At 36.5% G+C, this 72,089-nt stretch overlaps 6 protein-coding genes across 8 annotated transcripts in view; 2 read left to right on the top strand and 4 right to left on the bottom strand.

Annotated features, from left to right (window-relative positions):
• The window catches only part of LOC133304558 (histone acetyltransferase HAC12), a 10,042-nt gene extending 715 nt beyond the window's left edge, over positions 1-9,327 (bottom strand). The window contains exons 1-3 of the mRNA XM_061504603.1: positions 9,048-9,327; positions 8,328-8,531; positions 615-878 (exon numbers count right to left, since the gene is read on the bottom strand). Of these exons, the coding sequence (XP_061360587.1) occupies positions 615-808 (194 nt within the window). The 5' untranslated portion in view covers positions 809-878; positions 8,328-8,531; positions 9,048-9,327. The remainder of the gene's footprint in view (positions 1-614; positions 879-8,327; positions 8,532-9,047) is intronic.
• A 12,958-nt stretch (positions 9,328-22,285) lies between these two features.
• LOC133304567 (pyruvate kinase, cytosolic isozyme-like) lies at positions 22,286-25,533 on the top strand. Its single transcript, XM_061504619.1, has 3 exons — positions 22,286-22,583; positions 23,494-23,955; positions 24,402-25,533. The coding sequence occupies exons 1-3, from the start codon at positions 22,341-22,343 to the stop codon at positions 25,212-25,214; spliced, it is 1,518 nt and encodes a 505-aa protein (XP_061360603.1). The 5' UTR covers positions 22,286-22,340; the 3' UTR covers positions 25,215-25,533.
• Positions 25,534-25,911: 378 nt separating this feature from the next.
• Positions 25,912-28,269, bottom strand: LOC133304566 (E3 ubiquitin-protein ligase SIRP1-like). Of its 3 annotated transcripts, none has more exons than XM_061504617.1 (2): positions 28,121-28,269; positions 25,912-27,997 (listed from the first exon to the last, which is right to left on the bottom strand). In XM_061504617.1, the coding sequence occupies exon 2, from the start codon at positions 27,290-27,292 to the stop codon at positions 26,204-26,206; it is 1,089 nt and encodes a 362-aa protein (XP_061360601.1). In that variant the 5' UTR covers positions 27,293-27,997; positions 28,121-28,269; the 3' UTR covers positions 25,912-26,203. The 3 variants fall into 3 exon arrangements, with proteins under 3 accessions (XP_061360601.1, XP_061360600.1, XP_061360602.1); XM_061504616.1 differs by having other exon boundaries at positions 25,912-27,348; XM_061504618.1 differs by lacking the exon at positions 28,121-28,269 and having other exon boundaries at positions 25,912-27,348; positions 27,729-28,114.
• Positions 28,270-35,053: 6,784 nt separating this feature from the next.
• On the top strand, positions 35,054-39,492 carry LOC133304557 (subtilisin-like protease SBT3.18). Its single transcript, XM_061504602.1, has 10 exons — positions 35,054-35,134; positions 35,251-35,342; positions 35,438-35,535; positions 35,729-35,884; positions 36,836-37,509; positions 37,704-37,771; positions 37,858-38,103; positions 38,256-38,370; positions 38,453-38,666; positions 38,882-39,492. Exons 1-10 carry the CDS (start codon positions 35,054-35,056, stop codon positions 39,490-39,492), a joined length of 2,355 nt encoding a protein of 784 aa, XP_061360586.1.
• A 1,803-nt stretch (positions 39,493-41,295) lies between these two features.
• On the bottom strand, positions 41,296-43,101 carry LOC133304576 (L-ascorbate oxidase homolog). Its single transcript, XM_061504630.1, has 2 exons — positions 41,753-43,101; positions 41,296-41,596 (listed from the first exon to the last, which is right to left on the bottom strand). Exons 1-2 carry the CDS (start codon positions 43,099-43,101, stop codon positions 41,296-41,298), a joined length of 1,650 nt encoding a protein of 549 aa, XP_061360614.1.
• Positions 43,102-44,871: 1,770 nt separating this feature from the next.
• Positions 44,872-69,413, bottom strand: LOC133304559 (mediator of RNA polymerase II transcription subunit 13). The gene is made up of 23 exons (XM_061504604.1): positions 69,165-69,413; positions 68,114-68,187; positions 67,891-68,030; positions 67,678-67,764; positions 67,460-67,547; positions 67,300-67,380; positions 63,754-63,831; positions 63,593-63,669; positions 62,897-62,975; positions 62,468-62,797; positions 60,948-61,007; positions 60,115-60,358; positions 58,511-58,550; positions 58,290-58,438; positions 56,159-57,532; positions 55,042-55,219; positions 54,753-54,900; positions 52,426-52,513; positions 52,204-52,282; positions 51,503-51,798; positions 50,174-51,242; positions 47,831-48,202; positions 44,872-45,861 (listed from the first exon to the last, which is right to left on the bottom strand). Exons 1-23 carry the CDS (start codon positions 69,186-69,188, stop codon positions 45,254-45,256), a joined length of 5,763 nt encoding a protein of 1,920 aa, XP_061360588.1. The 5' UTR covers positions 69,189-69,413; the 3' UTR covers positions 44,872-45,253.
• Positions 69,414-72,089: the final 2,676 nt, after the last annotated feature.

The following is a 72,089-nucleotide window of genomic DNA, read 5'->3' as shown; positions in this document are numbered from 1 at the left end:
CGAAAAAAGATTATCATAAGTTAATCTTATGTGCATATTATACTATTTTTAAGTCAAAAAATATTACAGGTGGGGCAATAGGCACATAATACTATTAGATACAGAGACATTAATCTAGTTCACTTAATGGCATCTACACTGCAGGGATCCCATATCGATAGAATGACCTAGTCAAAGCAAAGTTAAGCCATAAACTATATAGTGGAGGACAAAGAACCATGACTCAGCAAATTGCAAATACTTTGCAAACAGAGCAAATTATTGCAATCTAAATAAAATTCTGAAACTGATCAAATTATTACATCTTAGCCTAAATATTCAATTAGGCAATACAAACGAGCCACAAATCATTAATTGGCACATAAGAAGGAATATATAATAATGATATTGTCCAAAAAATGATTTTCCTTTCCCTTTTTTATTTAGATAAATCCAACAACTTATTTCGTTTATGAACTTATCTATAACATATACTGGCTTTCACAATTAAGTTTACACTTGTATGTCGGTAGTCAACTTTAAGAAAAATATCCATCTCCACTAATTAACCTACTGACAAAATAGTCAAGTTACCCCTTAACGAATGTGATTATACAAATAAAAAAACATCTTACATCTTTTCTTGAATAAATGAACGTGCTCTTAGAAATTCAGGATCCATATTAATTGTTGAACGTTGTATACCACCTAAAGTTGGCATCTGAGGAGGGATGGCATTCCCAACTTGGGTCAGTCCAGGCAACTGAGACCCTGCTTGATTAGGTACCTGTCCTGATATCTGCCCCGGAATATGTGCCTGTAGCTTCATTATTCTTCATATAAGTCAAAAATGTTTCTGGGACTCCACCATCAGCTAGCACTTCGCCCGTACCAGACCCCTGTAATCAGGTTACAAACCAAATACCCTGATGACTTGTGCGTATTAAATGTCAAAAATAAATTCATTCCAACGTAAATAAAAAGTCAACAATTTGATTAGTGCCGCATGTTGCCTTGCTAACAGTTATGCAAGTGAGCGCGCAAGTATACGCGACAACAAGTAATATAGGGCGTATTTAAGACCCTAATATCATTCCCACAAGGATCTTTGGCGTTTGTAACTTGACTAAAATTTGCAATTGCTAAAACTGAATCTAATCTAGAAAGAGAGTAAAAATAAAATAAAAGCAAAACTAATCTAAAATAGTACTAACCACATTACTCTATTTTTTTATAATTTTCTAAATTAATTTCTTGAGCTAAAGGATGAAAAATAGAAGGGAAAACATATTGGGCTTTTTGATCCTTTTGCCCCTCATTAATTAATTAATAACCAATTTGCCCCTGATCAAGAACTATCCACCAACCTGCCCCCTTTTAGTCGACTACCTTGTTGTTTTAGTCGAGCAAATGGTCAATCTTCAGAAAGTGGACTACCGCAAATTTAGTCGACTAAAAAATCATCTTAATCGACTACATTTTTGGGATATTTAGTCGACTAAGTATCGATATTTAGTCGACTAAATATCGACGGATTTGTTTTTTAAAAACCCCCCATTCGGCAGAGGGGGAGTAAGATGACCTAATCGACTAAGGAGGCGGCCCAAACCCCAAATCCGCAGGAGCAGCTGAAGAACGCCCCAAACCCTTCCTTTAGGCGTGTGGATTGCCCCCAAATTTGGTCCAAATCGTGAAATCTGAAGGATAGGTAAGGTTTCTTAACTTGCATTGTGTTTTAGGTTTAGGAATTTTTTGTATTTGTTTGTTGTCCGAATTTGTGAACTCTAATCAAAGCGTTTGTTGTAGGTTTTGTAACCCTAATCTACTAAGGTTTATTTTTTTGCATTGTGTGAATTTTTTTGTTTGAAAAGTTTGTATGGGGCAAAAGTTTGCTTTTGGTTTACAGCGCTTATGTTGCAAGTTTTCATTACCATCATGACATGTTTCATATAGTTAAATGCTGACATGTTTCATTGTAGGTACCCTAAACAAATGACGAGCCGCAGAAGACCAAGCGATGAGGGCAATGAGTCACTTGAGAGACGCACCAAGCATAGGCAAGAGCGGCCTTCTTCGTCAAGGCGACAAGACGAAGAGCCTGATACTGTTGACCTCCCGTATGGGTATCTGTTTGAGGACGACCCTGCCGTCCACGCTTCATTCGTACGTGACCATTTGAACCGGCCGTTATGTGCTCCAAAATCTTTGGATACAGCCTTTTTTGATAAGGAGGGATTTGAAATTGTGGGGGTGTTGGAGGCGGCACATCTGAGGGTGTTGGCCGAGACCCTATGTCCGTATTCAGAGCTTATGGTGCGGGCCTTCTACCATAACCTCAGCTACGTACAGGGCGAGCTGAGGTCGAGGGTCTGTGGAATAGAGATCATCATGACGGCACCTGCATGGTTGGAGATACTCGGCTATGATTTTGACTCTTCTCAGACTGTGGTGTATGACGCTGATAGTGGTGTAGTACTTCCAGGATATGTACGAGAGGATGCCGTGCAGGAGCAGAGAAGAGTCCGTGGGGAACACTTGCACTATACGGTGGGGTTGCTTTCTGTGGAGTCCCGTATACTACACTATGTCCTCACCCACGTTCTGTTTCCGCGATCTTTTAATCATTCCAGGGTGTTGGAACATGACATTCCCATTATGTGGGCTATCCGACATGCCCAGATGGTGAACTGGAGGCACTATATCTGTTGGTTTATGTTTAAGGCCAAACATAAGGGTCATCTTCCATACGCCTGTCTGGTACAGAGGATATTGGTTCACTTTGGTGTTCCCATGGAGACTGAGCTGTTGAAGAAGACCACGGGCTATAATTGCAAGTTCGGAAAGCGTCTATTGGAGCAGTGCAAGATTACTAAGAACACGAGATCGGGTGTGTGGGAGTTTAGTGGTATGCCCCAGGTTGAGGTTCCTTATGTTGCCCCAGATGACCATATTGTTGAGCCAGATGTGGAGGAGGAGGAGGAGGAGAAGGAGGAGGATGTGGCTGAGGTTGAGGAGATAGCTGAACCTGAAGGTGGATTTTCACTGCGTGATGTCATGAAGGGCATAAATGCAATGACAAAGAAGATAGGAAAGATGGCGCTGGCACAATGGCTTTCATTTTAGCCTTCCAAGCTTTCCTGTAAGATATGTTGTATCCATACAAACGTTGTACCCTCTCTTGAATAAGAACTGGCTTCAATGATGGATCTTCTTTTAACATACCTATATTAAAAAAAACACCGGCCAACAGTCAGAATACAAACTGATTAACGTTAACATACCTTAGGAAGTTAGATATATCGAATAATACATACTGATAATGGTTGCACATATCACATCAGAATCCAACTGTCTATGATCCCGGTTAAGACCTTGGTTTAGGCAGGTGTGTTCTTTAACCCATTTACTAACCACCCAAGTATTTCCATTCTTCGGCAACAATGCCCTCACATACCAGGGACATCCATCATTATGGTGTCGACACTTCATCACAAATCTATGGTCATCACTTTTTGCCACAACGGCAGTACGGTGAGCCTTCATACAATATAATTTGACTGCATGTTGCATTTCAGATTTGCTACGAAACTCCTGATACAAATATAAAGGATCCCCTAATTGCCAGCCACCGTGATCATCATCGTCACCATACAATATCTCCGTCTCATCATTAGGGTGGGCCCAATTAATGAAGGTATAATGTGAGCTTTCATTCCAAAATGGCTCGACCTCAGAACCTACGGATGCATTATAATGCCACCGTCAATACCATTCATAACAAAAAAAATAATTGCTAAATTAAATCTTTAAAAAACAAATCTTACCACTGCTAACAAGGTCAACACGAAGTGGTCTCGTAACCTGCGAACCCGGGGATGGTGAGCTTGTGTCAGCGTCGAAATCACCCTCTACGTCAGTATCTGACGTGTCACCTAGTGGAATAACACTCTCAGGTTCACCGTCCTCATCGCTGTCCATATCGGCATCCTGTTCATCCTCATCTATTTCCCGCAGTGTTATCTGACTTATGACATGTGCAGGTGCAGATAAATCGACTACTCTTTCTTCATGACCAAAATACGGTTCACTTCTTGTATGCATGGGTGCAGATGAAGATTGACCACAATCTAATTCAACATATATCTCAATAAAATTTTGAAATTTTCGGTCAACAATTGCATCTATGACACATTCGACATCTTCATCATCACATATATCGTTACCAATGTAGTAAATAGCATCCTTACCAACTATTGTCTCTACCCTGGCAATCATCCGTTGAACGCATTGGCTGCCTTGCAAACCCAATTTTTGCTGAATTCTCTCATTTAACTCATTGTATGTAGTGCCCCGTTTGATTTTCAACATTTTCGTTTTTCCTTCAAATTGAACACCATTGGGGCCTTCATAATGCTTTCCATCATAGTAGATCATTGTCACATACATGTTTGGACTTGTGCTCATCTTCCTCACGAAATTGGGACTTGGGTTCTGAAATTGGGGGTTTGGGTTCGGATTTTGGGGTTTGGAATTGGGCAATGACAATGATTTCACAATATTAGGTCTGTAGAGATGGTGGGATGAAATACAATCGGATTGAGAGGATTACACATGAACAAAGGGAGCTATTTAGGTTTACACAACAACAACAATCGAAATGAGACCGAAAACATGGAAAATATAGGGTTTCAGTCGACATTTAGTCGACTAAATATCGATACTTAGTCGACTAAATATCCCAAAAATGTAGTCGATTAAGATGATTTTTTAGTCGACTAAATTTGCGGTAGTCCACTTTCTGAAGATTGACCATTTGCTCGACTAAAACAGCAAGGTAGTCGACTAAAAGGGGGCAGGTTGGTGGATAGTTCTTGATCAGGGGCAAATTGGTTATTAATTAATGAGGGGCAAAAGGGTCAAAAAGCCAAACATATTGGGTATTTGATGTAAAAAGATTTTTTATATAAAGAAATTACAAACAGAACTATGATTGAAATATTAGAAATCAAAGGGCAAAAAATCTGAGTTTGTGAGAAGTAGGTTGTAAAAACAGGTTGAACTTTGGTTACCTTTCCCCACAGCAATGGAATGAAAGTTAATTACAGATTACTAAAAATTAATTCTCAGTTAACGGATCACTTCTTGTTGAATTTTAATCTCTTACAATCATTTTATCCTAAACAAACATTTACACATCTCTGTGCTAAATGAAGCAAGGACTCATACATTTCAAGTCCAAAAATTACATGGTGGCTGTCCTCATCTCTGAGTGACAGCCCTTGAATGCTCTCACAATCAAGTCCATGTGCTTAATACATTTCCAGAATTTGTCACCTCTCGATGACTAATTCCTAACATAATATCTATCATCAGGCCTCAATGACAGAATATTTAATTAAAGAGTATGGTATTAAACAACTGGAAATCAAAGTTTAACAAAAACAATTAACAAACATCCATAACTGAGGTTCGGGTACCTAGACTCAACCTTAAAAAGTTTAGCTCATACCCATAATGGTTGAGCTACAAAAACAACATAATGAAAATGAAAATGAAAATGAAAATTTACAGAAGAACTACAGGGCAGAAAACATAAAACACAGCCCGAGTCCTATTCAACAGAATAGCCTCGGTACTGTGCTGACAAGCTATGTAGCACCGGTACGACACGCGACACGTGACACGACACTCCGACACGTCAATCTTAAAAAATTATGAATTTCGACACGTTGGGCCACGTTTTAATATTAAATAATATTTTTAATTTATATAGTGTATATTTCATTTAATATTTAATAATTTAACAAAAAAATGAAACTAAATTAATAATACCCATCAACACGTTATAAAGATGGAAGCTTTAATAAAAAAATAAGAACTGGGATGAGAGAGGGATATAATATCATATAGAGAGATCAAATCATATTAGAGAGAGATCCGAGAGAAGAAAATACAACAAGAGCGTGATAGGAATTGACAACAATGATGCTGAGATGATCTCTTATCTACTTAAGGGGAAAAAAGACAAAAAGATAAAATTGATATGATCAGGTGGAAGCTTTATTAATATATTTTAACTTTTAAAAAAAAATCAATTTTTTAAAAAAAAAATTAAAAAAAAATTACGAAAATGCCATTTGACCGTGTCGGACACGGTCAAATTCGCGTGTCGGAATGGTCAACGTGTCAGAAAAAGTCAACCGCGTGTCCGACACCGTGTCGGAACGTGTCGGAGCGTGTCGCCGTGTCGGAGCGTGTCGGACCCGACTCTTCCTGTTTTTACAAGTGTCTGTGCTTCCTTGCTGACAAGTTCAAAACAAAGCAGCATCTATTTACAGTACAAGAAAATACAAAAATAAAAAATAAAGAAAAATGGAGAAGAAGAAATGTTACAGCAGAAGGTCCCTTGCTCCTTTTATATCAGCTCCACTGCATGCAATAGCTCTGAAACCCTTGGATCATCTTCCACGTGGCTCCTCTCAACCGTGCGATTTTTGTGCACAAATTGCTCCCACACTCCAAAAGTTGTTTTAGCCCCCACTCACAACAGATTCCAGCTCACCCACTCAGTTAAGGGTTTTGTTTGGCATTTTCGGTATAAAGAAAGAGTGGCTAGGGTTTGATTCTTCACTTAATGAACCGTGGGTGGGGTTAAAACTTGATGACTGAACCAAATTCACGGCACGGTCTGACTTTGTGGTTCGATTTGTGGAAGGATTTCAGGTTAAATCGGTTTGAGGTGAGGGTTTGGCTGAGATGGGTTTGGTCGAATGGTGGGTGCTAGGGTTTCCTTTTCTCAGCTTTTGTTTCACGCTTCTGATTTTTTTTCTTTCTTCCAATTTCTTTCTTTGCTTTTCTTCACTTGGGCTTGTCTCATTTGATTTGCTTGGCCCATTTCTTTTTCTCCTTTCTTTTGTTTTCTTCTTTTATTTCTTTTCTTTCTTTTTCACTTGCTTTTCTTTTCTGTCTGACTTCTCTGATTTGAAGGTGGAAATGGGCCTCAAAAATAAAATTTTGCAGCCCATTAACACTTAATCAATAAATCTCAATTCAACATAAATTTGGGGGTTTTAATAACACAAAAAGTATTCTTTTCTTTCCATTTGCACATTAAACCATATGTTTCAAGTCTCATTTCATAGACTTATCAGCGCGAACACAGTACTGGAAGAAACCTATACTATCATAAGGTAAAAAAATCTAAAAAGAAAAGGCAAAACATATGTAATGCAGCAATCATCACATTTTTGCAGAACTCTATGAACTTGAAAAATAAAAAAGAAAAAAAAAACCGTTTACGCACGTAAGGGGATCCCCATCTGAGATTGATTATTACAAGATTAAATCTAGATTACCAAATTTAATCAAACCACAGCCACAACAAGAAACACTAGACCACGAATCAAATCGACAAATAGAAGTAAAGGATCAAGGAAACCCTAATAGATTGATGGGTTACGACGAACCTAAAATGGCGAACAATCCAGTTCAGAGCCAAAAATGAGTTAGAAATCACTACATGGAATTGGAAAAGAAAACCCAGAATATCGACCTATGAAGCACCGACACTTCAAAAACCCTAATGTGTCGTATCCGACACTTGCCGACACTCTCGGACACTCCGACACTCCGACACTCCAAGACGTGTTATAGAAATTCAAAAAAAGGTTCAAAGGTTAAGTTGCGTTTAGTTTTTAGTTCCAACTATTTGTCTCGTTGGATTACGATTACCATTTTATTGAGTTTAATATAAATATTTGGGATATCTTATGTTTCTTTGTAAAATTTATGAATATTATAAGCTAAGATATATTTTTTGTTAAATTATTGAATATTAAATATAATATATACTACATAAATTAAAAGTATTATTTAAAATCAAAACGTGTCCTAACGTGTCGAAACCTAATATTTTTTAGAATTAACGTGTCGGAGTGTCGTATCGTGTCGTATCGTGTCACGTGTGAGTATCGGTGTTACATAGGTATCGACAACCACGCCAAAGAGGATTCAGGATGCTTTTGCCATGGAGAAAGAAAGGACGGTGACACCGCCTCCAGCCAAGGCACGTGTGGAAATTTTAGGTACTAATCCAAACTTAAGTACTAATCCAAGACATTTAGAATTTGAATATAATTTCAAATTAAACATTTCGTCACCATTGCAGCATAAATAAGGAAAAGGAGATCACTCATAAGTTACCTCTGACTGGAGGAATCGAAGTAAGCAGAATATTTTCAAGCATAAAATTTACATATTCATTCGACACATATGCATCATTTTTTTTCTGTTGCTGTATAATTCTGTCCTCCAAGTTATAATTTGATATATACAAATTAAATGCTTACTATTTTATCTTCTAAATCTTGATCCCTTGTTCGGTCTATTCCTCCCATCCCAGGCAGAAGCCCAAAAGAATAGAGACATCCAGAAAAGAACAGCAAAGAAGATCTGTACTCTATCTTGAATTTTGGATAAAGATGCAGCAAGATCTGCTCCTCCCCAAAAGAAAAATCCAAAAAATTTTGTCAATACCAAAAGCTGAACCTTCACTATAGAAGCATAAACGCCAAATCAAAACATAAATCATAGAAATCGGCCATATCAGCATGTGAGAAATTTGATATCACAAAATATGGGCACCATTATGCCTAACAATACTTGCTTTACGGCAATTTTAAACATTGAGTAACGCACTTAGTATGTGTGTCCAGAGTCTAGACTGAAAATGCAATGGAACAAAGATCAACACTCAAAAAAATACAAATATAGTTGGCAAAACATAGAGTGGCTTCTACAAGATAGGAATCCAAAACTAACCATGTCCTACATAATACAATGCTACAACAGACCATACTTCATTTCAAACAATTTCCTAAGGATTTAGATAATTAGTTATTAACTTCCATAACAGAAAATTATTGTCCAACCAACCCTTTATGAGTCAAACACTTATTCTCAGAAAGAACAGGACATATATAAAACAAAAAATAAATAATTTTAAGCTAAAAATATCAATGAAACCTAAATTATGCAATTAAAGCACGAAAACAATCGAAAGTTGGAACCTTTAAGGTGGCTTGAATCGTTTCCTGAAGGTGGGTCAGTCCGGGGTGGTGGTGGAGGGCCGGGGGTGGCGGCGCGGCAACTGGCAAGACGGAGCACGGTGGAGGTAGAAGAGAGAGGTTGAAATACACGGTGAGAATGGGTTGGGAAGGAGATGGAGGAAGTGGAAGAACGAGAGAGAGTGGAGAATGAGAGAAACAAAAGATGGTTGTGGAAATTTGGGTTGGAGGTGGTGGAAGCAGTAGTTACAGAGAGAAGAGTCATTTAGATTTTAGAGGCATTTCAAGTTGAACCAAAAATGAATGACTGTCGACCTTAATGGGTCAAATTGTGGGCTGAATTCATGGACTGGCCCATGTCTAAGTAGGCTAGTGCTGACTAGCTCCTGTTATGGATTCATATGTTGTACTTGAATAAGACCCACAAAATTGATTAACTTGTAGTTAGTTCCATCCAAAATGGGTAAAATTTATTAAAAATGCTAAATAAACGTGTTAAGAAATTATTGTGTTTTATTAGTTGGTACATTTCAAAAATATAACAGAACAGGATATGGAGTTAAAAAGTGGTACATTTTGGTTTCACTCAGCCTATATCAGGCCAGATTTGACCTATTACAAATAATAAAATAAAACAGGCCTAGCTTTTAAAAAATCTATTTAAAAAATAGGCCATATGTTTTTTTGTATATGACGGGCCTATAAGCTTATAGACCGGCCTACATCATATTATTTATTTTAAAAAAATAAATAAAATTATTATTTTAATAATTTTAAATAATAAAGTAATATTATTTTTGTTACTTTTTTAATTGTTAAATATTTAACAGGCCAAGTTTTTTATTTTTTAAATGCAAATCAGGCCAAACATGTAATTTGGGGCCTACACAGGTCAGGCCAAACCCAATGTGTTTTATATAGGCCTGGCCTGTTTAAGCCAAAGCTTAGCCTAATCTATTTACACACCTAACCAAAAGCATCATCCAATTGTAAACCCTGAACCCCTAACCCTAACCCTAAACCCTAAACCCTAAACCCCTAACACCCCCTAACCCCTTAAACCCTAACCCTAACCCCTAAACCCTAACCCCCTAAACCTTTACCCCTAACCCTTAAACCATAAACCCCAAACCCTAACCCCCAAACCCTAAACACGGTCATAATTATTTAGCCACGCAAAAGTCCGTAGCTATTTTTTGTAAAAGAAAATTTGATATCCTTATTTAGGCACGACTTAACCGTGGCTAATGTACTATTATTTTTAATGTGGCTATTTTTTTAATTTGATGATATTATTCAATTGTTGAACTAGTAAAACCAAACCTCATGCAGTCAACTTTTTCTCATCAATCGAAATAGGATCCATAACTTTTACTTTATTATAATCTAAATAAAATTAGCCTTCAAAATAAAGTGATTATCACGTTAGCAAAATAACTTTAATTAGGGAGGAAAACTCCAACTTGATAATCACAACATTAGTAACTTAAGTGATTAAAAACCAGTCTCCTCCAGTCTACATAATCTCATAAGCACTAGAAACTACACCTGCAGCAGCAGACGAAAAAGGGAAATACAAACAAGAAAAGGGAAATACATTGAAATTTGATGCACTTAATTTTGTTAAAAAAAGTGATAAATTGTAAAATAAAATATTTAAAAAAATCACCTTGGAAAGAACATGGAACATCCAACAAGACTTTGTTACTCTTAGGTGGTTTGTTGTCCTGGGAAATCCAACAAGACTTTTTTAATTCATAATTAGGAACGAAGCATAACAAAATGGCTAATGTAATGCTTACCAGAATGCATTAGGCAATAAGAGATATCAAGACAAACTAGAATGGATTAAGCTACAGCTAAGACAATTAATTCTAAAGAAGTGCCTGCAGTAGAATCATATCAATAATAAATCACATTCTTTTAAATTATTGAGAACCTGTATTGTAGGGATAAAGGCAAGACTCTGTAACACCTCGTATATATCCGGTAATGTTATCATACTATCGTATTAAGCGGCGCTTAATTAAAAATGTGGAATATCTTTTTCTTTTCAATTATGATGTCATTATCATTACCAACTTGCTTATTAATCAATTAATAAAACATCGCCTGTATGTAATTGCAATAAAACAGCTAACTGAAATACCTCATAACATAGATAATAAAAGTGTGGCTCTAGTCACGGAACTACAACAACGTAGACCGGACCATCTAACAGTTTATACAACTCCAATCTAAAAGTACTAACAAAAATGTCATGGACAATCCCCATGCTCACTCAAATAAGGAAACATGTCCAACATCAGTCTTAATAACAACATAATCCTAAATAGCGGAAACATAAACAGCATCCAAATCCAGTCATGGCAGCAATACAGCAAAATATCATAATCAGCTAAGCTCTGGCCTCCTGCCGCCAGAGGCATCAGTCACCATACTACCTGAACCTGAAATAAGCATTCCCTAAACGTGGGGTGAGATCTCTAAACAAGAAATCTCAGTAAGGCAAGAGGTCCTCAAGGATCTTCCACCCCAAGCTCACTTACATGTGCAATATAAGTTTAAAAGCAGTTCATCAATATCATTTCTAAAATAGTGCAATGCAGCAGATAATCATGTCATGAGTGACAATTCTATTCTACTGGCCAGAGAAATGCAAGATTTATATACGCCAAATACCCACACTAGTGCAAGACGCCACTTGCATTCACCCCGGATCACCATATTGTATGTCGCCACATACTCAGGCTTACCGTCAAGATGAAACAACACATGCATATTAAAAGCCATTACACATAAAGCTCAACAACATTTCAAATATTCAAAGCATGTAACACAACATACATATAACCACACCCCCAAGGGACATGGTGGAACCATAACATGGCTAAACCGAGGACACGAAAGCTTACCTTGCAAGATAACACCCAAGGCCAAGAGTCCACAGCTCAAAGTCCAAACACAGCAGATTCACAATCTGTTATGAATCAATACTATATCAATAATAATGCACCACAAGCATAAAATTTAAAGACAACGTCTTTCCTTTACGTTTTACGTCTTAAGGCTCCATACCAAGCCATAAGCCCTTAGTCCCTTGATTCTGACTTAGTTCATTAATTACAGAAGTTCAACTTCATCAATCTAGGGTCCACAAACCCACAATAGCCTACTGTACACACAGCACAGCTACTGTTCTACGAAATCCCAGAATATCTGGATATTCCTCGGGACCATATCCGGATATTGCATATCCGGATATCTCACTGTACATATCCGGATATCCAATATCCGGATATCCAATATCCGGATATCCAAATCTCATATCCGGATATCACATATCCGGATATTTCACGACAGAATGCAGAAACTGCATTTCGTGAAGATATCCTTCCAAGGTTGGGTTTTTACTGATTCTAGACACTTAAACATGCAAATCTAGGTGTGTTTGACCAACCTCAACATTAAGTTATCATCTTTTAACCTTTACATGCATCAAGGTTCCATTTTTAAGCTCAAAGACTCAGGATCAAAGGTGATGAAGCTTACCCAAGCTCAAACTCAAAAATGAAGGCTCTTGGAGCTCACAAGAAACTCTTAATGGTTCTGTCTCAACACTGTGCACGAAAATGTACATCAAGAAGGGTCCTTTCTTCACAAAGGTTGACACTTTGAAGCTCACAAGCCAATGAGAAAGCTCCAACACCACAAACCACCAACTCAGCCCCTTCACAACCACAAAACAGCCCCCCCAACACTCAGAAACAAGGCCTCCAACACTCTCCCAAGGTCACTCTCCCTCACACCAAGTGTTTAAGAGAAGAGAATTGAAAGGAAATGGCTTCAAACCTCAAGAATGGAGAAGAGAAGTCAAAAAAAGTGTTTGGAAAATCTGGTCAGCCACCCTCCACGCATAGGAGTCTGTTTTCTAGGGTTTTGTGCCCTCACATAAGGCTTATATAGGCGGTTAAGTTTCTAACACACAATATTAACTTTAATTGCTACGCTTAGCATTTTAATCCCAAACTTTAGAATCTGAAACTACACATTTTTACAAGAATTATCATATTTTTCTTATAATTTTCGGAGCACCTTTTCGGTACGCGCTTTTCAAAGCCAGTACTAGTTTCTAGCACTAGTTCTCATTATTTTGACTTGAAACTCGTTTTACAAGTCCCACATACTATTCTAGTAATTATCATGCACTTATTATAATTTTCCGGGATAATTTTTTGGTACGCATTTATACCGACTAGCAGAACCGGTATCTGCACTTTTCTTCCGAAAAGCGACTTTCAGCATTATTAATCACTTACTATAATTATTAAAGCCTCATAATAATTATTAGGGTCAATTATGGAATCATTTCTTATTTTTTCATAATTTATTAATTAAATTCCTTAATTAACGGTGCGGGTTCTTACAGACTCCAACAGCACTGCAGACTATAAGCAAAGATAATAGTCAAAATCACATATCTTCAATAATTCAAATTACTACTCATGTTAAAGAAAAAATCTCACCACTATATCGGCCACCAACCCAGTCCCAAAATGCAAAAGCATTATTAGGATCAATGCCAAACTTTTCCACAAGTTGCATCAGAAATTAAGATGATAGAAAAAGACAACTATTGGCTCAGCCTTAAATAATTGATATATGCATACACATAGAAACCATACAAAGAATTTTTAACAAAGCTTGACACAAAAAACATGTGGCTATACCGTGAGATTAGTGCTGAGGGCCTGAAGGCAAAATGGAATTGTAAGCCATTGTTCATACCACTGTCAATTCCATTTAGTATATCCTTTTTATATAAAAACTACAAATATGTTTTGAAGAAGCCAATAGGCCGATAGGGGCATAATTAATATAATGCTAAAGTCTAAAAGGTAAAAGTCCAAGATTCTATTCTGCAAGTCTCTGCATAAAATGGAAAGAAACAATAGACACCAGAACAATCTTTATACTACTATTCTTTAATGAATAGCTATAATATTTAACTTACCCTAGAGCTGATGAAATTCATTCTCTGAGTGTATGGGCATTCAACAAGGTTTCAGCAGTCGTAAATATCTTTGAAACAACCACAACTACATAAATAAATAAAAAATCCAACAATATGACATACTACATGAACCCCCAGTCTCTTAAGTCAAATTTCAAAGAAAAAAGAAAAGATAGAAACATATTTACCTAGGGTTGTTTCAGGATTTAATCCCATGATATTTCTAGCAACATCAAGTAGATCAACATTCGCAAGACTGCTTACACAAGCATATACAAGAAGATGTTGATTTCATGAAAAGGCATAGGTTTCTTAATATATGTAGCCTTAGTAAGGGAAAGTTCCAACAGAACATATCAAAACTTCAGTAGCTCCAACCTGCAAAGGTATAATTAAAACTCTCAATTCGGGTTTGTAACACCCCGTATATAACCGGTAGTGTTATCATTACATCGTATTAAGCGGTGCTTAATTAAAAATGCGGAATATTCTTTTTCTTTTCAATTATGACGTCATTATCAATTACCTTCTTGATTACTTAATCAATTTCATAAAATATCGCCTGTATGTAAATTGCAATAAGACATCTACTGAAATACCTCAATATATAAATAAAGTGTGTATCTAAATCACGGCATTACATCTCGTAATCCGGACAATATCCTGATACATTAATATAACTCCTAAAATACTCAAAACGAAACAATACTATGTGTCATGGACAATCCCCATGCTCACCAAATAAACAACGTCTCAACAAGATAATCATAACACGAACTAAAAACATAAAGCAGCATGCATATCCAGCATCCAACATATCAGCATAATATAACAGCAAATCTAACTCAGCTCCGGCCTCCTGCCGCATGAGGTCTCAACATTACCTGAACCTGAAATAAGCATTCCCCAAACGTGGGGTGAGATCTCTAAACAAGAAATCTCAGTAAGACAAGGGGTCCTCAAGGATCTTCCACCCCAAGCTCACTTACATGTGCAATATAAGTTCTAAAAGCATTTATATCATTATCAGTTCCAAAACTATGTAGTGCAACATATATCTATGGCATGTGTGTCTATCACTATCTACTGGCCAGAGAAATGTAGGAATACGTCTATCTCCTACATGTAGTACAAGGAACACCGCTTGCACATCACCCTATTGTATGTTCTACATACTCAGGCTTACCGTATAGGTGGAACACCTCCATGCATATCAACAAAGCACTAACATACAATAGCTCAACAGCATTTCCAAAACATCAAAAGCATGTAACACAGCATGCATATACCATACCCCATGGGACATGGTGGAACCACAACATGACTAAACCGAGGACACGAAAGCTTACCTTGCAAGCTCACTATCCAATGCCAAGAGTCTTCACAGTTCAAGTCCAACACACAGCAGATCACAATCTGATTTAGGACCAGCAAGTGTATCAACATACATAACTTAAAAGCATTAACATAAAGACTACGTTCACCTTTAACGATTTATGTCTTAAGGCTTCCAACAAAGCCACAAGCCATTAATCACATGATTCTGACTTAGTCCATTAATTACAGAAGTTCAACTTCATCAATCTAGGGTCCACAAACCCCCCCAATAGCCTACTGTACACACAGCACAACTACTGTTCTGCGAAATCCCAGAATATCCGGATATTCCATGGGAACATATCCGGATATGCAATATCCGGATATCTCACTGTCCATATCCGGATATACAGTTCCCATACCCGGATATCCAATATCCAAATATCCCAAAACCCATATCCGGATATCACATATCCGGATATCCAATATCCGGATATTCCACGGGCAGATATCCGGGTATTTCACGACAGAATGCAGCAACTGCATTTCGTGAAGATATCCTTCAAAGGTTGGGTTTTTACCGATTTTAAACACTTAAACATGCATTTCTATGTGTGTTAAGCATTACCCCACAACAAGTTATCATCTTTTAGCCTTAACATGCATCAAGCTTCCATTTTTAAGCATTAAAACTCAAGTTAAAGGTTGGTGATCATACCACAACTCAAAAACAAAGGAGAGAGATGCTCTTGGAGCTCACAACAGCCACTCAAAGCTGACTCAACATGATGCACGAAAATGACACCATCAAGAGTAGGTTTTTCTTCACAAAGGTGACACTTTGAAGATCAAAATGCCAAGAATGAGACTCCCACTCTTCAAACACAAAAATCAGCAGTTCAAACTCCCTCACACAGGTTCTCTAACTCAGAAAAAGGCCAACAATGCAGTCCCAAGGCCAACCCTCACCCTCACCCTCACCAAGTGTTTAAATGGAAGAACAAGCATCAAAGGTGATTACTTGATCAAGAAATGGAGAAGGAAGCCTAAGAATACTATTCTGGTCAGCCTCCAAGAAAAGCCACGTTCAAAATTTAGGTATCTAGGGCAATGTGCCCTTAGACATAGTATATATAGCCAAAATTCATTACGGATAGTGGAGGCAAAAATGGTCAAATAACATCACAAATATGAGGAATGAAGCTTCAAAAACGAAAATGTAAGAGAGATAACACCTTTTATCAAAACACTAAATAATATTTACAAAAAATTTCTAGTATTACCGATTTAGAAGCAAGCCAATTGTAATACAGTTATTGAAATTCCTGCACCTAATTAGAGAGCAGGGCTCCACTAACAAGAGCCAGCAATACAATTCCTGCGCCTGATTCATATTACTGCCAAAAATTAAACTGTGTATCCCACCAGCTCTTTCTCCTATTAAGACGGGACCATCCTCACCTATCGCTGTTGGAAGACCAAATACAGTTATTAAAATTATGCAAAGCAGATATCTAAGAAGAGGCTTCACAACAAATAGATTCCAATTGTATATGTCTCTATGTACATATCCACTTATATCCACATAAACTCACCAAGAAATAAAGGTAAGGTCAGAGAGATGATATAGGCATCGCTATAATATAAATCACAAAAAAAGAGAGCTATTAGAGATGGATAACTAAATTAGAATCAAACTCTGATTTTAGTTTCAAAATGGTAAACTAAATTACACGATAACAAATTCGATTTTTTCATGGTAGATATAACAGATTCAACTTAAATTTTCCCACACAACCCTATTAGCGTAGCTTTCTGTTATAGGTCTTATTGTATTAGACTCTAGCTTATATAAATGTGTTAGTGTCCTTTGATCTATATGGTACACAAATTCAAATGTTCAAAAGAAAGCTGAAACCAACATCTGAATGAGATCAGTCACCATGACCAAGTGTTCAAAAATCCTATCACACTGAGAATCGAACCACCTTATATGAAAAACACTTTAATTTTTATTAACTAAACTAATCATGCGGAGACATTAGACCATTTTAATTTTTAAGTTTACAAAAAAAAAATGGTGAAAAATTGCAAAATTAATTATATATCAACCACGATTAACATGAACAACTAATATAACGTGGTGTAAATTCATAAAATAACAAATACTATCTGTATTGATATATTTTTCATAAAACAATTTACAATGGAAAAAAATTGTTATATGTTGTCAATTATTCAAATATTTTTTAAATTTTTATAATTTGTTATTAGATATTTATATTAGGAGTAGATTCATCGTTAATATTATTATTAAAATAACAATATGAATACTGTTATTTTTACACAAATTTTATAACATTTTTTATATTTTCATAATAATACAAAGAATTGCATATTGATAGACTTTTTCTCTATTTATTGATTTAAAATATAACAAATTACAATTAAATCCAAGTCTCAATAAAGCAGCAGATGTGATTGTGATTTGTTTGGAAAGAAAAGGAAAGAAACATATTTGGCGTGATTTGCGATATAAGATTTGGGAAGTATTTTGAATGATTTAATTGTGATTATTTATTTATTTTTAGAGGTTAATTGTCGTTATGTTTAATTTAGGAATTTTCCTTATTTTTAGGATTTTAGAATTTTGAATTTTGAATCAATTTGTAATTAGTCTATAAAAGGGTGCTTATGACCCTTATTTTAGGGGTTGAATTTTGTAATTTTGATAATAGAAATTGAGAACCGAAGGGTTACTCTTTTGTGAAATCCCAACTTCCTGTTTAGCCACTTTTCTATGCGCTTTCGACATCATTTGGTATCAGAGCACTAGGTTGCCTTCAACCAATGGCTGAACAGAATCGTGGAGGTCGACGACGGCGGAGTCACGAGAGTAGGGAACGTGGATTCGTTCCTGAAGAATATAGACAACTGCGTCAGATTGACCCGCGAGACATAGAAAATGAAGAGCTCGGAAGGCGGATCCAGGATTTGAAGGAACAACTTGAGCAAGCGTTGGACAAGAAAATCCAAGTTTTGAAGCAACTATGTGTGCGGCCACAGAGAAAGAGAATTCAAAATTTGGAGCGACGACTCATGCGGGTATGCATGAAAATTCAAATTTTGAAGCAAACTCTTATGGAGGTGCAGAGCATAGAAAGTCAATATTTGGAGCGGCGACTTGCGTGGACAAAGTTGGGCATTCAATCCGAAGAAGGAATGGAATTCGATGACGCATCTGATGACGAAGAAGAGGACGTCAATCCCTTGGGGATTCTAAACCAGGGACAGAATTGGAAAGTACGACCTGGAAATCAGTCCACTTTTCAAGATATCGAGATGCAAATCAAGATTCCTGACTTTCATGTCTATGATCATAATCCAGTTTGTGATGATGATCCAATCTATGATGATGAACCGATCTATGATGATAATCCAATTTATAATGATTATCCGATTGTTGATAATTATCCCATTTATGATGATTATCCATCTTATGATGAAGATTCAGTTTATTATGATAATCCAGTCTATGATAAATCTGATGAAAATCAAATTATGGAGATTTAAAAGAGGAAGATTTATCATTTGAGTTTTTGTCCAAAGAAATTGATATCAGCGGAGATAAACAAGATTCGAGGATGAATCTTTTCCTAGCAGAGGAGAATGATGCACTTACAGTTGGCCCATTGTACATGGCTCAACCATTGATTGAAGAAGCTCGTAGTCAACTAGAGTTGTGGCCTAATAAATATGGCCCAATTGTTGAAAAAGACAATTGGGAAGAAAAGGAAAGCAACATATTTGGCGTGATTTGAGATTAAAGATTTGGGATGTATTTTGAATTATTTATTTGTAATTTTTTATTTATTTTTTAGATGTTAATTACTTTTATTTATTTTAGGAAGTTTTATTATTTTTTGAATTTTAGATTTTTGAATTTTGAATCAATTTGTAATTAGTCTATAAAAGGGTGCTTATGACCCTTATTCTAGGAGTTGAATTTTGTTATTTGATAATTAGAAATTGAGAACCGGAGAGTTACTCTTTTGTGAAATCCTTACTTTCTGTTTAGCCACTTTTCTATGCGCTTTCGGCAGCATGGTCCGTCATTTCCACCTTTTCCTTTCCATTCCACAAAATGCCTATAAATGTGTTATCTTTGCATAGCATGTGATGTACTTCTACACCTTACCTAACTGTCTTAAATAAATAGCCCGGCAAGAAAATTTTACTTATTGCCAATGACAGATCATCATGATACAAACAAACTATTAGTTGTCAAGTCGTTGGCTTTCGATTTCTTCACTCTCGTTTCCACCTAAAATTTACACATGATGTCATATTACTTGTTCATGTTAATCGTGATTGATATATAATTAATTTTGCAATTTTTCACCATTTTTTTTTTTTTTTTGCAAACTTAAAAATTAAAATGGTCTAATGTCTCAGCAGGATTAGTTTAGTTAATAAAGATTAAAGTGTTTCTAGGACTCTCAATTGTAAGCCTCCCTATCCTTTGTCTCCTATCGTAATGGGATCTGGTTTCATTTCAATGCAGCTTGGGGCATAGGTTTGATCATTGGATAAGTAAAAGGATGGTTTCCTTTATTTTACAGAAAAGGGTTAAATCGGGATAGGGAATATTAGCACCTCCCTCTGCACCTTTATTCCAAAATTGATCTATTAATGTCAGAATTGGTTTGCTATTTAATTATAATTAAAATAAACTAACCTGTGGAAGTGGTTGGGCGGCTACTAGATCAAGCCATAAATCTAGTTGATACATGGTAGCTTGTCCACATTTAGCCAAGAGTATCATACAAAATCATCACATTAGTATTCGCTCATACGTTCCTTTGTCTTATCAGAGTGGTCGTCCGTAGTGCCAGTAGAGTTTGAAGAGCTACTACTTCTAAAGATAGAGAAGCTCGCTTTCTTTAAAAACTTTCCACTAAATCTCTTTTCTGGTAAAGTAAAATTCCTCTTTCCATTTAAGCACTGGGGAACGATTGTTCCTGAACATTTAGCAGAAAAATTAATGAAACCAAACTAATGAAGAAGTATCTTATTTGTAAGCAGAGAAATAGAATAAATAATATTAATAGTGAACAGTTTGTCAAATTTGAGTTAAATTGAAAGAACTCTACACCACTGATGAAGCTTACTATATTAATCAACAAGTGCGATGAAGCCAACAAAAATTATACAAGTAAATGAGTAGTTAATTTACCTCTCTTAAAAGTTGTTAAAGCTCTTAATCGAGGTTGCAAGAAGGGCAAAGCAGAAATACCCATATAGGAAATTGCATATTTTTGGCATAAAAAGCTGCAATTTGCATTTCCATGTGGAACATAAGCCATCCCTGAAGAAAAGAGAAATAAAGCAATTTGAATCTTAAGAATTATGAAGTCACAAGCACAACCATGTTGCAGAAGGATTTAACACAAGCGATTTGCATCTTACAAATTATAATTAAAATAAACTAACCTGTGGAAGTGGTCATCTCTATATCTTTCTAACTCCATAATCTCCAACTATAGGCCCCGAAGCCATACATTCAAAATCCTAATTCTTTTCCCCTCAATCTTCAACCTTCACCAAACCTCAAACCCTAGAAATTGTACCTAGGGTTTAATAGAATGGGAAACGAACAAAACACAGAGATATGAACAACCTAGAACTAATAGTCCTTTTCCCTCTATAGTCCCAAAAAAAATAGAAGAACCAGACACGAATCGACAGAGAAGGATAAAGAAGAAAATGAGCTTCAACGCTCGCGAAGCACACAGAGTAGGGTTTCGAGCTTCGTTACCTTTGTTTCAATTCAGATCTCACACTTTCACTCTGTATAACTATTGAGATCTAAAGATCCTTGAGATTTATTTCGAGCGGATCTTGGGGAAAGGGATGGAAATGGCGGCGGTCGAGGGGGAGAACGAGGAACATGCAGAGGGACCTGCGGCGACGGAGGTGGATGAAAGGCTGGTGGGAGGGGCTATCTGCGACGGAACATTGGGTGGCTAAGAACTTGAATTTGTGGAGAGTAGGCATTATGTGTGAATTTAGAAAAATGGAATAGGAACAGAAATGAGAATAGAAAAATGAAGGGGGATTTTTTGTTTTATTTGTAGAGAGAGAAAGTGAGATCTAATTCCAATCCCAAAGACAGAGAAAAAGAATGATTGCAATAAGGAAGGGACTTTACGGGGGAGTATAAAAAAGATATCTTTTCTTTGTCACGAGTTACATTGCCACATTGAATGTGTAGTAAAATGGAAATTTTAAAGGTTTTGCGACATTAAATTTAAATGTGGTTAACATAACGTCCCCAAACTCGACTTTTTTGTAGTGATAGTATAAGGATAAAGTAGGTGACCTTAGGGACAGTGTTGCGCTTCTTGTCAAGTATCTCTTTTTTAATTTTGATGTGTTGTGCCTCAACTGTGGGCTTTGGACCCTTTGAAGATCAAGCAGATACCTTTCCTCACGAGTTTTGTAAAACTGTCAAAGATATTAACACGAGTTTGATAGTATTATGGTAAAAAAATTAAAATTATCCAACTAAGTCACAAATATGGGCTTAATAAAGGAAAGCAACACAAATATGTATACAACATTAAATCAGTGACCTTCAATAAAGGAACAAACGGTTAATGTTTCTTTAATATAATTTGTAGCAAAAATTAAAGTATTTTTATAATTATAATTTATTTAAGAATTATAATAATTTTCTTTATTATAATTTTTTAATGTTTCACTTCCAAATAACATATTTTTTAGAGTCAACTAAGATAACTTATAAAACATTAAAACCTATAATAAATATCATAAAATTTTGAACTATAAAAGCGGAGGCTGGATCGTTCTTGTTACATTAATAAACTAGTTTGTTTCTTCAAATCACGGCTGCAATCAAATTTCTGAGTTTTGTTTCTTGAATTGACGATCTAATTCTAAAGATGGCGCTCCACGAAAACGGGGAGGTGGTGATGGAGAAGAGGCCCAAAACAAAGATCGTTTGCACGCTTGGACCGGCATCTAGGTCTCCGCCCATGATCGAGAAGCTTCTGCGTTCGGGCATGAACGTTGCTCGTTTCAACTTTTCTCATGGATCCCATGAGTATCACCAGGAAACCCTCGACAACCTTAAGGCAGCCATGGAAAATACCGGTATTCTTTGCGCTGTCATGCTCGATACTAAGGTAGTTACCTACCTGCATTTGCACTGGCATTCCTTATTTATATTCTCACTTTTAAATTTCACTCATTCACTTATATCCATCCACATGGAATGGACATACGGATCTTTCTTCTCTATCATCTTTCCCTAATTTTCTGTTTTATTTAACTTTTTGTTGTCCATTTCTATCAATTATTATGACACTACTGGTGCAGTATTTTCACGTAATTGACATGATCGATTTCAGCATATGAAAACGGTCCTTACTCAACTACAGTGATTCACTTGTGAATAGGCTAATGATTTTGATCTAATATGCTGTAAATGTTTGGTATTTTACAAAAGAAAAATACCAAACATCTTATCACAATTTAAAGAGTTAAAGCATTTTTAGTACATATTCTCTTCAGGCTTTTGTGTCTATTTTTCTTTTGGAGTTTCCAGAATTTGGTATGTTTTCCTGCTCAATTTAATCATGACAGAATCTGATTATTTTGCAATTTAAGTTTCCTATTTTACATGTTTTATTATATGGAGTTCTGCAGTTGCCTAACATGATTTTATTTTTTTCCGTCTTTCTATTTGTGTCTTCATGTTATATCACGATTTGCCAGTTGCATCTGATATTCTTAAGAGATATTATCTGAATTGTGCCCTGGTGTAAATCTACGCAGGCTTGTTTGCATCCTCTTTGCAACGTTTTATTATCATTGTGTTACTTCTAATAATTATTGTAATAAATATTGTAAAAAAATTTAACATAGGTACGTAAGCATTTGCATATCGGGAAATGTTACAAATACAATATAAAATATAAATATAAAGCATTTGGGTTGAATTGATTGTTGATACATTTAAAGCATTTCTCTTTACTTAAAGTCAAACAAACATCATGAAGTTCCTTATCTTTCATTTTATCTCGGATGTTTTAGGGGCCAGAGATTCGAACTGGATTTCTGAAGGACGGCAAACCTATCCAACTGAAACAGGGTCAGGAAATAACCATTTCAACTGACTATAGCATTAAGGGGGATGAGAATATGATCTCTATGAGCTACAAAAAGTTGGCTGAAGATGTGAAGCCTGGGAGTGTGATACTCTGCTCAGATGGCACAATTTCATTTTCCGTTTTATCATGTGACAAAAAATTGGGTTTTGTTCGATGCCGCTGTGAGAACTCTGCTGTTCTTGGCGAGAGAAAAAATGTTAATCTTCCTGGAGTGATAGTGGATCTCCCAACATTGACAGACAAAGACAAAGAAGATATCTTGGCCTGGGGAGTACCCAATAAAATTGACATGATTGCTCTTTCTTTTGTTCGAAAAGGTTCAGACCTGGTCGAAGTTCGGAAACTGCTGGGAAAGCATGCCAAGAACATTCTTCTCATGTCTAAGGTATGATCTTTTTTCGTGGAAAAGAATAATGATTCTAGATCTGGTAAAAAATTGCATGGGGATTTTCTTTGTTCTGTATAAGTGTTGATACTCCCCCTCCCCAGACCTTCCACTTTGTCTCCCTTTAACAAAGTTTGGAGCTTGTTGATTTCGTCGAGTATAATATGCCTTTTGTATCCACATCAATATATGGCACTGGACATCATATAAGGGTAATTTAATACTACAAAGCTCTTGTTCTTTGCAGGATCCGGGGAAGGATCCATAGTAGGCAGCGTTACCTTGCATTTGCAAAAGGCTTATTACATCATTAAAAAAAAAAAGAGTTGGAATGTTCTTTAAAGAAACTATCTTATGAACTACTGATATTTTCCATTTCTATTGTTATATATAATTACTTGTTTCTAGTTGCTTTTCTCTTTGTTACTTCTTCATGTTTATGGCAGGTTGAAAACCAAGAAGGGGTTGCAAATTTTGATGACATACTTGCCAATACAGATGCATTTATGGTGGCACGTGGTGACCTTGGAATGGAAATTCCAATCGAGAAAATATTTCTCGCACAGAAAGTGATGATTTATAAATGCAATATTCAAGGAAAACCAGTTGTGACAGCAACCCAGATGTTGGAGTCAATGATCAAATCTCCCAGGCCAACAAGAGCTGAAGCTACTGATGTTGCCAATGCAGTTCTTGATGGAACAGACTGTGTGATGCTTAGTGGTGAAACAGCTGCTGGTGCTTATCCTGAACTTGCTGTTCGAACCATGGCTAAAATATGCGTTGAAGCAGAGAGCGCCCTAGACTATGGAGATGTATTTAAAAGGATTATGGAGCACTCACCAGTACCCATGAGCCCACTAGAGAGTCTAGCTTCTTGTGCTGTTAGAACAGCCAATTCATCTAAAGCAGCTCTTATATTGGTTCTAACTAGAGGAGGAAGTACTGCAAAACTGGTGGCTAAATACAGGCCTAGCATGCCAATTCTTTCTGTAGTTGTCCCCGAGATTAAGACTGATACCTTTGACTGGTCATGCAGTGATGAGGCCCCTGCAAGGCATAGCCTGATATTTCGTGGGTTGGTTCCAATATTAAGCGCAGCATCTGCTAGAGCTTCTCATGCAGAAACAACAGAAGAGGCAATAGAGTACGCCATTCAACATGCCAGGGCAAAGGGTCACTGCAAAATTGGGGATTCTGTTGTGGTTTTGCACCGTGTCGGCACTGCCTCTGTCATCAAAATCTTGACTGTGAAATGATCAACCATTAAAAGGAGTTCTTCAAATGTTCTGGCCAAATTTTTGAGATCATGAGGAAGAAGTCTCATTATGCCCGAAAATATGCCTTTTCAAATCTTCATTGGATGCAAAATCTCCAATTACTAGGAGCACGAATTTCCGCTACTGTTTGTTATTTGTCTTGTTAGTTGTTATGGCGAACTCATTCTGCTTACTAAGATATCATAAAAGGTTTTTGGTTAACCAAAAACTGGCTTAGTTATGGATTTTGAAGTTCTCAAGTTGTTGAAATTTGATACGTGTTGGGTGTGTTAAGCAAGACTAAGTTAACGCTATTTAGGCTGACTATATATTAAGCATAGAACCAGTTAAATTGATTTGTTGGGTTAGTAATTGCTTATTATTATACAACATTTGGTGGATAATTGTTTTGTGTGTTAATAGTTCATAACTGAATATTTTTTAACCACGAAAAGGTTGGCAGATAAGCAGTAGAAAATAAAAACAGAATATGTTAAATACTTCCGTAGTATGATGTAATCGGTTCGGCTCATCTCCCCAGGTGAAAGATGAAAGATACCGCATGCCCATGCTCATATCATTCATCAATGAGTTTGATTTTGAACCATTGTTAAATTCAAGCGTGCAACAGGTCCTACACGGCTACACCAATATTAAACATGAACGATGGCCTAGAAATTTAAATTTACAAGTTGAGTATTTCAAAGCCATGCTTAACATATAAGTATATATCAATGTTGTACAAATTAGAAAGACGGAAAAATAAAAGTATAAAACCACCAATGAATATTACGCCTACCAAGTTCGGTGGTAAATTTTGAAGGAAATGTAGCAACACCTGAAATTCTAGGAAGCATAAAAATTTAGCAAAAACAAAGCCACGTTAACAATCATGACTTGTTCTCTCCACATTGGATCCTTTAATTGGCAGCGCACTATGTACATAAGCAAGGCAGCATGTGAATAACACAACAGAGATGCACTAATACTCAGTTGTCTTCTAATTGAGTACCATTTCCGTTGGTATTGGGATTAGAAGATGACGAAGAGTTTGATGAAGAAAATAATCCATTGAAAGGCCATAGAAATGAGAATCTTCCAAACCCACTTGCATTTCTCCCTTCACTATCTCCTTCTTCAGCATCTTCATGTCCAATATTTTCACTCTCCCTTTGATTACTGCTGTTCCTTGACGCATCAGAGTCTTGCTTAGATTCATCCACCGGCAATTGACACCTGCAAACCGGACAAGAACTATGAAGCTCCAGCCAGGGCAGGATACACCCACTATGAAACCTATGTTTACAAGGCATCTCTTTAGCTTCAGAACCAACTCCAAAATCATCCAGACACACAGAACACTGCAAATTCTCATTGATAGTCACAGTAGGCAGTGCTTCAATGGCCTCCTTCTGTGCTGGTGGAGTTCCATACCTATTGGGATCAGCCAAATGTTGCAACAATAAATCCAAACCAGGCCCTATGAAATAGTCACCCATAGACCCAATGGGGCTATGATTATCACTTTGATCCCGGTTTGAATCATAAGAACCTTGAACAATAATAGTCTGATTAAAAGGATTGATCAAGATTACACGCTCTCTTTCTCTTTCCCTGTCATGGTCATCACTGTCGGTATTCTCATATGATTCAGATGCCAGTCCAGCTCTAATGCCTTGGAGCAATTGTAGAATGGTAGCTGAGCTTCTCCTTCTCCTCTGAAGGATAGACTCAAGCTCTCGATCATACTCGGTTTCTCCACCATGGCGTGCTACACCATCAACATCGTCAAGATTACCATTTTCATAATCATCATCAAGCTCTATTCGTCTCAGTCTTCGACGATGACGTGGATTACCCATCATGCCTAGCAAGATGGGCGCCCATAGGGAGAGAGCCCTCTCGGATCCAAAATCAGCTTCCGGAGTATTGTGAATTTCGCTGCTGCTGGTGTTATTACTCATTTCTTCAACAAATCCATGTTGACAAAATGGGCATTTGATCTCCACTTCCATGATGGGATTGACCATTTGAGAGCACATATGACACCAATACCTTGCTGCCATTGCTTCCTCCATAATGTTCTGTTTAAAAATTTGTCCTCCAAAAATCACGATGCTTGATTCCTTGATTCCTGAAACATCAAGCCACTACAACTTTGAAACAAAAGCCAAAAACATAAAATTGAAGAATCAAGGCCATCAGAGTTCCCACAATGAACTCAACCCGGCGTTTAATTTGCTGAAATGAAAACCCAAACAAAACTTTCGGTTTTTCAATTACTCTAGCAATCGAGGACAATAATTGGTTGAACGAAACCCATGAAAAAACCGAAAAGGTTTTTTTCTTTCAGGAACCTTCCAAAATACAGACAGATATGCGATGGCACCAATAAAAAAATTAAAAACCGAAAGGGCGAACACAGAAACCTAAACAAATCTAAAATCCCCACGGATCCCATCATCAGGTAAACAAATGAAAGGGAAAAAATAAAATAAAAAATCATCGCCTTACCAAAAGAATGATGAAAGAACAGAAATAGCAGTAGGCGAGAGAGGGGTTTATGAACAGCAAAAACATGCCTCCAGTCGACAGGTGAGAAATTGATAAGCAAAAACTAAAATTCAGAGAATTAAAAGAAGGATCTGGAAGCGATGATAAATTCGTTGTTTGACAAGACGAAAACACGTCACCCCCCGCATATACAAATACAATACAAGTTAGATAGATACTCGTGTATCGTTGACGATGAATAGTGCAAGGAAAGGAAACGATCGCAGAAGCTGCAAAGCAACATGATCATATTTGACACGCAATATAAACAATTAAATTTATATTAAAGGTGCACAATAAAAAAATATTATCAGCAAAATTGTCCAGTTTTGAGATTGAGACTAAAAACCTACCAAAGTCATAGCCATAGCCATAGCCATTTTCGATTTCAGAATTTATGCAGGATTGTGGGTTTTGTCTGTTGCAGCAAACGATGACGCATGATAGAATTTGGGTGCGAGAAAATCTTCCACTCTTACCATAAAAGGACCGTCCAATCTCAACCGCCTCTTACCTCATTTCCCTGTTTCTTCTTCTTCAATTTTTACTTAAAATAAATAATAATAATTAACAGTAAATAAAACGATTTTCTATTTCATTATTTTTAAAAATAAATACTCAAATTCATCCTCCAAATATATCCAATATATCAACTTATTTTTCAGAATTATTGAATATCAATTTGGTTTCTTATGTTTAAGAAGAAGAGTAATATATCAGGATACCAAAAAAAAAAAAAAAAGTGTAATATATCCCTCGATATATATTTCAATATCAAGTTAGTTTTAAAATTGAAGCTTATTTTTAATACTAAGGAATCAAATCAGTATTTAAACTGTTTAAAATTTAAAATAATATTTCACATATTATCTTTAGATGATGAATTTAAATATTTAATCTTATTTTAATTATTTAATTTCTTTTTGTCAGTCCAATTTTCTCGAACGTGGTTTATAATTATGCAGTAGCATATATAACCTCCTTTTGTTAAATTAATTAATTGTTGGTAAGCGGGGTCATTGACATGGAAAAATTTAACTAGGATATATGTTTATTTAATTAGGTAGTTTATATTAGGTTATATATTTAAGTCCTACCATTGTATCCAAAAAATTTAACTAGGATATATATTACTTTTGAGTGATTTCAAAGCCCAATTTGTTGTGGAATCTTGAGAGGAACATATTTCTTCTCTTATTTTTTAGTGGGGGTCACTGCAGAGAGAGAGATTATTTTCCTCAAAAAAATTGGGTTTTTGGGAGTTTTTGGGATTTTTGAAGAGCTTGAGACTTCTCCTCCATGTATTCTAGGGTGATTTGTGTATGGAGTTGAGCAACGTAACCAATTGATAGAGGAGGACTTATTGGAAGCATCGTTGGGTTGAAAAACCTAGTTTGCAAGAGACTTACAAAGAGACTTGAAGTCAAGTAACTACTTGATATTCGATCAAGCTTTGGAGGAAGTGTGAACACTTTACTTGGTGGAAAATTGGGTCATTTTGTGTATAAATTGGGTTGGATGGTTTACTTTTTGGACAAGAAAGCTTAGCAAGAAGAAGTCGTTTTCAGATAAACTCTTTGTTCTGGACAGCAGAAGTACCTTTGCCTTAAACATAATCGTATTGCTTCTCTTCTATTTATATATTTGCACTCTACCGAGCATACTAAAATTATAAAAGGTAGAACAAGCAATATGTAGAGATTAGTCAATTAATTTTCTGGGTTATTAGGACACAAGGAACTTTCTTTGACTTCAAGGAATAGTGAAGAATATATCTTTTGTCTATCTCCTCTCTAACTCTGATATCACCAGTTCAAGATTCATTTAAAAATATATATATTTAAGCTTTAATAGTATGAATCTTCCTTAGTACTAGTAGGGGTGTTCGCGGTCTGGATTGGATCGATTTTGTAAGCAAAAATCATTAGATCCAATCCCTTCGATTTAATCACGTAATCATCCATTCGGTTTGCATTTTTTTTCAAATCCGATCCGATCCAATCCAATTTTTTCCGGTTTGGATTGGATCGGTTTTCGGTTTTTAAAAAATCCTAAAATTTGTTTCGTAATTATAGTGCAAATAACATCTTTTGCATATATTGGTGTTCTGTCCTTGAAACAGAGATGTCTAGCCCAATAGGCTAGTACGTTGATATTGGATCTAGTGCCCTCTCCAAGGTATCTATGAAGGGGATAATACCCTTGAGTCAAGCAGATCATGGTGCACAGAATACTATAACGACGTTAGCCAATGGGGTGTGTGTGCGCGCACAGTGACAACATAACAGTAAGAGAGAGAGCGTATGTACCTTTAGGGTTTACCTTTGTATTTATAGAGGTTACCTATAGGTAGTGTGGATGGGCCTTTGGTTCCTCTGATGAGGGTCCAGGCCTGATTGCTATGCTGTCGTATTAGCATTAGTATCCTTATCGAATATCTATCCTTTATCGGTATCAATCCATATCTTGGATTGCCCCTTGTTGGGCTTGCTACTTAATGGGCCCATTATACAGGTCCATAACAGTTGCCCCTCAGCCCGGCTACCTGGGTGTCCGGGTAGTCGGGATGAACTTATGAGTGCATCTCTCCAGGTTTTTACCCCTGAATGTTTTTGCGTTTCTATAGACTTGCATGCTCCGCTTATGAGGGAATTTTTTCCCCTGCCCCCTTATGTCGACGGGTTGAGCATCAACCCGGTGAGATATTTACCCCACTGTTTGGGCTGGGTACAATCTCAAGCTGTCAGGTTGCCTCCTAATGTCGGCATACGTATTGCTTTCGAGTTCTTGACCTTCGTTATGTGCATCGCCATTTCCCTCGTGTTGCCTTGCTGGTTGAGCATCAACCATATTGCTACTCCGAGTTAGGAATACACTTGAGTTGTTTTAATCCCACTTGCGGGTTGCCCCCAAGCGGTATTCCTCATCTCGTGCTGCATCTGCATATTTATTTGGTCGACGGGTTGTGCATGATCCCGTTGGCATTTTCACGAAGTAGTCAAGCAGAGGACTCGTTTGAAGAGTCGCGATTCGACTGCTTGAACTGCTCCCAACGTCGGCATTTTACCCGGGTTACTGGGGCATGCATGTATGCCTGTTGCTTCCTTGGACGGGTTGTTGAGGAATCCGTCTAAGATTTCGTTGTGTAACCGGGTAGAAGCTGTGCTGGAATAACCGTGAGTTGACTATTACCCCAGCGTCCGCTTCGAACTCGGTGAACAGCTGTATGTTCATATACACCTTGTCTCATATGTTGGTTTTTGAATTATACTCATTGCGTTACGCCACGTGTTCCAGCCCGCGTGCTTTAGCATGCTGCAGCCGTTCTTATGCCGTCGTTGCGTTTCGTGTGCATTTATTGCAGCATCGTTTCAGTTGTCTAATCATTGTTTTTTTGGGGTAAATTGGTAGTAATGCCCTTGCCCCTTGGCTTTCTCCATGCTGTGGTTTCCGCGCATGATAACTGCGGTTTCCACCCACGATCTGGCAGTTATGATTCGAGGGAAAAATGACCTAAACAGCCTTGACCTCTGCTATGCGCCACTTAGTGGTCTTGGTCTTGCCTATATAAGTCCTATTTTCCTCTTACATGGTTTCGTTTTACTTCTGAGCATTGGGCATCAGCATTATTCCATTGTTTGCGTCAGCCTTTCTTCGTCTGCATTTTGACACTTCAGTTTCATTACTTCAAGAGGTACGTCCACATTATCTCCTTTTTATTGCTTCTATTCGAAGATTCTGCATTTTGGCATTTGTTTTTCAGTATTATAACTGTGAAGTTGCATAGTTTCTTCTTTGTTTTCTGGCCTTTTTTCTAGAATCTGTAGATAGCTTGCATATCTGTGAACTTCTTGTTGACACTCAGCACTTTTTTTTTCTTCAGAATTTGTTGTTCTGGTGATTAGCGCCATGTCGTCTTGTTTACCTTCCCTTTGCACTTGATACTTAGCCTTTTTCTTGACCGAACGGGGAAAAAGTTCTCTTTCTTTAGCTTTGTCTGATTTTTGAAAAGTCTTTCCCCTGGTGTTCGTTTCTGGCTTTGGGGAATCCTTAAGACCGAAGGAGAATAGTAGGAAGCTATGCTAGGAGCTTGTCGTGGTGGCAAGTCTCGGTGTGCGTCCGGGATGTCAAGTAGAGGTTCGCCGCGTTCTTCTATCCCGGGCAATGGCCCATGTTATTCCTGCATTGTTGTCATTCTTTAGCTGAGTCCACGTTGGTGACTTGCCAGCATGGAGATAAATTCATTCTCGTTATTCGTTCCATGATTGCAGCGAACGCGTTGTTGGCCAACCGAGTATCCGGATTAGCCGATTGAGCGATACACGCAGCCAGATCTCCAGGATGCTGGGAAGGGTTGGTTCTTGTTGGAGCTACGTTCGCCCCAGCCCCCTATCTCGACGCGCTAGAGTGGAAGCGGTATCTGAGACATCGTCTTCGACCTGGACGTGGTCGTAATCCACGTTATTTCCAATCTGGTTCGGAGGCTTGTATACCTCTTCCAGGACTGGATCCAATGGTTGATTCCGGTTCGAGGGTGGCTGCTGGCTACTGCTCCTCGTCTGAATTGCCATTCCTTCTCCGATTTGGTGGGAACTTCAAATTCAAAGAAGAATTCCCCACAGACGGTGCCAATGTTCTGTCTTTGAAACAGAGATGTCTAGCCCAATAGGCTAGTACGTTGATATTAGATCTAGTGCCCTCTCCAAGGTATCTATGAAGGAGATACCCTTGAGTCAAGCAGATCACTGTGCACAGAATACTATAACGGCATTAGCCAATGGGGTGTGTGTGTGCGCACAGTGACATCATAACAGTAAGAGAGAGAGCGTACGTACCTTTAGGGTTTATCTTTGTATTTATAGAGGTTACCTGTGGGTAGTGTGGATGGGCCTTAGGTTCCTCTGATGAGGGTCCAGGCCTGATTGTTATGCTGTCGTATTAGGATTAGTATCCTTATTGGATATCTATCCTTTATTGGTATCAATCCATATCTTGGATTGCCCCTTGTTGGGCTTGCTACTTAATGGGCCCATTATACGGGTCCATAACAATTGGCTTTGTAAATTTATTTTTTTTGAAATATAAAAGCATCAGCAAACAATAATATAATTTTTTTTTAGCAATGAGATATGAACCTCTACACAGATAAAATTTTATTGATGAGATGTAATTAGGTTTTTTCTTTGATTTAGTTGATGGGTTAATGAGTCTTGGGCTTAGAAATTTTTGGACTATGATTGAGGAAAGGCCCAAATAGATAGAGGAAATTAATATATTGGATCGGTTTGGATTGATCGGTTGTCATCAACCAATCCAATCCAATTAAAATTTGCGGTTTTTTTCGGTTTTTCAATTTTTAGTTTTCGGTTTATTCGATTTTCGGTTTTTCGGTTCGGTCACCGCTGTTGGAATCGGTTTGGATCGGTTGATGAACACCCCTACTTAGTATAATTAAGTATACCTCATGTTAGAAGGTTAAAGGAATTTAACCATGACAATTAAAATACCTGATCAAGAAACATAAATCCCTTTGTTGTACTTGAAATTTCTGCTTGTCAAAGCAAACTGGCGCCTACTTTATCTAATCAAATTATTATACATGAAGAAGCAATAATAGAAAGCTCCGTCTGAATACTGATGGCAAATGACAAAGCAAGTTTTCAAGCATTCATATAGAAAATCTTTCATGATTTGAATTCAAATTTGTGATGGTAAAGCGTATTTCACAAGTCTCGGGTTTTGATTGTAAACCCCCGAACACGCAATAGGTTAAAATCATTTTAAGCAAATTGTTAGGAGGAATTTAGTTAAGCAATGATTCCATTGTCCAAGCCTAGTCCTTAGACCCTTTTTTTCTTGGGGAAGAAAAGGAAAACCTAGTATGCCAATGTTTATGTACTGAGATTACTGAACCTAGTACTCCTAGATAGCTAAGTTATAAAGTTAATTATAGAAGTATGACTCATAATTAAGAATACTTTGCTAAAGGGCAGTGACCGATATAAAATCTACTCAAGCAAACATCTCTGTAGCTGGGGCTAATACTTGGATATCCTGCTTACTAGCTAGCTAACTAGATATATACTTATTATACTCAGAAGATTATGTAGAGTTAGGTTAGACTCGAATGAGTTCTCAACCACCCAAATAAAGTCATTAAGCCAGGGTAAAATAATTATTGAAGCAGTTGATTAATTGATCCTATACAACTATATATAGGACTACAGTCTTACAAAGAAGATTCTGTATTTCGTTCTCATGTTGACCTACTTTGAACTTGAATTATAACTTCCAACCTTCAGTAGTTGAATTTCATGTGGTGACCTTTATTTTATAACATTGCTAGTACTGTTTTTAAAATGTACATTAAGCCAGGGTAAAATAAGTAAAGAAGCAGTTGATTAATTGATCCTATAAAATTAGGGAAAAATGTTTATCCTTTTAAATGACACAACTTATATCATTTCACTCTCACAAAGAGGTGGGACCCACACCTTTATTTTTTTTTGTCAACTCTCTCTCCTCCTTTATCTATCTCTTTCTCTCTCTTAAAATGATACAACTTTACATCCTTTAAAATGACACACACTTTTCCCATAAAATTATATATAGGACTACTGTCCAAGTTTTCACTAGTACCGTTTTTAAAATGTACATATCAGAAACGAGTTTTATGTATATAATGAGGTAGTGTAGCTTGATAAATAAATACCAAGTAAAAAAGAAACATGGTAAACAGGTTGTGGTTTTATATAAAGAATGATAAAGGGCAAATTCATTTTACTTTGCGTTTGTATCAGAAATGTGCTTCTAGTCGCTAATAATTAAGGCCATGCATAATGTTTATTAGTTTTTAAAAAGTAAGGGGTGATGTTTTTATATAAAGAATGATGAAGAGCACATGCAGTACTTTCCTTTATAGTATTCATGGTAACTATGATGTCATGGTAGTTTCTTCAGCATTCTACTTCGGAAAGTTTACGGTTATACTTATAGGTACCACATAAAACAGAAGTAATTACATAAGGAAAAAGAATCAATGGAAGATAACTCGGGAAAAGCGCGGGAGGTTGATTGTCTTCTCTTCAGCTGGCTAGCTTTGAAGAGAATATATCATTATGGAACCACGATGCGGTACATCTCAGTGCTATTCCAGCTTTGAAATACTTGGAATGCACGCATTTACAACAATACTGTTGAGTCAGTCTTTGAGATTTGAAAAGTCAACCCTTAGTATAACATTATATAATACCATCATACCATGTGATTCTTCCAAGGCATAATTAATGGCTGCTTATTTTCAGTGTTTCTGGGGTCTATTTCTCTCACGGTCGATTTATTTTGTTCAATCAACGTCAGCTCCACAAGTAAAATTAATATCACCTAGTGTTTCAGCATGTTTTTGCCACTTCCCTAATAACAACATATCTTTTCTTAAATATCTAATTATTTTTATTTATTTATTTATTTTTTTAACATACAGGTCTATATAGTATATTTGGGACTCAACCATATTAGCGATCCCGGCCTCACATTTCGTTACCACCTTCAACTTCTATCTACTGTGTTCACATGGTCACTTTAAATATATTTCATATATCCAGCTCCAGATGCTTTCTTTGCAGACATTACTTAAACTCATTTCTCTTGTTGCACCCGCTGCATTTCAGTGAAAAAGATGCGGAACGTTCGATTCTCTATAGCTACAAGTATGGTCTCTCAGGGTTTTCAGCAATGCTCAATCCAACCCAAGCAGCCACACTAGCTAGTACTGAACTTATATAGCAAATTTTCCTGCTACCATTCCCTACTTAATGTTGATAATAACTTTGATTAGCATATTTAATTTATTTTTTGGTACAAGTGGAAGGCTTACGGTTAACATATTTATTATTAAAATAACAATTTAAGTTATCTACCAAAAAAAAAAAAAAATAACAATTTAAGTTCCAAACTTGCAGATATGCAAGAAGTGGTGTCAGTTTTCAGGAGCCAGTCATCACAGTCACACACAACAAGAAGCTGGGACTTCTTGGACCTTACGTTGGACAATAGTGAAGTGACTCCATTGCAGCTAATTTATGGCGAAGACATCATTGTTGGGGTATTCGACACAGGTATTGCCATCAGTAACCAGTGTTTCACCTCGTTTTAGTTTCTACAATTAACATACTGATCCTATAAACTGAGCTCGGCATCTGGTACTACTTAATCAATTTTAAGCCCAGCTCACTACTTGGTTAAGAACATGCTCCCCGAAATTTGATTGCTATACTGGGAAAATAGGATAATTTAAATGAAAAAATAGCTGTGACTGAAAATATTTTTATATTTTATTGTCACGCGTTCAAATCAAAAAATAGCGTCTTTGTTGTCCTCGCCCATACCCTTTTACTCCGGATTTAACGGGGTGTGATTTTGATTTCAATATAAAATTTTCACTTCAAACTTAATATTACTTTGTCTTAGGGTAACCTCGATTGAAACTGTAAATTCCCATGAAAGGGGAAAAAATATCACCGAAGTTCTTAATTTTTAGCACAAGAAGTAGCATAGTTTTTAAGGATTAATATATATAAAATAACGGTTTAGTTAGATTGCAAATCCCAGCTGAAGAAATATACTTGCAACTCTTTGTACAATAAAGATTCAATACATATGTAATTAAAAATAGGCTTGTTTCATACAGCGCAAGGTAAAATAAAAAAAATGGATTTGTGCAATATTGATCATGCTTCAAATCCAAAAAAAAAATTGCATAAGAAATATGTTAAAGAAATACAAAAATTATCAAATGAGCCTTCACTTAATAAACTGTCAGGTGAAATAATTTTTTCATATGACTGCGAGTGCATAAGTTTGATTTTCACCGCGCCGTTTCTAATGGAGTTAAGTGAGGGAGGGGTAGGTGACACGGTTTTTTATCACCTCTATTAACCGCATTGAACCTTATTATACTCCTAAATCTCAGATCATAATTTATATACTAAAATGAACAAATAAGAAAACTTAAAACGTGAGTGTTCAACTTATATTTCTATGCATGCGGCTCCGTTTGTGATATATAGGCGTATGGCCAGAATCTGAAAGTTTCGAGGAAGATCCAAGCATCGGTCCTATTCCATCAACTTGGAAGGGGGAGTGTGTTGAGGGGGAGAGGTTCGACCCTGCAACAGCATGCAGCAACAAGTTAATTGGTGCTCGTTACTACCTGAAAGGTTTTGAACAAGAATATGGACCACTTAATACAACAGAGAACTTTGAGTATCAATCACCTCGGGATTTTGTTGGCCATGGAACACACACAGCTTCAACAGCAGTAGGGTCCGTAGTGGAAGATGCAAGTTTCTTTGACTTAGGAAAGGGCACTGCCAGGGGTGGTGCTCCAAGGGCACGTTTGGCGGTTTACAAAGTATGCTGGAACATAGAATATTATGGAAGGTGCTCAGAAGCAGATATAATGGCAGCTTTTGATGACGCTTTGCATGATGGAGTTCACATTATCTCGGCCTCCTTTGGTCCAATTCCGCCACTGGCTCCCTTCTTCAAAGACAGCTCAAGTATTGGTTCGTTCCATGCCATGCAGCTCGGTGTAACAGTTGTATTCTCCGCTGGAAACTATGATGTGTCACCCGAACCATATCTTGTTGGAAATGTTGAACCATGGTCCATTTGCGTTGCCGCTTCATCAGTTGATAGAATATTCCCCACAAAAATAATCATTGGTGATAATCTTTACACGGTATAACTAGCTGCTGCTGCTGCACCCGCTCTGGGGCAAGAAATCTTATTTTGTGATTTCTTTTCTTTTTCTTTTTCTTTTTCTTTCTCGTTATCCACTAGCTGCTAGCTACTGTTTTAGATTTATAAATTTTCGGATGATAATATTTCCAACCACTTTCACAGATTCTTTGTGGTGTTTTTCTATTTGTACAGGGAGAAAGCTTAATTACCACACAAATAAAGGCAAAATTGGCAGATGCAAGCACATACTTTTACAATGGGTGATTTCTCTTTCCCTCTTTAAATATCTTGGTTAAGTTGTGGTACATGACTAGTAGTGTTACTTACCCTCTAAATACTTCTCCAGGATCTGCAAGATAGACTATATTAAGCCATCAAAATCAGGTGCAGGAAGGATTGTGCTCTGCTTCTCTACAATAGGACCAACATTAAGTCTAGAAGCAGCTACAGCAGCGAAGGCAGTGAATGCAACGGGATTGATCTTTGTGGAACCTATGTCAAGGCAATTACCTGATATTGATGTAGTTCCTACAGTCCTTGTCAATTTGGAAGAAGGGACTAAAATTAAGTATTTTCTTGCTGAATCTCCCAGGTATAATCATTGCAATGAGATGAAAGTACTTTTATTCATTTGGGTTTTCTTTTTCTTTTCTTTTTTAATTATCCTCTAGGATAAATCTCAAGTATAACGGTTGCACCCGTATTGGATCTAATTGACTCGAAAAATGTTGGATCAATGTGAAGGCTCCCAAAAGTGCAGATAGAACCAAGTAAAACAGTCATTGGCAAGGCACCTGCGCCCACAATTGCATATTTTTCGTCTAGAGGGCCAAGCTCAATAACACCCGACATTCTCAAGGTATAAATCCTCCAATTTCATAAGCAATATCTAAACTAGTTTACTAGTTATGTGTGATTCAAATTAATTTGACATTCAACAGCCAGACATTAGTGCTCCAGGAGTAAACATTTTAGCAGCATGGCCTCCCGAAACTCCACCGTCGTCATCATCCAGCGACGGACGTTCTGTGAGATGGAATTTTCAGTCAGGAACATCAATGGCATGCCCTCATGTAGCCGGTGTTGCAGCGCTTATCAAATCAGCACATCCAAACTGGTCTCCTGCTGCCATTAGGTCTGCTCTCATGACAACAGGTGACAAATAAAATTGCGATAACCAACTTTAATTATTTAGTCATTTCAACAAATTTAATTATATGCAAATATTGAAGCATTAGGTCATGAAACCGCCGCAGACCTAAGCGAGTATTAGACGATCTATGTCATCTTTAATTTTGACTTTAATTATATCTGCTGCTAGCTTTATGGACATGCAGTGATCTAATTTTTCTGTGCGCTTTTGCATACAGCAAATACTCTGGATACAACCATGGACAGTATTCTTGCTGGTGGATCAATGAAAGTAGCGGATAACTTCGACATGGGTGCTGGCAACTTAGACCCTACAAAAGCAGTTGATCCAGGACTAGTCTACGACATAAAATCTACTGATTATATTATTTTCCTATGCAATATGGGCTTTACACGAGAGAAGATAAACAAGATCATTAGTCTTCCCTCTCCAGATCCTGTTGAGACAAGCTGCAAACACTTAGTAGCCAAAACCAATGCCATTCTGAACTACCCATCGATCACAATCTCGAACCTCAAGTCCACAATAACAATGAAAAGGACTGTTCGTAATGTGGGTCGAAACAAAAATGTCATATATTTTGTTAGCATCATCGAACCCTGTGGAGTGGAGGTTGTGATATGGCCAAAGATCCTAATATTCTCATGGTTCAAGCAAGAAAACTCATACTATCTGACATTAAAGCCCATAAAGAAATCCCAGGGGAGGTATGATTTCGGAGAGATAGTTTGGTCAGACGGCTTCCATTATGTTAGGAGTCCATTGTCTGTACGTATCAACAATACTTCTGGTTCTGGTTCTGGTTCTGGTTCTGATGGATCCAACTAATACAAGTTCCATGCAGCATGCATTTGCATGCACACACATCTTTATCTAAACTTTGCTTGCCTCCTATGTCGCTCTACCTTTCCAGATGTCATGAGTTTCTTTTTTTCTTTTCTTTTTTCGGTGATCAAACAATCTTGAATTTAGATTGTACTTCACATAAATAATAAAATAATAAAATGCTACGCAACTTTTCGTCATTCCTTTCTTAATTACCCTTTTTCCATAATAGTATCGTTTAATAATTAAATATAACACTAAATAGTAATTGGGAAATGACTTTTAGAAAGAAATTTCTTTGTTATTTTATAGAAGAAGAGCCCAGCTTCCTTCAGAGATAAGGATCGTGATGAGCACATATTTAAAATAAATAAATAAATAAAAACTCAAAATTCGAAGTGATCACTAGTGAAAGTGGCATAATTAAGGTTAAACTTGTCCTGCGAAATATAAAACTCTTATTTTTTTTAATTACAAATATATAAGGAAAAGAAATCAATAATTTTTACTCTCGATCTAATAAAATTAGGTTTGGTAGCAACTATCAAGCCTTTTAACTTGACAAAGTTCTAACACCTATAAGAAAAGTGTTATACTGAATCCCTATGTCTTATATTTAAAATTAATTCCTTTCAAAAATTTGGCAGAATCTTCTCAAAAATATAGACATCCCAAATAATAATAATAAAAATATACAAGTGCCTGTAAAAAATACATGGACCACAACCAACCAAGGAATTACACATGCCAAACAATCATTAATGTTTCACTAAAAAAGTAACAAACCTACTACATGATTTACAAATATAAAAACCAAATAAAATTATGGTGTAATATTAATTATAACCCAGACCCAAGGCATTTATGAACGAAGCCTAGGAGAAATACTCAGTACGACACGAGCTTGACTATCTAAAATACGACAGATCTGAGATAGATTGGAATTTACAAAACGATGCAAGATTGGAATTTAAAAAAAATAAATAAAATAAAATAAGATCGGCTATCATAATTAAGGATGTAAATTGGATTTATTTTTATTTTTTTTAAGAATACAAGTACTAATGTTAAAATAAAATTTCGAAGTGGGATTTATCCACTATATATATTTTCATTATTTTCTTTAATATTTTTATCAACGTTTTTATTTTTATCCTCTCAAATAATAAAAAAAATTTGTCAAAAAACTCATGCCACTAGATGTTTATATAGTTAAGTAAAATTATTGAGAATGAGCCATATTCAAGAATAAATCAGTATACCATTTCATATGAGCTAATTAAATAATTAATACAGAAACTTAAGTCGATCTTAGGTAAACACACATGTACATGAATATAGTTTTATATTTTACTTTATATCTCTTTACTTTTATTATTTTCTTTGTAGTGTGAATTAATATTATAGAAATTTGTGGAAGTTTTATCTTAAAAAATACAAAAGGAAAAGTAGTAGTTAATTTGGGGTTTTTCCTTTCTTCTTCGTAATTCCATACTAGCAGAATATAGCTTTTAGGGTTAAATAACACTAGACTTAAGTGAAATTTAATTTGGTGACTTGAAAGTGATAAATGATGAATATACTTAAAATTCGATTAATTTTTTTTATTTTTATTTTAAATTTTGTGAAGCGACATGATATATGCATGGAAGAGTGAGATATTAATTGGGAAGGAGAATTTTACATATATAAATATATTATTAAGGAGAAAATTAATTGAACTCGGGAAAGGGTTGATCCATCATCCCCAAATGACATAGAAATCTATGAATCAGATAGGAATGCATATGGTAGAAGCGAAAACGTTTAGACGTAGACTGGTTTTGGCTTGGGCATATCCTTGACGATGCCGCAAACAAGCTGGGTATCCGGAAGGTTGTACTCATCCCTGAGAGATCGTTCTGGAGACGAAACACTTATGTATAGCTGTTGGCCCAGGTAGCTATTCTCAGCTAGCGCCGACCTCAAGTTCCACATTCCAGCATTGTCGAATGTCAACATTATTGCTGCCCATGATTTGGGGAACACCTGAACGGTGTGTCTGCTCACTGCATCAAGAAGGTTGTAGCCCTTCCTTTTCTCAGGAGTCCACCTCCCTGGCTCTATGCTGTATATATAGATATATATAATAAAAAGAAATCAATTAATTATTGATTCATTATTGCAAAGGAATGGAATTAATTAATGCATTATAAAAATATATCAAAATATATATATATATATATATATATATATATATATATATACTCAATATAATACTCACGCGACTGCAAAGAATGAGTAGCCGTCCAAATTGTATGACTGAACGGTTTTCCCGTGGTTCTCGAAGATTATCTCGATGAAGTTGCGGAATGTGGCATTGATGACATTGGGTGCAACGGTGACTTTTTTAAGATCAACGGGGGGTTCATCAGAGATGATGTTGTACTTGAAAACCTTGTCAGCAACACCATAGTATTCGGCAAGCTTGAGAGGAGTTTCACCATCAACGTGAGAGACACCGTTAAGGGCATAACGAAGAGAGGCAGGAGATCTGACGACAGAGTCGACCAACTTGATTGTGCGAGTGATGTTGATCTGACCATAATGGTAAGAACCCTGAGGGTTAGGTCTAGCAGCACTTGCGGTGAGGTTCCAACGGAAGGAGCGGAACTGGTTGAGAGACCAAGCCCAACCAACAGGAGCAGGAGGGAGCAGAGGTGAGGCACGGCCAACACCGTTAGTGTAACGGATTATGCCTTTGCCAGTAAGAACGTTCTTTGAGAAACGAGTGGAGGCCACCATGTAATAATCCCTTGGCTCCTTGTCGGCAGTGACAAGGACAGAAAAGCATTGCCCAACATGGACGTCAAGTGAGTCATACATGTTCTGAACAGTGTGGGAACCTTCCATCTCAACCAGCTCCATGGAATGACCTTGGAACCTGAAGTTGAGTGATTCCTTGAGACCAACGTTGCAGATTCTGTATTTGTAGGTCTTGCCAGGCTTCATTGTGTAGAGTGGCTCATCACTGCCATCTCCCTTGGCTGTTTTGCCGTTGATAAGGACACCTTCTGGTCTTCCAATAGAGCGACCACTGTCCAAGAACTTCCTGAGAACGGAGTGGCTCTTGGTGTGCCAGTCACCAATGAGAACCCAGTATTCATCCTCAGGATCAGCGTATGGGACAGGAATCAACAGACGGCTATAGATCCTGAGGCCACCGAAGCCACCAGCTGCTCTGTGCAAAGCAGTTGTTGGATAGTAGAAATAGCTTCCAATCTGGTCCTTAACTTGGAAGTGGTAGGTGTAGTTTGTACCAGGGGCAATGGGGCATTGGGTTCCCAATGTACCATCTTGCCATGAGTTCTTCCTTTGTTGGACACCGCTCCATGTCAAAAGGAATGGCTCGTCAAGGTTGTTGAACACATTCACCACAACGTTATTGTTGCTGGTTGAGTTTATTTCCGGTCCGGGGAATTGCCCATTGATAAGAATACCCTGTTGCGGGATTCCAAGAGGAGAAATGGTGCCGTAGGTCACGTTCCACGTGTAGTACACGTATGGGTCTTCACCGCGAACCGCCCCGGCCAGCAGGCTTAGCATTAAAACCAATATCAACCTCCCACCCATCCTCTCGCCTTTTTTTTTAAAAAAATTTTGAATCAACCCTTTCCTCTATCTCCTTCCTCTCCTCTATTGGAAGAAGATAGTTGTTCTTCTTCTACCTTAATCCTGCCCTTTTATACCATTGCTCCTTTCTTTTTTAACCATTCAAAGTTTACCAACCTAACTGTGGTCCTTAATTTTCCAATTGACCCTATAAATCGCTCGGCCTCTCGTCTTTCACTCTTGACTTTCTATTACTTCTCTGTTTTTAGATTTTTTTTATTTTTTTTAGCTATTATTTCGGCTTTGAAGTGACAACGAAAAAGTGCAAGAAATTAACATGCTGGCATTTTAATCGCTGTACGATAATGACGATATTTTAGGATACACGACTGCCGTTGTGTGAAAGAGTAATAATGTTTCATAGCGCAATTGCATTCGTATTTTTGTAATTTTAATTTATTTTAGAGTTATTGTAGTACTTATAATTATAATTTTAATTTTTTAATTTCAACACAACGTCGTTTTGAAAGTAAACGCAGATAATTTATTTGTATTAACTGCGGAAATATTTTTCTGTATAATTAATGGGGCAGGATATACTTATCACCGAAAAAGTTTACTACATTTACAACTAACTTAATCACCGTTGATTTCTGTCAATCTAACGGTTATAATTTATTGGATCGTATTTATTATTTATTTATTAATTCTCAATAAATTTAATAAATTATAACCGTTAAATTGACGAAAATCAACAGTAATTAAGTTAGTTGTAAAGGTGATAAACTTTTCTGATGATAAGTATATCATTTCCCGTAATTAATTACCCCTGCTGGTTTTTTTTATCACTTACGCCTAATTTTTTCCATCCAGTCTCGCCTTGTTGATTAGAAATGCATCAGCTTGAGTTTTTTACCAAGTCTTACCTACTTAAAAATTAAAAATGTAATTATAAAATTTAGAAGATATAGGCTGCTGGTCATTTACAAATAACAAACCAAAATATTCATTTGAATCGGATTTTCCATTCTCATTCATTTCTACACCACTAATATTTCCCTTAAGCATTCCAGTATTAATTTAAATAGTAGATTTAATGTCTCTCATATTAATAGAAAATAAAATTATTTCTTACATATACATAAAAATATATAAAATTATTTTTTTCTCTCTTTTCTTTACATAACCTCTCGTGAGTCTCAAACACATATATAATAATTTTGTTTCCTATAATAATATGAAAAATATCAAGATAAAATTCCTTTTTTTTATTATAAGAGAAAACCGATTAGAAAATATGCCCAAGAAAGCAATTGTTCACAAATCTGAAATATTAATAAAAGGATAAATTATCTTAAGAATACAATGTTTTATTAAATTCAGATCTTTCCTTTACTTCATTTTTGTGTTAATATATTTTTTTCATGTTATTGCATATTTAATTTTTTGTATGCATTTCATATTATAGCATGCATTGTTAAAGCAATTTCTTAAATACAAATTATCCTTTCAGTGATTATTTTGGAATTTTTGCCAACAATCTTAAGACAAATCGATCGGAAGACATTAGACGAGTTAAATTCGAACTGACTGTCATCTGAGCAGCATGAGGAATATTTCAAAGAAAAAAATAAATAAAAAAGTACTTGTCAGTTGTCACAAAGGATTCACTATGATTATATTATCATAGTCATGAGATCAATTTCGGGCTAATAGTAATAGCAAACACTTTTACGCCCTATACCAAGGGAATTAATCTCATCCTTAACCCTACAAAAAAAAAAATCAAATCAAATCAAATTAAGCATAAAAACAGCTATTGGCACATTATTCTAACAAAATCTAATTACAAAGGAAATGAAATTCCGGAGACAACAGAACTGCCACACAGAATATGGTATTCTATACTACAATAACAGCTTCTATCAATCATGCTAACCTGGGTTAGAATCAGCTGTTCTAGAAAGCTCATGTACAATCTCAACAACTTACAGTGATACCTACAATAGCTAAATCTATTTCTTCCTGGAATACATCAGCAGGCTTTACATTTACTTTACGTAGAGTCCCAGTGAATCTAATATGATACAGTCTATTCAGCTAAGTTTGCCTGTCTTTCCTCTCAAACCAATGAACAAAGGGTTTTATCGCCATAATTGTATATAAACAGTATTCAAGATTTCTCTGACTGCTTGGAGAGCTCTTTATCAGCAAAGTGAAGCAGTCTTCTTAGTCTTAGAACCATGTCACAGTGGAAGGGAAGTGCCGTTCGTCGCTCTAGGTATGCAGGGCTTACTGTCATCCACGACAACGCGTGAAGCTCTGCTGCAAGAGACTCCAGAACCAAGTGGGTCTCAATTTCAAAATCTTTAGCTTCCCAGCTTAAACTTCTACCACCTTGCTTGTTTATTCCTCGAACAATCTTCTCATGGGGGATATTAGTACCTCCATAATAATCAACGAGGCTCACTGAAAGTACTGAAGGCCATTCTTCTTTCAGGTTGCTTTTATAGTCCTTCCTCATGGAAGGTACTGCTTTTGAAACCACAAATCCCGTGGAGAGCGGAAGAGCAGAACCCTTGCTGTGAAGCAGATGCGCTAGTGGTGGAGACTCTGCAGTGAGGCACGTGGGGAGTTGAAGAGCTGTCGGAGGAAGGAACCGCATACTTGGAGAAGGAATTAGAATATATGCAGAAGACGTGGAACCCAGAGACTTCACTGGAGTGAAACCTTCTATGTAACCTAAAATATACAACATCCAACCAACGCTTTCAGTTCCTCCTCCAAAAGTTTTTGCTATCAATTCTTAAATGATTTACTTCATAAAGAATATTCACAAATGAATCAATCAAAATTATGGTTTTTGGTTAATTGGGAAATGCTATATTCCACTCCTGCTATCCCCTGAGAATAATGAAGTCTATCATCGTCATTCGCATGATGTAAATCTATAATAGGTTCAAGTCCTTGACGGATGCTTGTTTGAATTTCCTTTATCTAAACTGGCATACATCAAAACTGGATTTCGATGTCTTAGTGCAACATGACAGTGGAAAAATACTGTCGTTGTCACAAATGAGGGTATTAAAACTTGCTCTTGAATTTTCTGAGGAGTTGGTAGTTAAAAACAAGTAGAAGATGGGAAACAAACAAGGAAATCAAAATAGATTTTAAAGTGGATGTGTCTTGTCCTAGGATCAAACTATACAGCACACAAATTGCTAGAGAGATGAAGAAGATCCCCATTGCTCTTTCCATTAATCCAAAAGCTGAAAGAAACGTTCGTCATATGCAAAAATATGTAATGATTATGAAAAAACAACTAAAAAGTAACTTGAATCTGCAATCTGGAAAAATTATATAGTGAGAGGTTGAGATGTGCATGTTCAAGGTATACAGTGTTTAAAAGTCTTACTTAAAGAGTGTTTTGACAGCTAAAACCAAGGTAATCATTTGGTGGATTGATTTTAAGTGATTGTCCACTGTTCATTAAGAGACTGCTTCAGGGGTAATTGATAAAAAATCATACTATTTTATACTCTTCCCTTTAGTACAGGGGTGGGCTAGAGGCAAAACGTGTTCCATCCATTGGCCATTTTACATTGTCTCTTTTTTTGTTTACCTCTCACTCTTCCAAACCCTTATTTTTCTCTCTAATTTTAAGCTTTTATAAATCTTAGCCACAACAATCTCACCATGTCCCTCGCCCTCTCCCTTCTTCCCCAAGGTCAGAAACATCATTCAACATCTTAGTTTTTCCAACCAGTGGCTTTGATGCTCAATACAATTCAATGAAATACAACAAAAGCCTTATCCAGTAAAGAACCAATTCAACCCAAAAGCTTAAGCTATTGAGTGAAGCTACATTAATGGTTTTATATATCTTAACACGCCCCCTCACACGAGAGCCCACTGGGTTTGAAGGGTGGACAATGCACAGACCCACCTACCTGTGCGAACAAAGAAATTCCACATGAAAGAAAGTGGGGGGCGACGAGGTTTGAACCCGGGACACGAGGCTCTGATACCAAGTAAAGAACCAATTCAACCCAAAAGCTTAAGCTATTGGGTGAGGCTACATTAATGGTTTTATATATCTCAACATATCCAAATAGATGGGGTTGTCAACATGGGTCAAACGATGCCATTGTGTTCCGTCACAAACCAGGCCAAGGAAGAGGCCATTTATATCTAAGTCCCCAAGTCCAGAAATGCTTATGTGGTTATAAATAGGGAAAGCGGGTGGGGGTGAGTGAGGGGCATGGAATTTGTGTAAACAGGAAAAGGGAATTGGGTTGATCTCTGCAAGGTGGGTTATTCCTTGTAGAGGGGAGTACCTTTGGTTATCTTTTATCTTTGCTGGTTATTAGCATAATTACTAGTGTAATTACCTGGAGTCTTTGCTGTCGTTATTTTGGTTGGATCATAGAGTTTGTATAATGGATTGTCACGGTGTTTGTGAGTTGTGAATATCATTGAAGAGGCTACGTTCCCAATTTAATGTGAATTCCAGTTATTCAATTTTCGGTTCCATCACTCTTCCTCTCACACGCCAAACCATTTAGGCACAATTCTAGCATCTTTTTCCTTACTAGATGCCATTCCAACTCTCTTTAATACATTCATTCCTGATCTATTTTTAGATGTCCACTCTTCCATTTTCCATCACAACAATCTCATCTCATGAATGCAATTGAATGATATAGGAAAAAAAATAGAAATTAAATTTATCATAAAAAAGATAACTCACCAGGAGAAGATGAATCAGCCGGGTGAACTAGCTGTAAGGTATGGTCCATAGAAACAGCAACGAAACTAATGCTTTGTGCCCAATGAAGCAAACCCCTTGAGTTGTCGACCATAGAATGTCCACCCATAAGCTGTTTTCTTGCAGCAGGCTGCCCTAAAGTGCCTTTCATAAAACCAGTGGGTTTGGTATGAGGACTATACAAAGGACTAGGTGAGGAAGGAAGAGTTCTTTCTGGGATCAGGCTCATATCTGGTTGTTGCAAAGAAGAACCATTACTAGTTGCAGACACGCCATCAGACATAGATTTCCGCAGTTGAAGGGGCCATCTCTTCATCTCAGATCCACCTACCGAATAAATGGCTTTCTGCCACTCTGTTTAAATAAAATGCCAAAGTAAAAATGCATGTATAAAGGAAGACATAAGAATACTCCAAAGCCAATAGGATTGGTCTAGTGATGAGGGATTAGGGTAGTTTGCATGAGGTTATAGATTCAAACCTCAGTGCTCCCATTATATCCAAAAACAATACTCCAAAGAGCTACATTTAGCATCCATTGACTACTATCTCAAGAAGGAAATACAAATTTACATCTTAGTGTAGGTGCAAATATAAAGCCAATTTGCTTTTGATGGATGTAAGTATGCCAACAACCATGCATGTAAGTCATGATGTATCCATACGTGTAAGAACATATATATAGCTTAAGGTTGGACCAGTCTGAACATGGTCTAAAAGGAGACATTCAAATTCATCTCGGACAATACCTCCGTAACTTTTGGCAAAATTCATCACCATCAATAGCATGTGATCATTTTTGATAAACTAAACAGTGAATCGCCCAATCATAAGTATAAAATAAAATTAAAGCATACAAAATGCAAAAATCTAATATACCACAAGTTTTTTTTAAAAAAAAAACAAAAAACCCCACCAGTCACCATGGTTAAAAATGATTGTTTGAACCCCAATGTCGGAAATTTAATTCTTGGATAAACACCCTTGGGAAAACTTTTAGCCTTCCCCACACCCGGGTCGAAATTGCGAAAGCAGTGTATATATCTTTAAAAACCAAAAAAAAATATTACTAGTTCGAACATATAACAGTAGAGATAGTGATTTTATATTTTATTTTTGTTTTCCCCTTTTATAAGATGAAATCACTTATGATGGAACAAATATTAGATAATCGGAAGTGAATTCCCCTGTAATCCAGAATTCAATTTTTGTGAATGTACTAAAACTGATGGAGCCAGCTAAATTTCATTATTACAATTGAGTTGCTCGCTTGATCTGACATATTGCTTCACACAATTCATAGTGGTACGCTGTTGCACATCACTTAATACATTAAACATTGCAGCATCTGAACTTGTTGGGGCCTAAACTGGACCTACCTAAATTTAAATGGAACTGGTTTAAAATTTTAGGATTATTATTGAGAAGGACAATGGTGTGCAATATTTAGAAGAATGACCCACCGACCACTTCATTACACATTAATCACTCAAATAACATTACTATAAATGTAAAGAACCACTTCAACCCAAAACCTTAAGGTGTTGGGTAAGGGCCTTTTTAATGATTTATGTTATTCTCACACCCCCTCACGCAAGAGCCTTTTGGGCTTGAAGCGTGAATATTGCATAGGCCCAATTTTTATTTTTATTTTTGATTTACCTTATGCTTATTTAATTCCACAAGTGGGGGGGCGGTGAGGATCGAACTCATGACCTTGTGGTCACTAAAGCTCTGATACCTTGTAAAGAACCATTTCAACCCAAAACCTTAAGGTGTTGGGTGAAGGCCTTTTTAATAGTTTATGTTATTCTCTAACAGGTACTTTACAATAATCCTCACTTAATTAGCATTGACCTCAGCCTTGACTATGATATCTGTCGTTTGATCCTCCACCATGTCACCTATCCCCTCCCTAACATTTTCCGCACAGTTTAGATTTTGTGTGTGCAAGTTTACACACACCCCTATACAAACTAGTAAGGCAAGGCTTGGGATAGCCAATTTCAGCATTATTGTGGGACAAAAAGCACTCAAACCTATATCATTGTATGACAATTGGTCATTCACTTGAGGACAGTAGAAGAGTTTTTCAATTAACTTTTACACAAGGTTATGTAAGCAAATGTCCTTGCCAAGGTTATCAGCCATGTCCATTTACAAGTAGGGAAAAGGTAATTCTGGAAGTTAAGTACGTCTGTACACCTATAAATTATACCTTCATGCTATCTCAATTTTTATTTTTTTTTCAGATTGGGTCTACCATGCCCCAAACCCATTGTATGTACCTCAAAAGATGGCAGAGAGCCAGAGACAGAAATCTTACCAAGGTACTCAAGCTCATAGAAACCTCCAATGCGTGCTATCACAAAATCTCGAGGCTTTGCAAGGGCTGGATCACAAGATTGAAGTATCTGACAACCTTGCTGAAGAACTTGAACAAATAGGCACTGCAGACCCTTTGTATCCTGCCTACTGCTTATTCCACCAAAGGGGAAAATATTGCAGTCAAGTAATTCTCCCCTTGAATCTGTCCAGATGCATACAAGCCAACGCCAGTCCTCTGTCCATCCATAGCAACAATGTAGGCTTGGAGGAGTCTTTTGATCAGACCCAGATCCATCAATGCTTGAAGCAGACTCCACACTTCCTGCAGTACCTGTACTCTGCACGTAGTTACCACTACTGTCATCCGCCAAAGCCTTGGAAGATTCTGAAGTGGGGCTACCAATAACTGAAATACCATGATCTAGAGAACCTGGTTCTGCAAGAATAAAAAGGGGTTCAAACATGTAACGAACTTCATCATGAAGAAAAATATCCCCAGTTCTACTTGAATCACAGCTCAACCCCCCAGTCCTCGTTGATTGCCAAGAATTGTCCCAAGTACCAGACCTCAAGCTAGCATCAATGTCACCCTCTCTTGGAAGAGAATGTCCGGCCATTCGAGGACCAACACAGTCTTTCCACATCCCAGAGATGGGAGAAGGCATTTGTGTCAAAACAGAATGAGATCTGTTTGAAAATGCTGATTGAGCAAAATCACTAGAGATTCCACGTGAAATACGACGAGCCTTGCTATATACGGTAAATGCAGTCTCTTTCAAAATGACAAGCTCACTCACTGATGGACTTGTGACTCTGAAGATGGCATCAACTGTAACTATCTGCAAGACCAATTTTGGAATACTAAACCCAGAAAGCACAAGAATATTAGATGCTGAAGCTTCATCAACAGTTGCCAAGCCATTTAGCGCCTTCACGACCTGACTATGCACGGTAGATCTCCTCTCTCTATCTGACTGTTGGATAACGGATCCAATGGCAACAGAAGATTCAATTACAGTTTGTAAAATTGCAGTAGGATCAGGAAACGGGCACACCACATATATTACCTAAATGCAAGGAAAATATAAATGGGTGAGATCAAAAATATCAAGGCACATAGATTTACCAAAAAAATAAAGAGAGAAATATACTACGAGAAAATTATTTTCGTCCATGAACAGTGCCATCCCATTAATGCTTGAATCCAAACAACCAAAGAAAAACAAACTATGCCGTTAAAGCCTCATCATTATTTGATCTAATTAGAAGCGAGGGACACATAATAACCATTCAATCTACAGAATAGAGCCAATAAACAAGCACTTACCATACATGAACCGTTACTTCCTTCACTGGGGTTTGTGGAGAAGCAAGAACTAAGTTTCAAAGCTCTAAGCGCCTTCGAAAGAGACTTGAGATAACTAGTCAGGTCCCAACCATTAGATAAAGATAAAAAATAATCACTTACTGAACCAACAAGAGATGCATTGCTGCTCTCAATCTTCATTGATTGGGGACAATCAAGTAAAACAAAACCACCAGATGACAACTTTGCAGATTCTATCTCCATCTGATTCCCCAAGGCTTGAGGTGAATGAGTACCCAGCTTGCATGTCTCGTACACTGAAAAGAAAAAATGCAAAATAAGACATAGAACAACTAAATGCAAGAAAATTGAGTGAAGAGACAAAATAAGGTGAAATGTAAATCAGTAGTCATGATGGATAGAAATCTGGAAGCATTCTACTGGCATAGCATAGACCTATTACTACATTCAATTAGTAAGAGTCACAGGAAAGTCCAGAAACACAAAGTTCTCTTAACACTTCAACTAACACTCCAGTAAAAAATATGATTTTTCTTTCCTAAGAGACAGGATCCAACTATTGTTATCAATGATATATAATTGGATGTAAATACAAAGCTTGCTATAGCCAGAATGTAAAGGATAATCTGTTTCAAATATGCTCTCTGTAAACATCATCAAACAGTCCTAGATCAATTGAAGCATAATTTACCACTACTCACCTGTTCCTAGTTGTTGAAAAAAATCAGCAGCAGCAGAAGTAAGGGGATCAATGTCAGGACATACAACGTGATATGTAATCTGCAACCCAACAAAGCATATAATGATATAATGAAAGCAAGTTCCTAAACTCATTACCCGTCACCGTCAGGTAACAAGTCAGGATATATGGTAGACAACAAGGCTCGACTAGTGACAGCAGCAAATGGTTATTATAAACTTACCTGTTTTTGTAGAGCGTAGGGTTCTAGAGGAGCCTTTTCCCAGTGCTGCAGAGAGTTTGCTGACGTCTTGAGCCAATCATCCTGATACCTATTGGACATGTTATATATTAGAAATATAATATAAAATTATAAAACCATTCATCTACCTTCACCTAACAACTTAAGTTTTTAGGAGAGTTGGTTGTATGACATGTTATTAGAACATCTGTGACCAAATGATTCAGAGTTCGATCATTGTCACCCCTATTCTTCTAAATAATATCCTAATAAATAATGTGAAATTTTTTAGAACAGGTTATGGGCCTCTGCATTGTCCACCCTTCAAGCCCAATGATCACTTGCATAATGGGACGTGTTAGAAATAAAGGGCAAACTCGGTGTACAATGCTTCCTAACTTACAAGGGTAGGGGTGAGGGACGATTATACGCAGGCTTAGCCTTGCATTTTTTGCAGGTTGTTTCCTACACTCAAACTCATTACCTTCCGGTCACAAGGAGCAACCTTATTGCAACTACAAGGAGGCGCGTTAGAAATAAAATATAAAAATATATAATCATTCATCTACTGTTGGAGAAATATAATACAAACTCATTAATGTGGCATTCAGATTTATAATATAATATAAATATGTTACGAAACTTCTAGTTTGAAATAGTTCTTTACATGATATCAGATCCTATGTCACCAAGTGGTCACAAGTTCAATCCTCACCGCCCCCATTCTATTAATAAATAATTAAATATTATAGAATTTCTTAACATAGGTAAATAGGTCATGCATTGTCCACCCTTCAAGCCCAATGTGCTCTTATATGTGAGAGTGTGTTAGAGAAATATAATATAAAATCATTAATGTGACATTCACCTAACAGCTTAAGCTTTTGTTGTACGACATTATATTTGCATGAGTTGTAAACTAAATGCCAAACTTTACATTAGCATATGTGAGTTGTGTTAGCTAAATTATCATATGCTAAAATAATACAGAATGATCTTGGAATAAATTATGAAACTCCAAAGAAGTTGTTTTCTGACAACAAACCATTAACATTCTTATAAACACATTGAGATTGACCGACATTTCATAAAGAAAGAAACTAGATAGTGGACTAATCACCACAGCATACGTTTCTTCAGGAATTCAGCTGGTAGATGTGTTAACCAAAGGATTTCTTACAAAGAGGTTCCAGCATCTTACTAGCAACCTAAGAATGATAGATACATTCACCAGCTTAAAGAGGAATATTGTAATAATTCCACATCAGTCTTACATCCTTCACCATACACGCGTCGGAGAGTGACCGCGCGTGTGGCGGCGCGTGGGACGTCCGACGGCGATGGGTCCGGTGGCATCAACTCGTCGAAGCCTTCTGAGTTGAATGGTTACTCCACCTTCTCGATTGGAGGTCTATAGGTATGGTTTCTGGGATTTGGAAGAGGTTGGTTTGTGTTTGGATGATTTTTGGATGATTTTTGAACTGGTTTCAGCTTTGAGGGTGGCTGATCTAGGGTAAGAACGAACCCGCTCTTGATACCATATTGAAATAAAACAATTGTTTTTTCTATATTGATTCACAATGATTTACACTGATAGAGGGATTTATACAAGAGAGAATGAGAAAGAATTAATGAGAATGACAAAGCAATGAGTCATTAGTCCTATCCACTAATTAATAGAAAATAAAAACGGAAACGGAAATATTTTTAATTCTAATTTCCTACAATAATATTCTCTAACAAGCACCAAAGGAGATGCATCAGCTGGTGAGGGAGCTCATGGAGAGTTGGAGACAACCCTTGGCAGCTGGTTCCAGCAACCTACTGGAATCTGATATCCCCTGAATTCACCCACCTATTTTTAATATTAACTTTGAATTGGTATGTTTTGATTGTTTCAGCCAGCTAAGCCAAAGCTTCTCCGAATTTGAAGCCAAGCTGCATTATAGTTGTAGTTAGCTTAATTATTGGGAGAACAACTCGGCCAAAAGAGCTAGAGAAAAAAAAATTACCATGACTCTGAGGGAACTAGCAACTTTAGAAGAGTAACTGTAATTCTGTGAACACATACTAACTACATAACCATACTTTCCTAGCTCTTCTCACTCATTCGTTCTCCCTTAATTATTTAGGTATGCCATGTTTATGCACTGCATGTTCAAATTAAGCTTAGCCCCAGGCACCATCTATTCATCTTGTCATTGGACAAACCTACGTAGCTAAATCATCTAAACCATCAACAGCACTCAAATACAATCAAAAACCTTGTGATCAAGGCAATTACGTATTCAAACTTGTCATTAAACGTAAACGACAACAAGTGCACATACCCTACAAGTATAGAAGGAAACGGAAGAGCAACGAGAGTCGGTTTTAGCCGGGAACATGGTTGCTGCTCTGACTCTGAAATGCACATATCTTGGACAGATCTCCTTTGGGAAGTCTCATCCACCTTAGCACTATCTATCATGCTGGAAACTGCACTGACAGTCAAATTTTATTAGTACCCTGAAGATAAAAACTTACATCACTAATGCAAAAGCAAACTTCTACCCTTAATATTGGACGATCCACCAACAGATGACTGGGATGGACTCATTGGTTCTGAAGAATCCCTACATTCACTAATGCTGGATTCAGCAGAAACTCCATCAATTATGCTTCCAGTATCAACCGATTGATTGCGTCCTTTGCACCAATCAGTCACAGATAACGGGCCTTCCAAATTGGAAAATGCAGATTTTAAAGCTGTTTTTATGTCAGACTGCAGCAAGCTGATCACAGTAGATGCATGAACCTGAAAATTCATAATACTGCCAATGTAAGCATAAAAAATGAAACAGAAATCAATCAGCAACACCAATGGGCACAAAACGTTATCAGCCTAAACTAAGTAACCCCAAAAGACAAACGAAAAGTAATAATAATAGGAAAGGGCTATGACAAAGAATTAATAACATCTGATCACAAATCTTGAGTCCTCAAATCAAAGACAGATTTCTTATTTGCTAAATAACAAACATAAAACATGGACAGCCAAGTTGCTTATTTGCTAAACAAATCAGTAAAACCATGAAAGTGTCAATGTAAGTATAGACATAGAACATTTTCGGAGATGATAGCGCAGATAGGAAAGAGGATCAAGATGTTATCTGAATGCATTCTAACATGAAAATCTAAATACATGCTAATCATGTAGTGAATCATGGGCACAACAAAATTATAATGCATAAGGAAAATTCATACAATATTTCTGCAGGAACACAATTTACATTTTACAAGGTTTCAAAACATATATGCAATATTCATTAGTAAATTCTGCATATCTAGTTAGTTTCTATACTATAACTACTAGGTGGCATATCCTTGTCGGAGTAATGATAATATATCCCTTAAGAATGATATGGAAGTCAACAATGAATAACATCACGTCACAGAACCAACATTTTTGCTTTAGATAATCACAACCATTTTACACCGCTCAATGCATATCCACATCAAATTAAGGATTCCAAATTAATTATTCTTGCATCTGAACATATCTACACATAACACACCTCAACAAAGATAACTTCAAAACATCCATCTTATCTTAGCATTAGCACTCCACTTTAGTTCTATTACCAAATCCTGAATCCCTGCCCGTAAGGAAAGAGACATAAGAGGTTCATGGATTCACAATTTGACATGTAGTACCAGAAGGAGCATTTCAGAAACATATACAATAAAAGCTTACATCAGCAGAAAGTGGATCCACTAACTCCAAGCCAGCAATGTCCAGCGAATGAGAAGAGGCAAGAGTTCCCCCACAACCAGCATGGACCATGGAAGGCCCACAACAAAAACCACGCCTCCACTGTTCTTGCAATGCAAGCAAACCATAAGGGCCATCACCACAATCTGCATCCAAAGCCAGATCAACAAAGGAAATAGCTTGTTGGACAAGCAATGCAATCCCATCAAGAAGCTCCTGGAGTGGTTTCCTTTGACTGTAAGAAAGGATACCTTCTTCATTGAATGAATTATGAGAAAAGGAAGGACCAACTTCCACGTTTGGTGAATTTGAAGGTTTTACAACTTTTGAAGCTCCTACAGTGCGCCAAACACCAACAGGTGCATTGAGGTGCCCATCAAGCATTCCTCCATCGATATCTCCTGCAATTCTAACCGGTATATTTTCTTTCTTCTTCAACTCATACTTGCCAGATATGTTGTCTGTGGTGGTACCCGGATCACCAGGAAGCTGATTCAAAAATGTAACCCCAGTTGACCTACTCAAACCAACATTCATGGGGTTACCTGAAGATAAGAGAATGTGTCGTAGCCTGCACATGGAAGCTTGCAACATAACACATGTGATATCAGTTGCCAACAAAGTTTTTGCAGATAGAAGGAAATTCTCTGCTTCAAGTGTGCCTTCAGTGATCTTCCTTAGGGCAGACTTGACAATAGCATTAGAACCAATGTTTGAGAACAGAGGTGGTACTTTCCCCTCAGATTTAGCAATGCCGTTATCATTACTTGTAACTGGTTTTCTATCATTTATGTCTTTCCTATTCTCCACAAAAGTATAATAATTTTTGGAGTGGAGAGTCATGCTTGCATCATGTTTTCCAGAACATGTTTTTGTATTGATGGCCATTACATTCTTCCCCTCTGATCCTTCAATGTAGGGAGAAGAGGGTGGTGCTGCACCATACAAGTAATTGTTTGAACTTGAATTTGAACTATCCGCTCTTCGAGATTTTGGAAAATATGGGCTTCTGAATAATGTTGTGGACAACTCATTAGCAGGGGTCTCAACAGCTCCAAATTCAGGAGCAAATGTCATCATTGCTTCAGCTTTCACTATATGATCAAACTCCCGCCCATACAACATTTGAATTTGATTGGTTGGACCCAATGACATGGAGTTATTTATGTTATCTTTACTTTTGCTGAGACACTCCTCCATGGCAGCAGGAGGAGGTGGGTTAAAGCTCTCAAAGGAAGCAAACGCAACAGGCAAAAGCATTTGATCTGAAACATCCATCACTCCAACTGGACTGTTGACATCTCCACAATCCGGTGCAGAAAATATAAGTGCCTGAGATTCTGCAGTTCCTGGGGGCTTCGCCAGAAAATTGATCATACAATAAGATACCAGTATATAACGGACGAAGAGGCAGAGAGAAAGAACAATAATGTCAAAATAATAACACCGAGAAGCTTAAAAAATTGCAGTATTCAGGCTTTATTGTTAAAGAAATAAGATTCTGAGTAAACTTTGGAAATTGTACAATCTATGCAATCAAACAAAGGAATAAATGAAAGAAGGTTCTATAAGAGAGGAAAAACAAGGCATAAGAAATTAGGAGGATACCTTGCCCTCCAAAACAAAGACAATAAATAAGAAAACACTCTAAAACAATCGCCTTTAACTTCATATTCGAAAGAGGAGGCTCATATTGTAGTATAGCAAACAAACCAAGAGTGCAGAGGGAAGCGTATGTATTTTTACCCATAGGGGAACCAAACTTGTACTGTTCAAGCTTATAAACTGCTAGAATGAAGAAAATGCATAACTATTATTAAACTTTTATTTTTTATTCTGAAAATAAATTGGTAAAACTAAAAAGTTAGCTTTTAAACATCTATTCTACTTAAGGAAAAGTAGGTCGTAAAAGATATTCAAGGGTTGAAGTGTAACATGTAACTATTTTAACGTGGAATTCAAAATTTAAAGAGAGTTTAAATGTGTTGTGCAACTGTTTAAACATGGAAGTCACTACTTAATCGCTCTTTCTACAACTCATGATTATAGAGAGAAATTAGTGGACATCAAAAGAAGGAATCCTCTTTATGTAGTAGAATAGATATTCAGATACCTCTCCAAAAGGCAAAACATCATTTTCAAAAAAGTCACCAAAATCACCAAACTCAGATAGAAGAGCTTGAATATCCATTTCCATGCCTCTATCATCATCATCCCAGTCCCAGTAAGACCTAATTGGCTCATTTCCTACTCCTGTAATGGCTGAATTATTAACTTCCATGGAACCAAAATCAGACATGTATGCATCTTGCACAGGAACATTTGTAGCTGTACTTAATGACTCTATCACCCCTGTTCGAGATCGCTTAAAGCCCTGCACAAAAAATTAGAATTGCTATAATGCTCAATTGCACAAAACTGAGATCAGCAAACAGGAAAATTAAAAAATCTCCTTCCTCCAAAAAACCTATGATACAATAATAAGAGCGCATTGAATAATGTCAAAGAATCTTTCATATTTTCAACAAAAAACTACATGATAATCATTTTTCTCAATTTATTTCAAAAACACAGTAAGTTAGCCATCTTCATGTGCATACAAGATACAACCAAATAAGTGACCAGTTCATGAAGTAAGAAGCGTTATGCATATTACTATGTTGTAGGGGTACATACTACTAAATTGGCCAAGAACCAATATCAAGAACTTATGGGTACTGCATAAGAGATGCTGCACTACCTATACTGTTCTGCCTGTTATGGCTGTCAGGTATACTGTGATAGCAGTTGTTGAAATATATAAAAATCATTAATATAGCCTCACTCAACAGCTTAAGCTTTTGGGTTGAATTGGTTCTTTACATGGTATCAGAGCCTCGTGTCCCGGGTTCGATCCTCACCGCCCCCCACTTTCTTTCAAGTAGAATTTCTTTCTTCGCACAGGTAGGTGAGCCTGTATATTGTCCTCCCTTCAAGCCCAGTGGGCTTTCATGTGAGGGGGCGTGTTGAAATATATAAAAACCATTAATATAGCCTCACTCAACAGCTTAAGCTTTTAGGTTGAATTGGTTCTTTACAACAGTCATAGTCAGTGAGCTTATCAGCTCATTGCAACAAAATTAGTTAGAACTCATACGATTATAGTATTCAGTTAGGTAGTTATTGAGAACTAATCTATAAATATGAATCTCACATTCAGAAAACTCGGAATAAAACAAAATCAGTTTCTTCAGTTCAGAAATTTTCTCCCTTCTCCAGTTTCACTTTCATTGTCTCTGCATCTCTGTTTCTATCATTCTGGTATCAGTACCAGTATGATATACCATTTATATTAAAACTGCTTAAAAATTTATCCTGTACTTTTAACTAGAACCTTAGGGTACTGTTACTACTATCACCCATATCAGCGAAGCTACATGCATTCAATACATCACATTTGAGAAAAATACTATAGCATCACCTTGCATTCTTTTAATCCAACAAAATACCATCAATGCCTACAGCCCTAGAATAAAAAGGGGGGAATTTTAGGTGACTAGCTTTAGTGGTTTTGGTAGAAGTAAAGAAGTTAAATTTTTATGGCAATGGGCGATCCATGCTACTATTTGGTGCAATTGGTTGAAGGTTAACATTCATGTTTTTGAGGAGGTTCCATTGGCTCATCAGCCGATTTTGGATAAGATTAGGCAATTGGATTCAATTTGATGTAAAGCACATGGTCTTTTCAAGGGTCCCTAGCAGATATGCAGAGGGATTGGATAATATTGTTCCAGTGGTGACTTCTTTTTCTTTATCACTTTATTTTCCTTTTGTTTTGGATAATCGATTACCCTCCAAGTCCCTAGTAATTTTCTTTTCTTCATCTTGATAACCTTTCTTTTGTAAATAAATAAATAAATAAAATCAACATTACTTTTTCAAAGTAAATAATGATATACCAATTTGGGGCCATCACTTTCCAGCTGATCACCAGAAGATACCACAGACTGTCTACATGTTAAAGAATCAGCATCTGCCTCTAGTTCACTTGGTCCTGTAGTCTTGTAATCACTATCACTAGAGCTCGCACTTAAGCTACTGATACTGCTACTATTGCTATTGCTACTACTATCATAACTATTTTGCATGCGGGTTCCATTGATTTCAGTCCAAGGATCTTCAGTAGAATCCACATTACCAGCACTGCATAAGGCAGAAGAAAAATTAAGAGTCCAAGATATGAAAATTAAGGCTTTAATTAAAACCAAGCAAATGTACTCTAGCATATTTGTGTTCAAAAAATTAACCAATAAATAATAAGAATAAGATTTTGCAGAGGAATAGAAGTGAGAGAAGGCTTATCCATAAACCTATTGCTACATGTCAACAAATCTTTTCTTTTTAAGAGAAATTTTATAGTAGAGAAGAGGAAAGAAAAGTACAAAACGAGGGACAGGATAAGATGTGCACCCAAGAAGAAATTCTAGATTCAAAAGAAACATGAAAATAAATGCAACAAGGCAGCCTAGTCTCGCTGTATGCCACAAACAGTGACTCCCAAGAAAGAGCCATCAGCAGAAGACAGAAGAGAAGCCATAAACATAATACAGGGCTCACAATTAACCTCAATAACCAAAGCTGTAACAATATCAACAACACCTTTATCCCAAACTAGTTGGGTCGGTGGAATAACCAAAGATGTAAGAATGCAAAAATATCTAGGACAAAGGAATGCATGAATGCATATATATGTGTATGTATATATATATAGAGAGAGAGAGAGAGAACACACCAGTGAATAAAGGAAGAGGAACCAAGCAGGGATGGTCCCATCCAATTCTGCAGCCAAAATCTGTCCGTTTCACATCAAAAAAGTAAGAATCACAGAGCTCTTTTCGGAATTGAAGTGCAATGGTTCACATGACAGGACAATCACAATACACATATAGCATATTCATGTGACAAAAAACTTAATTTGTTGCAGTTCAAATGGCACCAATTAATAGAGTAAGAATTTGTATCCAAAAACAATAGAGTAAGAATTAAAAGAACTAAAGATGATTGTACTGCACGTGAAACAGAGGAAGTCATTTGAAACAGGAAATTTTTCAAAACAGAGACGAGAAGGTACAGTAGCTTGTGGAATAAAGACCAGCTATGAGACTTTGGGTTCTGGTCACATGGATGATGGGTTCTCTGATCTAGGGGCTATATAGAACAGAAGTGAAACACCAGGATGGAGGATGGGTCTGGCCAGCTGCAACCGGAACTGTAATAGTGATTGCTATGGCCACTATTCGAGATGCAACACTTAAGATTGAATAATAGAATAATTGTATAGTGAATAATAGTGTGTTACAATGTACAAGAGCTCTCTATTTAAAGAGACTAAAAGACCTAATGGGCTAAGCCCACAAGATGTAGGACTATTCTATTATATACACTAAACTATTCTAACAACTACTCTAACAGCAATCAAGTACTTGTACTGCTGCAAAACACTACCACAAAAGCAAAATGCTCCACCATGTGCATTTGGGAGTGGGGAGGCTGTGCTCTACTCTATTCCGGCCACCATTAAATACTCTTGTGCCATCCAAGCTAATACTAGTGCATTTGATTGGATCATAACGCTCGTATTTTTCAGGAGATTTGTTAGGCTAAGTAGCTTATTCAAATAAGATTAGGTTATTTGCTTTTATTTGGAGTAAAGAAAGCATTCTTTTCCGGGAGGCTTCTCAAATAGATACTGTATGAACCCACAAGCAAGAGAGCTGAGAAAAGAAAAAAAGAAAAAAAAGAACAAATCTGCAAAAGTTTTGTTGAATCTCAATAGAAAAAGGAAAGAATTCTCCTCCCTTTTACAACAGAACTAAAGCTCAATTTTCCAATGCAAATAATTCAGAATGACCCGCTTTTCTACCCCCTAGTACTATTTAAGCTCCCTTGATCCTACAACTCTAACCACCCAACAAATTCTATAACTACTTTGTCCTGGGTCCTATCAGATACGCAGAGGTATTAGGCATCTTTGCTCCACTGATGTTTTCTCCTTTACTTTGTTGTTTTATTTTTCCTATTACTCCTAATGGAGGATCCCTTATTCTTCAATTTCCTTGTATTTTCTTCTCTGTCTAAATGAGTTTCTCTTATTTAAAAAAAAAAAAACGATTATATTACATCAATAAAGAATCAAGCAGGAAAACGAACTTGACCAGATTATCTTAATAGCCACAGAAAGCACTTAATCAAAGAAAGGAAGAAAATACAATAAGATAAATAAAACAGAAGCATATATACATGAAAAAATACCTTCTCAAAGAAGACCTTGCTAATGATGTTCGTAATACTGGTACGAGCACTGCCTCAGCTGGATAGAGAAACGTTTTCTCATAATCTGGCAAATTATCTGTTGATCCCTTATGATCACTTCGTCCCACAACTGGGGATTCAGCAACATGAAGCTTGGGTATATTCTTGACACTGTTCTTGTTTGGCTGCAATGCCTTGTCAGTTCCAGATCTAGGGGAGCCAAGACTTACTTCAACATAACAATTCTGCCCCCTCAACTGGCAACCAACACCCTGAGAAACATGATATGGGAGACCTATAATTCCACTTGACATCCTAAATTTGGTAGAACTGCTATAAAATAAAAAAATAAAAAATAATAAAATTGAATTCAGTCATGTATGATATGTTGATATATCAAATGTATATGTAAGAAGTTATAAAAAGGACCTGAAATAGCTTTGCTTGACAAGATCACTAGGAGAACAACCAGTCAGGTTGCCACGTATTCCATGAGGAGAAACAATCACTGCCACGTAATAATTTAAAATCAAATCAAATATGGTGCAAAAAAAGGCGTCCGAAGAACTCAGATGAACTTAGAAACCCTTTTGAATATTGGTAACTAGTAAATAGTAATGCACATGCATATGATATGACAGCTAAAAACAAAGACAATGACAGAGATAATAACAATAACTTGACATAGAGATTAATAGAGAGAGAAAAAATTCTCCATTTTTTCAAAAGCAAAGAAAGAAATATATTGGTAACTGGGAAGAAAATAACAGAGTTACGCAAGCTTGGGACACACGTCCCTTCAAATTATCTGAATATATGTAACAAATTCTCTAAGAAACAAAACTCAGTACAACAAAGCTATCCAATCCCTGTGGACTTCTGTAATAAGACCTTGATCATATTAGCAAAGGTATGCATATGCTAAATGCTATCCTAAAGGAAAGGAGTCTCCATAAGCCAATCTTTGAAAACCCTAGCATTGCTCTCTATCATAATGCACCATATAAAAGCCAGCATAACCAAAAATTTTAACACCATTTAAGACGGATGGATAGCATATGAAAGAATAGTATTATGAGATCTGACTTTGAACAAACAAAATTCATGCACACAGAGCATACCAACCTGGAAGTCTATATGATGCCTCCGTAGAATGTTTTAATACTTTTTCCAGATCACCTGTGGAAAGCGTCCGGATATGCCTGATTGAAAGGAGGGGAAACAATAGGTAAATATTTCTTTGCAAGATAAACTATTGCTCAACCAAAATTCAAGCACTACCATACTTTGAGGACACTATGACATGTATAAAGATTGCCTCCTCAGTTGCAGCAAAGACAAACTCAACTGCAGGTTGTCCCCTCCTGTAAATATCAGAAATATGAAATAGCAAAACATGAATGGAAAAATAAAGACTGAATATTTGTTGAGATATATAAAACCATTAATGTAGCTTAACCCAACAACTTAAGCTTTTGGGTTGAATTGGTTCTTTACATGGTATCAGAGCCTCATGTCCCGGGTTCGATCCTCGCCGCCCTCCACTTTCTTTCAAGTGGAATTTCTTTATTCGCACAGGTAGGTGGGCCTGTGCATTGTCCACCCTTCAAGCCCAATGGGCTCTAGTGTGAAGGGGCATGTTGAGATATATAAAACCATTAATGTAGCTTCACCCAACAGCTTAAGCTTTTGGGTTGAATTGGTTCTTTACAATATTATCTCTGAACTGAATTACAGAACATGGTTTATTCTAAGCTATAGACCTAACTAAATAATTACTTGCCAAAAATAATGTCTAGCCTATGGCAACTAATAATCTTTCCTGATAACTGAAAAATTTACAATAACTACAAGGAATATTGCGTTTTAGTAGATGTGGAACTGTTACAACAGTCCCCCACAAGCTGGTGAATGGATATCTACCATTCATAGCTTGCCAATAAGATCCCAAAGCCTCTCAATGGCTAATCCTTTAGTTAATGCACCTGCTAACTGATATCCTAAAGGAACATATGCTGTGGTTATGAGTCCAATTTCCAACTTCTCCTTGATAAAGTATCGGTCTATCTCAATATGTTTTGTCCCGTCATATTGAATTGGATTATGTGCAATGACAATGGCTTATTTGTTGTAACAAAACAGTTTCATAGGAGCTTCATACTTTATTATGAGGTCATCTAATAAGATCATCATGCATAATAACTCACAAACTCCCTGTGCCATAGCTCAAAACTCAGCCTCTTCATTTGACCAGCCAACCACGTTTTGTTTCTTACTCCTCCAAGTTACTAATGTTTCCATCCACAAACATACAATAACCAGATGTTGACCTCCTATCAAGTTACAGGGCTTGCCCATCAAAGATGTTTTGCTTTCTGTCATACTTTGAGGACAGGATGAATGACTTGGGCCCATTGTAAATAATTTATTTCAGTAAAGCAATAGGTAGGATGTAAGACGGGTAAGTCATTGGGAGTAAGCGGCAATGTATTTGACATGATGGACTGAGTAGTGGTAGAGTTGCGGGTTGTCTCAAGTCTGACTTGGGGGCAGAAGGTAGATGGTTTGGTTGGGTCACAGAGGAGATGAGAGAGAGAGAGAGAGAGCACTTGTGAGTGGTGCTGTATGGACCAACTAAGGGAAGATCAGAGCAGAGGAGGCCAAGACAAGCTAACTAGGACCAGCGGCAAACTGAACAGTGACTGGTGCACCACCATAGTTGTCTAAGCACCAGCACAAGGATCTATCGAGCAGAGGAACAGGCCACGCATGAGAGCGCATGCCTGGGCCACCTGTTGTGGATCTTTGGTGGTTACACAGTCTAGGGACGGCAAACCAGTTGGCGGGGTTAGTGACCGGAAAAGCTGGGGCGGTAAATGGCAAACGGAAGTGGGTAGGCGGCAGCTAAAAGTGCAATGAAGGCACAAATAAAATGAGTAGACTAGCCACAATGAAGACAGCTGCAACAAAAGTTGTGATAAAAGCAAGCTAAGGTTAATCTGTGAAAATAGATTCTCCCAGATCAAGAGCTCTAATACCAATTTGAAACCAATAAAAGGACTCAATATTATTTCTAAATTGAATTACATTACATGGTTTCATTTTAATATATAGACCTAGCCAAATACTTGTTTGCCTAAAATAGTGTCTAATCAATCGTAATAATCTTTCCTAATAACAGAATAATTTACAACAATTACGGGTAATATTATGTTTTAGAGCATGCGTGATTGTTACAACAGAAAATTCAAATTATGAAATACAATAATGTGATAACAAGGTCACTGTTAGAAAGCAGAGAGGAAGCTAGATCACAACAACGCATACAAATTGAATTGTCCCGTCAGTCAGCTTTGGTGGGATTTGTATTTCGCGATTTTGAAGTCAATGTAAACTTTCCTAAATCTATAAGAAACTTGTGGTCTGCTGGAAAATAAGCCTGTGATGGTACAATTTACAGTTGGGAAAGTTGTTCCAACATAGAATATGCTGAGTTAGTTCGGTGTACATAGTTATACTATCTCGTACTATACAGTTAAATTGAGTTACTATTGAACTGACGACTGTACACGACTCATTCTTGAGTTTAAGAAAAACATAACAAATGGATGCATCCAAACAAAAAGGGTTTCTGACTAGCTCCTTCATGTTGTTTAAATTATATCTAGCTTGAAAGAATACAATTATCTAACCAATGTAAACCAAAAAGAGAGAGAATGTATCTACAATATCAAATGTAAGAAAAAACCAGGAAAGAGGCCTGAGGAACATACGGTTAGTGTACTTTCTTCATGCTACTCTTAGTAGGCTAATTTACATTGGATTAATTTAGAAAACATTGTTTTCTTTATTTTGTCTGCAGTTTCCTTTTTTTTTATGTTTCAGGTGGGAGCGTAATTTATTTGTATACTTAATTAACATAGCTAATGCTTTGTAGGCTATTTATATTGTATCTTTCTTACTATGTAAAAAACAAATAGCTCTTCTACTTCGAATGAAAAATTTAAAAACAATGGAAAAAGTGTCATAGTGCATGACAAAAGAAAGATGATGCAACAAAACAAGAAAGGTTTAAGTTGCTTATATGGTTGTTAGTCTTGGTTCCAATTGCAGGACAGCCAAGTAATTATATACATGCTCAATATTTTTTCTGAACATCAAGAGAGTTAGCAATATAAGGAGGAGAAACTAGCAGTGCACGATGGAGAAGAAAAAAAAAAATCATTCCTCATTAAACCCCGACTAGCGAGAGTAGGAATGAGGGAAATCCTTGTATGCAACCTTACCTTTATATATTTGCAAAGAAATTGTTACCCGGGTTTGAATCCGTGACCTTTCAGTCACAAAGGAGCAGTTTTATCACTGCTCCAGCCTCGTCCACGATGGAGAAGAAAACAACGAAAAAAAATTAGATCCTCAATGACTGCATGATCAGTTATTTTTGAATTATTTTTTTCCCACACTATGGAGTCAGTTTATACCAAGAACAAAATTGCAGCTATGAATTCATGCCATCTACTGAGTCATTCAATTTTGTTTTACCAGTGCTTTCAATTCCAATCTATTAATTCAAGGGTGTTTTAGCCAGTCTTGTAATTGCAGAATTTGGAACCTAATTGTAGCCAAAGGTCATATGTTATGTGGTTGCACATGAACTGTTAAATAAAGGAACTTTATGATTATATTCTAGGAACGTGTAGTCTAGAGTCCAACTGGGAGAAGGATATTATAAATTTATACATTCTTAACCTAACACGTATCATTTGTTCGAATATCACTAGAAGTTATTATTCTTGACAACAGTGCTAAATCTAAATATAACTAAAACATACCTGAACAGTTCTTCACTTTGAAATTGATGAAACTTCGAAAATACATCTCCAAATCTCATGTAATAAAGCCCAAGAAGTGCTCTGCCAATTTCAACAAGATAAAATGTCAAGATATGACCAAGATTAATTTTTTACTTTGAAGAGTTGGGGAAAAAAAAACCTTTCTATGCAATTCCTTAAAGCCTGAGAAAGAGCAGCTGCAACCTCTTCTGAGTCCCCAGGAGCAAGCCAAAGCCCAGACGCAACAACTTTGTTGAACAATTTTGTCCCACGTAAAATATATAATTGGAAAACACAAAAGTGAGAAAACTCAAATTCTGTTACCTTTGAAGAAGGGAATGTATAAAACCACTACAAAAGTTCAGTTATATATGATACCTCTTAATCCGGATACTGCTGACTGAGCAGTCTCAACAACAGATGAATGGCGCCCCGGAAGAAAAAGCCATAGTTTAATCTTTTCATCTGCATATTTAGTATAGAAGGCAGAAATTTAGGTAACTAGAAAATGGATAGCCATCTCCACTCTTTCCTTCTTGTAGGGGGGGAAATAGCACATGATTACAAAACCACAAAGTCAGCAATCTCTACCAGGATTGTGCAAACCCTGAGATGGATCCCAGGGTCCAACAAAGGAATTGGTCCATGTGCTGAGAAATCCTTCCTTCTGCAGTTGCAGATGTGATGAAAGCACCAGCAACATTGCTGCATCCTTATGGTCCACTTTTACACTGTTGGAACAGAAGGCAAATTCAGTACTATTAAAACAATGAACCAAAACAAAGAGAAAAGGAGAAAACATATCAAATCTAACCTTTTGTCAGGTAAAGGGTTCAGATCAGGTTCATGAGGGAGAAACTGAAACCATGATAACTGATGCAGACTTCCCTATACAAATTTCCAACGACATATATACTAATATGAGGACATACAAGCAATTCTTAACAAAAACGGAGCAGTTAAGGATATATTAATTTATAGTAAAAGCTAACCAAACACAGCTTTGATCTTTAACCTTTTGTTCCCATTTGGAGAAGGGAGGTTTAACCTTGAGATCTCCCATTAGACCAACAGGTCATTTTATTTCTTTTTATTTCAGATCTATTCCACAAGAGCAAACAGTTTTAAGTCTTACTTATTTTGAGCTTTTTTATGAAAAGGGTGGGTTAAGGCTGAGGTTGACATCCATCTACTTGATAACATCGAGCAAGTAATCAATTTTTTGTTTACTCCAAGCAACTAGGGGGATAGGGGTTGCTCTTGGCTAGAGTACCAGACTGTAGTTCGATTATCATACTGCAACACCAGACATAAACATGGGCAGATATTGATAATTGTCTTCCACTTACGGAGGGGACTGAAACATATAATCATCTGTTTCAGCACACACAAACGTCAAAGGATGCCGTTATCGCAAAAAAGAATTCTCCAGTAAATCCTTGTAATGCTTGATTGGAAAAATCATAATTCCAGTATTCGACCAAATTGGAAAGAAAGGAATATACTCAAAGAAAAGCTGGTCTTGTTAAAGCCTCTGGGTGTAATGCCGATAAGATTTATTTTATTTTATTTTATTTTTGAGTCACCAGCAAAAAAGAGGAACACCTTGTATCGAATAACTATGCGTTAATATACAATGCTTTTAGTTCTCAGTTTTAAGTTAAACATGTTTGCAGGATATTCATTAACTTATTCATGAGATATTGAGATGAGTACATGACAAAGCACCAAGTCAGCTCCATGAGATAAGAAAGGGGTGAAACAAATTTAGACCTAAATTAATGAGATTCCAGCCGCAGCATATAAGTAATAACATTTTTTAAAATAAAAAAAAAAGGGGGGGGGTGAGAAGTAGAAAGACCTACGATTTTGAAAACATTTGTCCACATAACTGGAATATGTTGATGAAGTCTTTGGTGGAATTGAATTAGGGTTTGAGCTGCGAATGTGATGATGCGCTCGATCTGTTTGGGACCGACGATTAGGAATAGAGAGAGGGTTTATGAGACGTTTACTAGCTTCTGCTCCTCTGTAGTCCAACCGAAAATGCACCCCATTTATGTTCCAAATTCCGAATCTGATTCAGATAGCACCCCAGACTGCCAGAGGCTCCGATAGTCCGATACTACTTAGTTCGCGTACCATTAAACATCAGTGACGTATAAATTATTTTTATTTTTTATTTTCTAATCTCCTACAAATTTTTCCTGAGTGGAACTATGCGTTCAAATAAATTTACGAGACTGTGAAAAAATTTTATTACTAATTTATTATTTATCTAATCATCATTGAATTAAAGAAAGAATGTTAAAAAAATTTAAAAAAAGAGAAAATATTAATCTAATAATAATTAGATAAGTAATGAATTAGTAGTACAAAATTTTGCTAATAAGAATATTCCTTCCCTAAATTTATATATAATATAACTATGGAGAAGTATTTGTTTATAAATTTTTTTAATAAATTTTTGTAAATTTTATTATATATTCTAGATAATACATAATATAACTTAAGTATATTTTGTAAATATAATTCTTTCTTTTTATTATGAGTTTTTTTTAGAAGCTGCTCTCTCTATTTTCTGATAATAATAATAATAATAATAAAGCTGCTATGCTTCGAATTTTTTGTATTGTAAAAAGCATTTTCATTAAAAAATTTCTGAAAAAGCACAAATAAATGGACCCTTGATAAGGTTTGGTATACACAGAGAATGGAATAGGACATTGATGACTTTCATATTGTATTTGGGCAACGCTAGTTCACAATTCATTATTCCGACCTTGGTAAAACTGATGATAATTAATTAAGTTATGTGAAATTTTAAATTAACATAGAACGATTACACACATATATGTATAGGCATGATATACTTGTCACCAAAAATATTTATTATCTTTACAACCAACTTAGTCACCATTAATTTATGTCAATCTAATGATTATAAATTATTAAATTTATTGAAAATTAATAACTAATTAAAAATTGCGACCCAATATAATTATTAAATTGAGAAAATCAAAGATTATTAAGTTGGTTGTAAGGATGGTAAGCTTTTGTGATAGTAAGTATATACTTCTCATATCTTAATATATAAAATCTTCATTCCATTCATGGAAACTTTGTCGACGTGTCATTCTCTCGTGCAATTTTAGTTTTGTGTTCACACTTGAAATCAATTTGAAATGTTTCTTTTTTTATATATTTTAAAATTCAAATTTTAGCACCACTAGGGATAGCCTAGTTGTGTTGGGTGTGTATAGGAGGTGTTAGGTTCGCTGTTCGATTCCATGAAATATCCACACACAAAAAATTGAATTTTAAACTGCATAGGTGGAAAGAGAGTTGGGAAAAGGTTGGTGGCAAACAGTCGTATTAATGTCCTACCACTTTTGCATGGGTAATGATTAAGCCTATTAATAATATCACTGTTTTTTTGCATGAGAAATTATTAAGACATCTAATAATATTTATTATTATGTTTATTATGATTAATTAGTTTTTTGGGTATACAAAAGATGAGTTTAAAAAACCTTCTTAGTTTGTGTATAAATAAGATATGCGTTGGTGCATATTTTTCATTGAAAATCAGATTCTCTGCACATATTTCTTCAATTTTTGTTTGTTTATCTTCTTCATATTCTCTAGTTGTTCTTATGCATAATCTTACCCATTATATGAGCGTTTATAGTTTTATACTTCATGTTTGTTGATATTCCATGTTCATTGTTTAGTACTTTATTGGGTGAATTGTTTATATTATTTCTATATTCTATATTAATATAGTATACTGACAAGAGCAATTTTTTTTTAATTAAGATGTTGAAATCGAAGACACCTTGCTAGACAAAGAAAATATGTGACTAATGAAGATGTCATGTTGTGAAAAGTCCTTGGAATAAGTAAGTATGAGTTGATTGCAATTGTAGGAAATGTGTTTGGAGTTTGTGTGCGACGAGGATGAAAGGGTGCTGGCGAGGCAACCCGCACCAGACGCGTGTCCTTACTGTGGATGGACGGTGCAAACCATTGACGCAGAGATCCATTGGAGGTTCTGTTTTCTACCATAGTGCTATAAGAACAAGCGTAGATACTACTTCACCTTGTACAACAGGCGACTATCGTTTTTGTAAAGCAGTGATCATAGGTGCTTCATGCAAGATCTGTTTCTTTTTTTCAAATCTTTTTCTCTTATTATATGTACATCAATCAGCGAATACTATTAATTATGAAGATGAGAAAATAAAACATCATTTGTACATGTAGGGCATGTTATAGTGTAATACCCCATATTTTTATTAACTTTAATCTTATGTTTTTTTAGTTAATTTGAGGAGCTCAAACTTTTAAGTTTCGAGGACGAAACTTCTTTTAAGGAGGGTAGAATGTAATACCCAATAATAATAATAATAATAAATTATAAATTAGTAGTAATAATATATATATTTATTTATTTATTTTTATTGGAAAAATAATTTTGATACTTTGTAATACTCTAGGTTATTAATAATAAAATAATATTAATATATATGTGTGTATATATATATTAGATGATAAATTATGATTAATTGATTTATTAATTGATTGATGATTTATGTATTTATGTTTGATTAGTAATGATTGATTAGTAATTTGTTTAGATATGATGAGTCAACAAACATAAATTGTTTAGATATGATGAGTCAGCATTGAGTCAGTAATGTGTAAGCCCTAAACTTCAACTATAAATAGAGGTCTAGCATAACCAAACCAATTCACTCTTCAACATTTCTCCTCTACTATTCTCTCTT

This window comes from Gastrolobium bilobum, unplaced genomic scaffold (genome assembly GCF_033153095.1).
Source record: "Gastrolobium bilobum isolate Gb01-03AN ecotype WA unplaced genomic scaffold, APGP_CSIRO_Gbil_v1 utg5129, whole genome shotgun sequence".
NCBI classification, from domain to species: domain Eukaryota; kingdom Viridiplantae; phylum Streptophyta; class Magnoliopsida; order Fabales; family Fabaceae; genus Gastrolobium; species Gastrolobium bilobum.
The sequence above is the reverse complement of the archived record's forward strand: the minus strand, read 5'-3'. Positions and strand labels throughout refer to the sequence as shown.

Excerpts from the sequence above, each read along its gene's own strand:
- LOC133304567 (XM_061504619.1), top strand. The coding sequence starts at position 22,341 with ATGGCGCTCCACGAAAACGGGGAGGTGGTGATGGAGAAGAGGCCCAAA. Across the intron at positions 22,584-23,493 it reads CTGTCATGCTCGATACTAAG|GGGCCAGAGATTCGAACTGG; the intron begins GTAGTTACCTAC and ends CGGATGTTTTAG. Across the intron at positions 23,956-24,401 it reads ACATTCTTCTCATGTCTAAG|GTTGAAAACCAAGAAGGGGT; the intron begins GTATGATCTTTT and ends TGTTTATGGCAG.
- LOC133304566 (XM_061504617.1), bottom strand. The coding sequence starts at position 27,292 with ATGGAGGAAGCAATGGCAGCAAGGTATTGGTGTCATATGTGCTCTCAA.
- LOC133304557 (XM_061504602.1), top strand. The coding sequence starts at position 35,054 with ATGGCTGCTTATTTTCAGTGTTTCTGGGGTCTATTTCTCTCACGGTCG. Across the intron at positions 35,536-35,728 it reads CCAAGCAGCCACACTAGCTA|ATATGCAAGAAGTGGTGTCA; the intron begins GTACTGAACTTA and ends CCAAACTTGCAG. Across the intron at positions 37,772-37,857 it reads AGCACATACTTTTACAATGG|GATCTGCAAGATAGACTATA; the intron begins GTGATTTCTCTT and ends ATACTTCTCCAG.
- LOC133304576 (XM_061504630.1), bottom strand. The coding sequence starts at position 43,101 with ATGGGTGGGAGGTTGATATTGGTTTTAATGCTAAGCCTGCTGGCCGGG. Across the intron at positions 41,597-41,752 it reads TACTCATTCTTTGCAGTCGC|CATAGAGCCAGGGAGGTGGA; the intron begins GTGAGTATTATA and ends CTATATATACAG.
- LOC133304559 (XM_061504604.1), bottom strand. The coding sequence starts at position 69,188 with ATGTGGACAAATGTTTTCAAAATC. Across the intron at positions 58,551-60,114 it reads AAAGTGATGGCCCCAAATTG|GGCTTTAAGCGATCTCGAAC; the intron begins GTATATCATTAT and ends TTTTTTGTGCAG. Across the intron at positions 45,862-47,830 it reads GGCTGATTCATCTTCTCCTG|GAGGAACTGAAAGCGTTGGT; the intron begins GTGAGTTATCTT and ends AAACTTTTGGAG.